The 71,765-nt window shown below is 43.1% G+C and overlaps 2 protein-coding genes across 5 annotated transcripts in view; both read left to right on the forward strand.

Annotated features, from left to right (window-relative positions):
* Positions 1–6,263: 6,263 nt before the first annotated feature.
* Positions 6,264–37,608, forward strand: TNFAIP6 (TNF alpha induced protein 6). Of its 2 annotated transcripts, none has more exons than XM_069985086.1 (6): positions 6,264–6,432; positions 19,113–19,250; positions 28,259–28,420; positions 31,390–31,618; positions 32,635–32,675; positions 36,336–37,608. In XM_069985086.1, exons 1-6 carry the CDS (start codon positions 6,333–6,335, stop codon positions 36,491–36,493), a joined length of 828 nt encoding a protein of 275 aa, XP_069841187.1. In that variant the 5' UTR covers positions 6,264–6,332; the 3' UTR covers positions 36,494–37,608. The 2 variants fall into 2 exon arrangements, with proteins under 2 accessions (XP_069841187.1, XP_069841188.1); XM_069985087.1 differs by lacking the exon at positions 6,264–6,432 and adding an exon at positions 7,824–7,950.
* A 10,784-nt stretch (positions 37,609–48,392) lies between these two features.
* Positions 48,393–71,765, forward strand: part of RIF1 (replication timing regulatory factor 1) — a 24,216-nt gene continuing 843 nt past the window's right edge. Inside the window, exons 1-36 of one of the 3 annotated variants that reach the window (XM_069982694.1) lie at positions 48,393–48,599; positions 51,231–51,344; positions 51,940–52,018; positions 52,446–52,542; positions 53,238–53,368; positions 53,595–53,686; positions 54,497–54,686; positions 54,974–55,066; positions 55,155–55,293; positions 55,480–55,631; positions 56,102–56,204; positions 56,560–56,733; positions 56,816–56,926; positions 57,017–57,079; positions 58,119–58,219; positions 58,303–58,389; positions 59,601–59,674; positions 59,977–60,157; positions 60,241–60,348; positions 60,435–60,581; positions 60,678–60,777; positions 61,226–61,502; positions 62,404–62,443; positions 62,530–62,732; positions 62,902–63,001; positions 63,280–63,411; positions 63,660–63,799; positions 64,914–65,003; positions 65,088–65,139; positions 65,586–68,570; positions 68,882–69,019; positions 69,414–69,491; positions 70,277–70,392; positions 70,512–70,665; positions 70,747–70,855; positions 71,025–71,765. The exon at positions 71,025–71,765 is cut by the window's right edge and continues 843 nt beyond it. In XM_069982694.1, the coding sequence (XP_069838795.1) occupies positions 51,238–51,344; positions 51,940–52,018; positions 52,446–52,542; positions 53,238–53,368; positions 53,595–53,686; positions 54,497–54,686; positions 54,974–55,066; positions 55,155–55,293; positions 55,480–55,631; positions 56,102–56,204; positions 56,560–56,733; positions 56,816–56,926; positions 57,017–57,079; positions 58,119–58,219; positions 58,303–58,389; positions 59,601–59,674; positions 59,977–60,157; positions 60,241–60,348; positions 60,435–60,581; positions 60,678–60,777; positions 61,226–61,502; positions 62,404–62,443; positions 62,530–62,732; positions 62,902–63,001; positions 63,280–63,411; positions 63,660–63,799; positions 64,914–65,003; positions 65,088–65,139; positions 65,586–68,570; positions 68,882–69,019; positions 69,414–69,491; positions 70,277–70,392; positions 70,512–70,665; positions 70,747–70,855; positions 71,025–71,251 (7,170 nt within the window). In that variant the 5' untranslated portion in view covers positions 48,393–48,599; positions 51,231–51,237 and the 3' untranslated portion in view covers positions 71,252–71,765. The remainder of the gene's footprint in view (positions 48,600–51,230; positions 51,345–51,939; positions 52,019–52,445; positions 52,543–53,237; positions 53,369–53,594; positions 53,687–54,496; positions 54,687–54,973; positions 55,067–55,154; positions 55,294–55,479; positions 55,632–56,101; positions 56,205–56,559; positions 56,734–56,815; positions 56,927–57,016; positions 57,080–58,118; positions 58,220–58,302; positions 58,390–59,600; positions 59,675–59,976; positions 60,158–60,240; positions 60,349–60,434; positions 60,582–60,677; positions 60,778–61,225; positions 61,503–62,403; positions 62,444–62,529; positions 62,733–62,901; positions 63,002–63,279; positions 63,412–63,659; positions 63,800–64,913; positions 65,004–65,087; positions 65,140–65,585; positions 68,571–68,881; positions 69,020–69,413; positions 69,492–70,276; positions 70,393–70,511; positions 70,666–70,746; positions 70,856–71,024) is intronic. The other 2 variants (XM_069982693.1, XM_069982695.1) reach the window with 2 other exon arrangements.

A 71,765-nucleotide genomic window follows, 5' to 3' on the forward strand; every position in this document is an offset into this window, starting at 1 on the left:
ATGGGGCTAAGCTGCAGTACCTGACACAGCCAATGGACAAAAGTGGTGCTGTTTATCGTCTCATGTAAATAAGTATTTGGTTGTTATTGAACCTTGCTGTGCCTTTATATAGCCCTGAGACATCAGACACATATAATTTTTTCCCCTCAAAAATAGCCGTTCATTTAATAGGTGCCTATGATCAGCAAGTTTGGGAGGAGGACTACAAAAGGGGGAAGGGGTACCCAAAGTCATAAAAAAAAACATTGTCAACCTCCAACATGTAGCAGACACTAAAAGAAAATATACATAATAGAAACTCCATAGGCAGTGTAAGAAAACCTCTACAAAAACTTCTCTCTATAGTCATATTGACAAAACAAAAATGTTGACATATCTGGCTCTGATGTTCATGCAAAAACACAGTATACAGATTTTATTTCCTCTATTGATATGTATATAATGAGCAGCAGGCAGAGAGGCGTGTATGGACCTTACATTTCCTCCATGCATGTGTCTTCCTGTCTCCGCCGCAGCACATACATCTCTTGAGAACATATAAAGATGATGTATTTGGCATTTAAGTAATTTTACAATTAGTAGTGTTTTAGCCTTTGAACATCAAACAGGGAGCGAGCTGGAGGCTTTGTGGGCAGCAGGTAACATCTGCTTGATAACCATAACTACATGTCTGTCAGTTACACAAGAGCTTGATTAAAGGGCTTCCGACTCAGATTCCCAGGGGTCGTGTTCAGTAACGTGACGACTCGGGAGATGTTCTGAAGATTGTCTGCTAATCCTGAACAACTGTTTTCCATGCTTCAGGAGTTTGTATAGAAAATTAGGTAATACATGGAAAAACAAATTTTTTTTGGTAACCAGAGTTAGGTAATATATGCATAGAATGGAACCATGTACTGTACATTATAAGCCTAGGATTGGTGGAAAAAAAAACAATGGCAGATGAAGAAGGTGGTATTCGAAGGTTTGGTGGTAAACACACAAAGACCATTCTGACACTGTTGTCATGCAGGAGCATTTGTGGTGCCATATTATGGTCACAATACTTGGACCACCCAAATGATCACTATAGAACCATACAGTCTTCTAAGTTAGGTGCACTTAAACTTTGGGAGTTCCAAGTGTTACAGCTGTAACCAATTCAGTTGTCACAAGCCGGGCCACATGCTCGGCTCCCGACACTGCCAGAGTGCACGGCCGGCCTTCCGGGCCTGGCCGGTTGCTAGGAGCGTGCCAGCAGCATCCATAACTACCATTTGCTGCGGCCAGGACTTTACCACCCCCCCCCGGTCAGACGGCACAGCTGTGGGCTGTAAAGGTGTGCTGACTGGCGGTCCGCACCACCAGTCAGCTGTATAGTATGATGGGGGCTGGAGTCTCAGTCCCCAATCACATCCTGGGACTGGGACTTCAGTCTCCATAAAACTAGTGCTTCACTTGTCCTTTGTCTCTGGGTCCCAACCTGACATTGGTTTTGGACTTGGGACACATGTTGTTATCACACTGTACCATTCTAGGGTCTGGTATAGAACCATTTCTTACAATTAAAGTGGAACCATATTTATCTGTAGAAAGTAATAGAACAAAACACAGTCAACATGGTGACAGATAGGGCATGGGATTTGGGGGAAAAATGATGGCTACCCTTGTATCAAGACCAAGAGAGGCAAGTGCTGCACAGTGGGACAGGACTCTGCTGGAAGGTGTCAGCTAAGGATCGGGAGAAGTACAGGACAGTACAGTCTTTTCATCCATTACTCAAATGGGTACTGCCATCTGTAATATGCCCTAGAGGAGGAAGAATCTGGGCTCCTCAATTACACTTAAATTATAGATAATTGTAAGCTTCCAAATTGGTGGGAATCGTTTTTGGTGAGCCATTCATATGAAGAAATCAAAATGGTTTGAGGATTTTGGTGTGAAAGAACTGCACCACAACCTACAGGCCAGACCTGGCCCCTAATATCAGGGCCTACTAGTGGTCTGGCCAAAAACTCTATGCTATATAGATAAGAGATGGGGAACCTTTGGTTCCTCAGCTATTGCAAAAGCCTGGACAGCCAAATCTTTGACTTTGATGGTGATTGTAATTTTGCAACAGCTGGATGACCGAAGGTTCCCCATTCATACTATAGCCCATGGCTCTTGACTACGATGTTTAGCAGGAACATATGGATGTGATGTGTGGGTGTCCACATACTTTTAGGCATATTATGCAAGTTCGCTTTCATTCTAGCTGAAAACCAAAGGTAGAGACAGATCATTTGTTATTTGTTACGTCAACTAATGCCACAATCCATCTCATTAGAGGAAACGCAACTCCAAACATTCCCCCACTTAGCGCTGTGATATTTATACTGGATGACAGGACTTTACCTCTCACAAGCATAAGTTTACATAATGTATGTTTTTTACCCTATAGATGTAGTGATAGTTATTACTACACTTGTGTTAGTATATACTGTATTTGGTGCCATGCCCATTTCATGACATACTATACACATAGATGAATAGTCTAATAAGCGTTGATAAAATATTACAACCCCATATATAATCTGTGGGGTAGGATAAGAAGTAAAGAAAGGAGCAAAAAGCTAGTGTGGAGCAGGGCAGGCTCCTTTGGGCCCCATACCACCCACAGTACATGGTCATTATATATATATATATATATGTATAAAAAAAACATTAAACCAATAAATTATAAAGGCAATAAAAACAACCTTGCCCATACTTTTTGTCAGCCTGTGTGGTTGTTTTTATGTTCCTGAGGCATGTAATTTCTTTTACTTCCAGCTGGCAGGCTGCTCAGGGGTGGTGCTTAACCAAAGGGGTGGGGCTTTACCTTCTTATTTGTATCCTATTGCAGCTAGAGCAGTGGGAGAGGGCCAGACACAGAATTGAGAGAAAGAGAGTGGTAAATGGAAGATTTCCTGCACATAATGTAACTTTTTTTCCTTCCCTATATTTAGTTTTGCTATAAATTATTACTATTTTCCATGTTCAGTTTTCATTTAATGGATTTTTCCAGGACTTTCCAGATTTTACAACAAAAACTCCACCCTCTCTAAAGAAAGGGGGAAAAAAGCCTGTCCCTACATACTGGCAAGTGCCTTGTTGGTACGTCGCCAGCAGTCTCCTCTCTGCACCTGTAAAACCACTAGGCCACAGTCATGCTGCATTCGAAATGATGTCACATCTCAAAACATTTAGAATCCGCCCTTTTCTTACTGTGAAAATAGCCAAAACCCTTATTTCATTCATTTTATCCCTGACATTCTTGTGCCCCTCTATTTCCTTATTGAATTGTAAGCTTTTGTGAGCAGGACCCTCACTTTACTTGAGCCCCCTATTTCATCATAGATTGTAAGTGATCGGGTGCTCGGGTTCTCACTCCTCTTGCTCCCCCCCCCACACACACACACACACATTTCCTCATAGATTGTAAGCTCTTGTGATTAGGGTCCTTATTCCTCTTGTGTTTTCTCATAGATTGTAAGCTCTTGTAAGCAGGACCCTCTCACCGCTTGTGTCTCCTAATCCTCATAGATTGTAAACTCTTGTAACCAGGGCCCTCACTCCTCTTGTGTCCCTCTAGTTCCTTATAGATTGTAAGCTCTTGTGATGAGGGTCCTCGCTCCCCTTGTACTCCTCCCCCTATTCTCTCATAGATTGTAAGCTCTTGTGATCAGGGTCCTCACTCCTCTTGTGTTTCCCCATCTCCTCATACATTGTAAGCTCTTGTGATCCTCTTGTGTCTCCTCCTATTTCCTAATAGATTGTAAGCTCTTGTGCTCACATTCTTCATTTCTCTTGTGTCTCCTATTTGCTCATAGAATGTAAGCTGTTTCGAGCAGGGCCCTCACTCCTTTTGTGTCCTAGTTCCTCATAGATTATAAGCTCTTGTGATCAGGGTCCTCACTCCTCGTGTGTCTTCTCCTATTTCCTCATAGATTGTAAGCTCTTGTGAGCAGGGTCCTCACTCCTCGTGTGTCTTCTCCTATTTCCTCATAGATTGTAAGCTCTTGTGATCAGGGTCCTCACTCCTCGTGTGTCTTCTCCTATTTCCTCATAGATTATAAGCTCTTGTGATCAGGGTCCTCACTCCTCGTGTGTCTTCTCCTATTTCCTCATAGATTGTAAGCTCTTGTGAGCAGGCTCATCCACCCTATTGTTTCTCTGTAATTAAGTGAAATACACTATCATTGCTCCGTAGTTGACTGTGTTGTCGGCCATGCTGCTCACTATTGCTTGATGTACGTTTGCCTTCATCGCAGACTAACTCTTTACAAGGTTTCCTGAATTTCCAGGTTTGATTTCTCTGCTCAGACATAATATTATTGCAGGACATGATCCCATACATAAAACTAATGACTGGAAGATGACAACTTCTCTTTCGTGGCCTTGGTGTAGCTTGTCTTGACTAATGTAATGACCTCGCCAAATGAGGTCGCCATAAAGTGGCAGATAAGTTTGATGAAAGTGCTGAAAACCTCACAACTATCTCATGAAGTATGACTATGAAGAGTGACGTGTAAATGTATATCATGAGTTAATGTGGTATAGGATATAGGGTGTGCCTCTGCGTATGGATAACTGAATCATTAAGTATGTAGGAAACCATCCATTATGATGCATACAGGATATATATATATATCTGCTTCATTGTACGCATTAGGAGGGGTTATCAAGTGCAGGACCTCGGGGGAAGGGTAGGGATGACTCAAGATTTCTGGATTCTCCTGAGGAAGATTGTTCCTGTTTCTCTATCATAATATCCAAAATATAACTCTATACCTTGCCTAAATAAAACCACCATAGAGTGCAAGTTACCCATACATAATGTAAGGTACAAAATGCCTAAATAATACTACAGCTGGGGTCAAGATGGCCCATCAAGAAGCAAGTTGTGGTTGGGCCATTTGTGTCAGCTTCATGGCCTCATGGGTCTGGGCCAAGTTAAAGTATCAGAAAAGGGGGTGGCTTGTGGACCTCATGGGCTGGGCCATGTTATAGTATCAGAAAAGGGGGTGGCTTGTGGACCTCATGGGCTGGGCCAAGTTAAAGTATCAGAAAAGGTGGTGGCTTGTCGATTTCATGGGCTGGGCCATGTTATAGTATCAGAAAAGTGGGTGGCTTTTAGACCTCATGGGCTGGGCCATGTTATAGTATCAGAAAAGGGGGTGGCTTGTGGACCTCATGGGCTGGGTCTTGTTATAGTGTTATAGGTTTAAGTGGGCTTATTAGGTACAAGACCTTATGGGCAGGGCCATGTCATAAAGTGGCCAGCTTAAGATCCATGGATTTCCCCCGGGAAAACATTACCCAAACTCTTATTTTCATGTATCTATCATGACACTTAAAGCGAATGTACCACTAGGTTTGTGTCTTTCCCATGAACAGATCGGCACTGGTGCGGGGATGATGGTGGCACGTTCATTTTTTTTTAACTGCCCCCTGATTCCTGTGCAGAGAGCTGGTCTATTCCTGAGCATTGGCCTGGCATGCCTCAAGTGTGATGAAACCCCCTCTCCTCTGTGACGCAGCTCCATTAGAATCAATGAAGCCACATCACAGAGGGGAGATCGTGACACTGGGGGCCGGCAGGTCTGCTCCAAGTGTTTCATGCCGGGCCGTAGCTCAGTAGTAGACCAGCACCGTGCACAGGTACTGGCACCGGTTCAAAAAAGGAACGCGGCACCGGCATCCCAGCGACGGTGCCTTCTGTTCATCAAAAAACATAAAGCGATGTACCTGTGTGTTGACCATTTGTACTAATGAGGTGGACGCCCTCCATCGGGCTCTTGTGTCTATTGCCCATTGGCTCATGATATAATACCGTCCCTTAAGGGGGCATTTATAGGAATGTAATTGTGATCAGATGCAAGGGCCACTAAGTGAGTAGATAGAGCCCAAACATACCAGTAGTAGTCCCTGACCTTAGCCCCATCCCATTCCGTACTAGTAACGTCTCTAGACTGTACGTGTCATATACAATATTCTTCTCCTATGTTATCTCTGACAGGAAGGGTAATTGCTTCCGACGTTGGATGACTCTCCCCGCAGACGGCAGTGGGTCATAACCACACAGTAAGTCCTTCCGATTAGGTATCCTATCCCCATCATCCTCCTCTCCTGCCTTACACAGTCTGACGTCACTCTAATTGTGAAATACTACAGCTGCTTTTTTAATTGGACCGAGCTCACTAGACTCGCAGTAGGCAGAAAAAAAAGATCTTGCTTTAAAAGATCTGGTGACCAGATGTTTCAGAAGGGGCTCTGTCAGATGCGAGAGTAAGTTTCCTTGGAAGAAATCCCTCTTAAATTGCTGAAACATGAAAAAAATCATTTTCCTCTTTCTCATTGCCTTGCACTTGGATGAAGCTTTTGGATGGGGATTCAAGAACGGAATACTCCACAATTCCATCTGGTTAGGTAAGTCATTATATATCCATGTCCTTGTTATAGCACACATCTAGCAACATCTGCAGCAGAGATAAGCAAGCGGGGGCTCTCTGGGGGTGGTGGAACTACAAGTCTCAGGATGAGCGGATCAGTGTATTAGCATCAATGACTGTACTAAGACTTCTATAGCAGAACCGGACTTAAGCAACTTGCAATTTGCTATGTGGATCTGCTGGATCATATCCTTCCAGGCAAAGGCATGCTTGGACCTTTAGTCCTACAACATGTACACGTTACAAAAAGAGATTTTTTTTTTCCCCTCTAAATAAGTTCCCTTCCATCTGTAGCTTATATCTTTTCCTTTTGTACTTAGACCCTGCATAGCAATGAAACCCTTATGTATCTCGCTTTGATGTCAATTACTGGTTGGCAGAAATTTTTTCCAGGAACTAAATATAAATTTTAAGAAGCGGCAAACTGTACAATTTTCTTTTGTTTGCCCTTTCTATTCTGGAATGTTATGAGTCTATTATATGGTTTTGTTTTTTTTTGTTTTTGTTTTAATTTTCACAGCACAACTTTTTTTATCACAACTATTTATTGTTTTAATTAAGTTTTTTTTCCCCTTTACGAGATGAATAGTTATCATTATGTGAGACAATGGAAGGTTTCTAATGTTAAGTAAATGTATAAAACTAGTAACATAAAGGTAATAACTAGGTATCAGTATATGTTCCCACTGCGTAATAATAATGGCTGCTAATAACTATAGCGATATTATTACGTGGTCCAAAAGTAGGTGGACAGTATGTGTAATAGGGTTATGAAGGGGGAGATTTATTAAACATGGTGTAAAGTGAAACTGGCTCAGTTGCCCCTAGCAACCAATCAGATTCCACCTTTCATTTTCTAAAGAGTCTGTGAGGAATGAAAGGTGGAATCTGATTGGTTGCTAGGGGCAACTGAGCCAGTTTCACTTTACACCATGTTTGAGAAATTTCCCCCGAATTCATAACCTTATTACACATACTGTCCACCTACTTTTGGACCACCCTGTATATCACATGATAGATAACACTTCCTATCAGTGATGATACCTATACTGTATTTCTGGGATTCACAATGTTTGTGTGCCAGTACTCCAACTCAAATAAAGTCGGAGGAACCCCTAAGTCACACTATATTTTTGCTTTCCATTTAACATATCTGTTTTTAAATGTTGGGTTTTACCGTACAGAAAACTGTAGTCAATGACATTTTTGTGTATGCCAAATTTAAAAACAAAAAGAAAAAAACTAGTCCACTTTGATCAGTTTTTTGTTTTTATAATAGAAGTCAATGGAAAACGAATCCTAATGGATGGCATACAACTGTATCCGTTTTTCCATTTGTTCCCTCCCCACCCCACACCCATGAAACAGACAGCAAAAACATGGTGTGAACCCAGCCTTAGCATGAGAACGTCCCTAGAGCAATGTCCCCAAAACTACAACTCTCATCATGCTGGGACATCTAGAGAGCCAGAGGATGGAGAACACTGCTGTATAGGTATGACATGTATACACAGCACACAGTGAGAACCTCTAGTAAACTCCGCTCTCATTGATGGGAATAGATTACAAGACGGTAATGTCTGAGAAGTGATTTACTAGTTCTCTTTATAGAAAGAGTTACTGCTCTACAATACAGCCCATAGACATTTTGGAAGTCCTTGATGTCTGGCTCCGTTGTAACAGAGGTTTTCAGTCTATATATTCAGCTATAGTAACTCAGACATGCACAGCCTTCAATCCAGATTTATGTAATAAGCCCCCTTAAAGCTATAGAGTAGTGCAGCGCTAAACAATTATTCACTAAATAACACACATTACAAAGTTATACAACTTTGGGCTGGGTTCACACTACGTATATTTCAGTCAGTATTGTGGTCCTCATATTGCAACCAAAACCAGGAGTGGATTAAAAACACAGAAAGGCTCTGTTCACACAATGTTGAAATTGAGTGGATGGCCGCCATTTAATGGCAAATATTTGCTGTTATTTTAAAACAACGGCTGTTATATTGAAATAATGGCCGTTATTTACTGTTATATGGCGGCCATCCACTCAATTGCCATCTGCCACTTCATCAGCTGCTCTGACGCGGCAGAGGGTGGCCGGCACGAGGGACGGTCGGAGCGGTTCGGCCGGCCGCCCGAAGATTACATCAGTGTCGGAAAATGGCGGACAGGGGTCGACACGGATGAGGTGAGTATAGAGCACTGCACTTCCGGGGGTGGCGTGGGTGGGGGGGAACACGGGGAAGGGGGCCATTCACAGTAAAACCTCGGTTCCTGAACACCTCGGTGTTCGTACAATTCAGTATTTGAACTAAATTTCCCACTGATGTTTTGCTCGGTACTCGAACATTGCTCGGTATCCGAACAAAATCAGGGGGATAACTGTCAGCTGAACTGATGTTCAGCTGACAGAGGTGTTCGGGAACAGTGAGAGGCAGGAGCGGGCGGCTATTTAAAGAATTATGATGGGATTCCCCGCTTCTTTACAGGGTGTCCCCCGCAACTGAGAGGAGCAGGAGCACAGCGGCAAGTTTAAATAGCCGTCCGCTCCTGCCTATCACTGTTGCGGGGAACATGGAGCGCTTCTACGCTCTGTGGGCTGGGTGCTCTGCACCTGACCCACGGTGTATAAGAACCAATTAATTAGATTTACATTGTTCCCTATGGGAACTTACAGCTCTGTTCTCAAACTGCTCAGTTCTGGAACAGCCTTCCAGAACCAATTATGTTCGAGAACCAAGGTACCACTTGTATCCTCAATCGTGAAAAGTTACTGAACACACTGGGTCTCACACCTGAGACCCGCTGCGATCCAGAGATTCAGCCGGGGGGAGGGTACAGCAGCATTCTACTCTGACCAGCTGTCAATCAAATCTGACTAGTTTATAAAGTAAACAAGCCAGATGTCCTTTGCCAGCCAGGCAGTGTGCACACACTCCTCGCAGCTGTATCTGATAAATATACTGGAAATGACAATAACATTTTAAGGGGCAGATTTACACATCTGTGCAATTTTTTGAACAGGTGGGACTTTTTAGGGGCTGTACAAAATTTGTTGGTTGTTGCGACAAAATTATGATTAGGCGGAATTATGCTGCGTTTACACGGAGCGATAATTTGCCCAATTGATTGTTTAACGATTTTAAAGCAACAATTTGTTTTTTATAACTATCAGCGTTTAAACGAATAAATCGTTAGAAAAATCGTTATTGCGATCGTTTTTAAGATCGCTTAAGCCCATCTTTCACATAGGGTGAATTTTTGAAAGACTGTTTACACAAAGCCATCTGTGAATTATTAGCCATAAACAAACGACGATTTAAGAACATGTTGAAAGATCAAAATGAATCATTTCTTGCTCGTCGCTTGATCACTTGCTGTGTTTACACGGAACAATTATCGCTCAAATGCGATCGTTATTGCGAAAATTTAAACGATAATCGTTTCGTGTAAACGCAGCATAAGGCGGAAGGTGTTAATCATGGCAGAAATCTATACTGGCCCAGGAGCAGGCGTAGATTTCTGTACTCACCGTACGGCAGGTGCAGATCAGGCTGGATTCACTAAGAGGCGTGCGCCTCTTAGTGAATCCAGTGGGGCAATTAGGGGCAGGAACTAATTTAAGACTGGTGTTTGGGTACAACGGTCTTCATGTCCCTCTTAAGATGCAAATAATATCCTGCATTGACATTATGACTGTGCCCTCCGTGCCCATAGCAAAGCTGAAATCTGATTGGTTGCTATGGGTAACTGCTCCACTTCTCTTATGCAAGGGCAGTAATATATAAAAAAACTTTTAGATGGCTGGAGTACCCCTTAAAGGAAAAAAAAATAAAAAATGACAAGCAGGCAGGGGGTGTGGGAAAATAAGAAAGTATACTTACCCATCCTAGCGGCTCCGCAGCCCTTGCTTACGATATGTTGTGCTCAATGACAGCAAGCAGAAAAGGTATTCATACAGAAAATATATTGGAAAAAGTTTTTGTTCTGAAAAGAATAACCTGACTCCACTGTAACCGTAATATCTTATTAAATTTACCTTCCGAAACACAATTAAGCAGAGTGACAGTATTAACCTCCCTGCCGCTGTCCCATACCCCCTGGAGAGATTAGTCAGGTTTCTGCTAATGACTAATATAGTTACAGAAACAAAAGAACGCTTGGTCCGTCTAGCCTGCCCTTATAGGCTGTACATTGCTATATTCACTTTATATGGTGAAAATCAAACAATATACAAAGTAAATAATAATAATATATATATAATATTAATATTAATAACGATGATGATTATTATAGTACTAAAAGATAATAGTAGAATGGGTAATACATAAAACAATCCATAAAATACAAAGCCAAATTTCCAAAAAACATCATGGATTGTCTCATGACAGAAAAAAGTAGCTGTCCTTTTCCCCAGAAAATCACTCCTCCACGCTCCCGATCTTCTCCTGTGCTTTGCACGGCCAGTGATTGACTGAGCGGCCTGTCAGACAGCAGCTGCGGGACCAGGACGCATGCAGAGTGCAGTGGAAGACTGGCAGCATGGAGAGGTGGTGTATTAAATGTTTGGGTAAGGGCTGCACGGACATCGCTAATGATGTCCATGCAGCCCTTGCTAAACGATTATTCAGCCATGTAATAGGCTCACTAAACAAGCGCTAATCTCATGTACAATACTGATGAGGCCACCATGTTATATCCCAGGGATCTGGAACCTTTGCCACTCCAGCTGTTTTAAAACTAAAATTGTCTTCTTTCCTGGACAGCCAAAGCCTTGGCTGTGCAGGCATGATGGTAATTGTAGTTCTGCAGCAGCTAGAGGGCCGAAGGTTCCCCACCCCTGCTCTAGCCTGTGGATAGGGAGATGTTAGGCTTGAATACGTTTTATGGGGCTAAACTGCAATACCAGGGACAAACTAGAGTGGCGCTGTTTCTGGGGAAAGATATATTTTGGATCTGCTTAGGATACATAGGGGTTTGCTTAGATTTGCTTTAAGGTACTGCCACGCTTGTTTCTTTTATAAGCTGGTACTCTTAGTCTCGAACTATGTAAAATAAATGATGCAATGACCATGAATGAGTCTGAACACAACTGTAAGCCAAGATATTCCATTTCTATTGGAGCGATTCTGATGGCTGAGCATACACCCAAGTCTCCTGCGAGCTGCTGCTAAACCCATTAGGAAATGAATGCTGATCACCTAAATTAAGTTTTAATGTGGAAACTCTGCTCAGTGCGGTCAGGGAAGGTGACGCTCATTACGCCGTGCTTCATCATAATTCTTCTAATTTATCCGTACGAAAATATGGAATTCCTCACGCGGTTATGATTGACAGGGCGCAGCTTGCAAGCAATTATTAGACCTCAGAAAACCTCTCTCCGAGAGACACAGAGAGTGTAATGTTTTCGAAGTCCTAAAAGTGTTCTTTACGCTAGTGGTGTATGGAATCTCCTAGATTAGAGCGGGGCCCAGAGTATATAGGCGCATCCAGACAAATGTTCTGGACCTCTGACCCCTGTGTACATATGCATGCTCGCCTCGCTTACATGTGCATATCTGTATAATAGAAAAGAGAACCCCATGCCAGGCCCTCATGTCCAAGCAAAGACATGAGGGAATCCAACTTATTGCTATGTACAAAGCCCCTCCAGCTTCCTCCTAGCTATTCCTCTCCATATGAAGATCCCCATACATCTACCAACATTTATCCCTCCCTGAAGGTATCGGATGTTGACTAGTGTTGAGCGAGTACTAAAATGCTGGAGTGCCCGTTACTTGAGTTCAACATTTTTCAAAGCTGGAGTGCTTGACTCGAGCAACGAACCCCATTGACATCAATGAGAGACTCGAGTAATGAACTCCATTAAAATGGGAGACTCACGTATGTAACCAGACGCCCCCGGGGGGGCAATCTATATATATTTTTTTTTTTTTTTAGATATTTTGTCCCTTGAAGGGATGTTTAAAAAAATTACAAAGATTTGAATGAAAAAATTTAATAGGTTTCTGCAATTGCCGGCATATCGCCTAGCGGAATGTGTCTAGCGGAAACCTATTGCATTTTTTCATTCCAATTTTTGTATATTTAGATTAAACATCCCTTTAAGGGATATATATATATATATATATATATATATATATATATATATATATATATAATCAAAGAATTCCGCAGCACAACCGTATGGTGAAAAAATCCAAAATTGTGTTTATTCCATTTCAGTAGAAAATTCCATGCAACGTTTCTGTCTCTTCTCGAGACCTTTCTCAAGCATAAACATAGTGAGTAACACATCCATTTTATACACACGTGAAGTCAGCTGTAGTAGATTGTCAATCAATGTGACGTCATAGTAAAGGTGAAATCATTCACAATATAGGGTCCAAAAAAGGACAAAGTGTACATCAGTATACAATTCCTTGTGTATTTATATATACATAACACAAAATCATAGTGAAAAAGTGCTGTGTTTAAAATATACATAATACGTAGTTTGCTGGGCGGAGTCAGCCACCACTCTCCACTGCTATTGGTTCTTCATTCACATGCCTTCATTACAGGACGTCATCTCCCTGGTGTGAAACAACCTCTCAATGCAGGTGTGTGCAGACTCTCACTCTGCCCATCCCTGTGGGTGGATACATGGGAGGACCTATGGGGGCTCGCTTCTGTAGCTCCAATCTCAGTAAACAAATATTTTATTACATGATCATGCTAAAACTCAGTAGTACATCTGTGATCTTCAAGGAGCAGGGGCCAAAATAAGTACAACTAGCAAATCCAAACGGACTATCACTATACGGAACTCCATCCATCGAACTCCAGGTTATCCGGCCTGACGCTCTAGCTCCGTGTTCACACACAGCGCTAAAGCGAAAGTGTACTTGGGTATCTCAACCGCCCTGCAAACAGAGTGGGAGATCCCCATACCTGCCCAAACCCAATAGTAAGTTGTGAAAAGTCCTTTATCAGTGTACTAACCCCATAGTAGAAATTAACCCCATCCTGCAATGACCGGTTAGCAGTGGGTTGTGGTGGACTCCTCACGCTCAGTCTTGATCATTCTAGAAAAATTAAAAGAGAAAGAATATGATTACTCAAAGTTATCAAGTTATTCTTTCTCTTTTAATTTTTCTAGAATGATCAAGACTGAGCGTGAGGAGTCCACCACAACCCACTGCTAACCGGTCATTGCAGGATGGGGTTAATTTCTACTATGGGGTTAGTACACTGATAAAGGACTTTTCACAACTTACTATTGGGTTTGGGCAGGTATGGGGATCTCCCACTCTGTTTGCAGGGCGGTTGAGATACCCAAGTACACTTTCGCTTTAGCGCTGTGTGTGAACACGGAGCTAGAGCGTCAGGCCGGATAACCTGGAGTTCGATGGATGGAGTTCCGTATAGTGATAGTCCGTTTGGATTTGCTAGTTGTACTTATTTTGGCCCCTGCTCCTTGAAGATCACAGATGTACTACTGAGTTTTAGCATGATCATGTAATAAAATATTTGTTTACTGAGATTGGAGCTACAGAAGCGAGCCCCCATAGGTCCTCCCATGTATCCACCCACAGGGATGGGCAGAGTGAGAGTCTGCACACACCTGCATTGAGAGGTTGTTTCACACCAGGGAGATGACGTCCTGTAATGAAGGCATGTGAATGAAGAACCAATAGCAGTGGAGAGTGGTGGCTGACTCCGCCCAGCAAACTACGTATTATGTATATTTTAAACACAGCACTTTTTCACTATGATTTTGTGTTATGTATATATAAATACACAAGGAATTGTATACTGATGTACACTTTGTCCTTTTTTGGACCCTATATTGTGAATGATTTCACCTTTACTATGACGTCACATTGATTGACAATCTACTACAGCTGACTTCACGTGTGTATAAAATGGATGTGTTACTCACTATGTTTATGCTTGAGAAAGGTCTCGAGAAGAGAGAGAAACGTTGCATGGAATTTTCTACTGAAATGGAATAAACACAATTTTGGATTTTTTCACCATACGGTTGTGCTGCGGAATTCTTTGATTATTTACGGGGAGACGTGGATTCGGTCTCCAGCTGCTGGCACCCTTGCACCGGTTTGAATAGAGTGCACTTCATACTGGACGTTTATATATATATATATATATATATAATTAAAAAAACGAAATAGCTTACTATGGCGGGCAGGAGATATAACTGAGGGCTTAAAGATACCTGAGTGAGCACCCCGATCCTCAATCGAGCACTATGTTCCAGCAAGCATGCTTGCTCAACACTAGTATTGACTAAATGTAATACATCAATAATTATCATGACTGAAATGAACAGCTAAGGCTTTGTTTATAATGGAAAACACAACACTTTCCAGATTCATCTTAGGACAAATAACGATAGTCCCTGATGGTCCTCACTGAACTGCCTGATAGTGGTTTTGGTCATGGTGTCTATTATTTTCACACAAAGAATAAGGCTGCATGCACACCTGATGGAATGTGCAGCAGGAGCTTTACATGTGAACAGAACCTAAAATATAATTTAAATGAATTCCTTAAAGGGAACCTTTTCCAGTGAATATACAGTATCATCTCTGGGCAGGGCGTTATAGAGCAGGAGATACTGAGCGGACTCAGATTTGATAAAAAAGAGTCAGTATAACTTAATTCATCAACATTTATTCACATTTTTGGTTAAGGATTGACTGACATCCTTTACTATATGTGTGCATACATTAATAGGCGCGCTGACTGGACTACTAAGTAGAGTTGAGCAACCCTCAAGTATGCTCGGTGGCTCGTACCGGTGGCTGAAGAAGTTGGATGCAGCCCTAAGGAGTCCTGGAAAAAATGGATACAGCCTATGGCTATGTTCACACTACATATGAGACCGGCCGTTCCGTGACCCAGCCGGGTCACGGAACGGCCAGTCTCTGAAAAGATCGTCCCGGACGGTACTGCAGTACCGGACGGATGATCTTTAGCACCAAGTCCACTAGGGTTCCCTCACGGAGTGTATACCATGTGTATACACTCCGGCCAGGATTCCCTCAGAAGGCAGCACTGCATAAGTTCTGTGGGAATCACGGCCATTGTAACAACTGCCGTGATTCCCACGGAACTTACGTTGTGTGAACATAGCCTATGGTTGCATCCATGGTTTCCATAGAGCTGCATCCACCTTCTTCAGTTACCGGTAATGAAATATTGCACGCTCGGATGTTGCTCATCTCTACTCCTAAGCTCTGAATAGATAGAAATGTAAATTAATAAATGACAATCTATATGGAATCTTTTCTGTATATCGCTTTGCTCAGCTCCCCTTTATAACCTGCTGCCCCCAGATCGGACAGCATATTTAACATGAAACTTTTAACACGTCACACAGGCATGTTAAAACTTTTGATCAGTTGCAACTCCAGTCAATCATTAGATATAGCTGGGTGAAGAGCACTGCAACGTGCTTCACTCCATGGCTTGACCCTGACCAATCAAAACTTTTTTTGATATGACAGTTACACTTTAACCCCTTAGATGCCCAGATGTCCGGTTCAAATTAATGCAATGTTCCTCCTCACCTTCTAAGAGCCATAGCGCTTTTATTTTTCCCCCTACAGGGCTGCTTGGGGTGTAATTTTTTGTGCCATAATCTTCTAGTTTTTATTAATATCATATTGGTGTAACAGAAAATTTTTTATCACTTTTTATTAATTTTTTTCTGATATATAATTAAATAAAATCAGCAATCCTGGTGTTTTTTTTTTTTTTTCGTTAACGCCATTCGTATGTAATTTGTGTGATATGTGTGTATTTTTTAGTCCATTCGCAGGGGCCAACCCATTTTAGGAAGTTTGATGGAACAGACACTTTTTGGAGACAATGACACCATTGCTTTCCTATTGGTCAGAACCTTTGACACTGTTCACATTAGCTTTTTAAGCCATAAATGTTCTCAAGTTCTAAAACAAGAACAGTTATTAAACTTTGGCTGGCTATTTGGCAGCTCAGCGTTCATAAAGTAATTTTTAAGACTATATGACCTGATCTATTAAAAATGTAGCGCTGTGTCATAAAGGAAGATGAGCTCCTTGGCTGGAAGGAGCAGAACCAAGGCTGCCAAGATTGCCGCTATGGCTTTGTTTTCCACCATCTTTAATGAAAATTATAGGAGCTTCCAGTTCCCGAGGGATCCTCTACTCAATTGTCCCACACATGTTTAATATTATTTTACAAGCTGATGAATTCTTCACTGTTACACAACTATTGTCTCTTATCCATTAACATTTGGTATTTTTCCAGTGTGATTTCCTCCTAGGATCCTCAGCTTTGTATAAGGAGCCACAGACCCTATTACATGGGGCGATTATCAGCCAAACCGGCCAACATTGCCCGGTGTAATAGGGCCAAACAAACACTCCCTAGTCAGCTAATCGGGTCATTTTGACCCACTGAGAATCACTGGCCATTGGTCGCACATCTCCCCACATGTCGATAATCAATTGACTCTGTAAACTAATAGTGATCACTGAGATCAGCTCCAATGTCCCGCAATAGCTATAAGACATATACCGATATGTAAATGTATATCTGGGAAAGAAGGCATTGCCTAATGTGAACCCAGCATAACCATTTCACTACCCTAGACCTTCAGGGGATTGGTAAAATTGAAATTATGAGAAAAAACTGAGTACAAATGGTAACTCTGCTTGCTTTCCAGGACCTCGTTTTTTAAAAAATCGGACTAGATTGATAATAGATAGATAGATAGATAGATAGATAGATAGATAGATAGATAGATAGTAGATAGATAATAGATAGATAGATAGATAGATAGATAGATAGATAGATAGATAGGAGATAGATAGAGGATAGATAGATAGATAGATAGATAGATAGATAGATAGATAGATAGATAGATAGATAGATAGATAGATATGAGATAGATAGATAGATAGATAGATAGATAGATAGATAGATAGATAGATAGGAGATAGATAGATAGATAGATAGATAGATAGATATGAGATAGATAGATAGATAGATAGATAGGAGATAGATAGATAGATAGATAGATAGATAGATAGATAGATAGATAGATAATATATAGAAGATAGATAAAGGATAGATAGATAGATAGATAGATAGATAGATAGATAGATAGATAGATAGATAGATAGGAGATAGATAGATAGATAGATAATATATAGAAGATAGATAAAGGATAGATAGATAGATAGATAGATAGATAGATAGATAGATAGATAGATAGATAGAAAGATAGGAGATAGATAGGATATAGATAGATAGATGGTAGATAGATAGATGTCACGGCCGCGGCGGCGTCCCGTGTTCCGGGCCGCCGCTGCGACCTCCTCCTGCCCCATGCAGCCGCCGGGGTCCTTGTGCAGGGACCCGGCGCTGCTGCTAGTTCGGCCCCTGGGGGGCGCCTCACCTCGTCCCGCTCCGCTCTCCGTCTGTGCCGGCCGGCGCGCGCGTCCCCGCCTCCTAGGGCGCTCGCGTGCCGGCTGTCTCAGATTTAAAGGGCCAGTCCATCCCTAATTGGTAGTTGCACCCAATCACTCCCTATAAATCCCAGCATGCCCTGTCCCTCGTGTTGGAGCCTCTACATGCTTCCCATAGCGTTTGGCCCAGCCCCCTGTTGTTCCTGATTCCTATCCGCTACCTGGTCCCTAGTCCTTGTTCCTGGTTCCTGCTCCCCTGTCACTTCATTGCTCCTGTGTTCAGCCTGTCACCTACGGTTACGCCTACAGACCTCTGCCAGCACCATCTCCTGCCTACTGCTCCTGCCACGCCTCGCCTGCCGTCACTAGCAACCAAGCCAGGGGTAGCGACCTGGGGGTCGCCTGCCGCAGCAAGTCCATCCCGCCTTGCGGCGGGCTCTGGTGAAAACCAGCGGCCCCTTAGACTCCGCTCCCTGGTGAGGTTAGTGCCATCGCTAGTGACGGTCCAGTGGATCCACTACTCCAGGCGTTACAATAGATAGATAGATAGGAGATAGATAGATAGATAGATAGATAGATAGATAGATAGATAGATAGATAGATGATAGATAGATAATAGATAGATAGATAGATAGATAGATAGATAGACTTTCTGTATTTCTAGTGACCTGAGATGCTCCTCACACAGGGAACATTTTAATGACAACTTGAGTATTTCTCTACTAAGCAGCGGTTATTATAGAAGGTTACAGAGCTCCTAAGCCTATAACTTACCCCCGATAGAACTAAAAGGATTAAACAGAACTCCGTATTTTATTCAAACCAGATTTCTGCTTCTAACAAAAGAATTCTTTGCATTTCAGCTTGTTCTGCATTACACCGTGAAACCCTACGTTATAGATTAGACTCCACAGGAACTAACAAACAACTAGGTTTACTCTAAAGCAACAATGCTGGAGGTAATTGACGGAGCAGAAAGCTGGAACACGGGCAACAAAACCGGATTGTATTCCTAAAAAGTTTGGTTTTGTGCCCAGGCCGCTGTCCAACACTTCCTATCAGTAAATGCGTTGTGTCTTACTGGCGGTAATACATGACCGTAGTATATGAAATGCGAGGCTGGAGGTAGATGAAAAACTTGGAACACTCAATGTTAAACAATGGTATAATAGTGACTTGTTGTTCTTCTTAGAACAAGCAGCTGGAGTCTATCACCGGGAATCCAGGAACGGAAAATACCAGCTCACCTACAGAGAGGCCAGAGCCGTGTGCGAATATGAGGGCGGGAAGCTCGCTACGTTTGAGCAACTGGAGGAAGCGAGGAAGATAGGTAACAGCTGGCCGACTTTACTAGAAATGTGAATGACAATGGATTGTGATAAAACTAAGGGCCCTAATACACGGGACGATTATCGAGTAAAAAAAAAATCATTATATCATTAGAATTTAAACGATAATCGTTTTGTGTGAAGGCAGACAGTGATCGAAAAATCGTTCATGTGTTGTTGATCACATATTTTGGCCTTGAACCAATAATCATTGGTAAAGTGACTGTACCACCAGGCCCAGGCTGAAGCACTGGAGGCGGCCAACCCGGCCTTAGTGGGAGGAAACCCCAGCCCCTCTATGATAGGGTTCCATTGATTCTAATGGAGTCACATCATGGAGGGTCTGGGGTTTCTTACCACTGGGGGTGGGTCGGCCCGCCTCCAGTGCTTCAGCCTGGGCCTGGTGGTACAGTCACTTTAATCGTTCGTTAATCATTCGCTGTAATTCCAAATTTGTTTGATAATCTTTCAGTGTAATTCCACATTGTTCGTTCATTTGCTGGGATCAGATGGATTAAACAATCGTAGTAATGATCGTAACTAATTTCCGGTAGCTCTCCTCTGTCATCGTTTATCGTTAAAAATTACTTTGTCTAGTAGGACCCTTAAGCCCCTATTACACAGGGTGATCTCTGGGAACAAGCTCCTCGTTCCCTGTTCACTGTCAGAGCAATTACATGCCGACAGCGAGCAGGTAAGTGGGAGGGACTTACCGAAAGATCACTAGATTGCCCAGGGAACCCATATGAGGTAGCGGTGGTTGCTATTGTTGCTATCTTAGTAGTTTGTCACAACGATTAGCCGTCAACGAACAGAAGGCTGATCGTTGCCTTCTACTACACAAAGCAATTATCAGCCGTAATGCCCGATAATTGGCCAAATACGAACAATAATCACTTCATGTAATAGGGCCTTTAGGTACAGAAACTGTACACAAGGGTTCATTCCATTTTAGATATTCACATTATCCAGCGTTAGAAAAACATGGCTGCTTTCTTCCAGAGACAGCACCGCTCTTATTTCCAGTTTGGGTGCAGGTTTTTCCACTCAGTTCCATTAAAGTGAATGGAGCTTAACTGCAAACCACACCTGAACTGGAGACAAGAGTGGTGCTGTCTCTGGAAGAAAGTAGCCATGTTTTTCTAATATCAGATAACCCTTTTAAACTCCTACCTGGATGGGTATTGGCGGTTATTAGTGAACAATAAGAACCCACTAAAGTGAACTGGATGGTGATAGCCTTCACACATGTGTCCAGTATGAAGGACTGTAGATCTGTCTGAACTAGGCTTATTAAAGTAGAGATACATCTCACCACTCCAGATGGGATCCATCTGCACTCAAACTCCCCACAGTATGTTCAGCAACATGGTATTCTCCATTTATATTGCATAACACACGATCCATATGTCACAACCAATGCGTTTCGAGACATCAAAAGTTTTGATTGAGGTCTAAGTGTTCAGACCCCGAATGATCAGGGGAACGTGACAGGAGAAATGTGTGCTTACTGCATCCTCTCCCAGGATTTAAGATGTAAGTCAATGGGACTGTCTCTCTCACGTAGACATAGAAATCTTGTCCATAGGATAAGGCTGAGGTAATGGAAGGTATCAGCAGCACTGATAATCCCTTTTGTTTCCGATCGCAGTAGGATGCCCGCTGGTTAACCCACAACCCTGAGTGGGAATACGATATTGGTATGGAGAAAGTCCAACAGCATCCAGGAGGTTCTTTCCAAAAAGTTTATTGGAAACCAAGGGGGACATTTATTAAGTCCGGCGTTTTTTAAGCCGGACTTATAAATGTCCCCGCATCTCCGGCGCTACGGAGATTTATGTAGAGACGGACTGCCTCTACATAAATCCAGTGCACGTCGGTGCGCACAGCCGAAAACCTACACCACCTGAAAGTTGGAGTAGGTTTTCGGCGTATCTTTTAGTGTTAAAAATGATAAATCGCGCGGACTCTGAGTCCGCGCCCCCCGTTCCGCCCCCCACACCACCTCCCCGCCCCCCCGGCGTACCCGGCGGAAAGGGGCGAATTGCGTATATTTTATTTGCAAATGGCCGTTTTGCAAATAAAATATTCACAATTCGCCCCATTCCGCCAAAAAGTACGCCGTTTTGCCTTGATACATGTCCCCCCAAGTCTACATGGATACAACGTTTCGACCTCTGCTAGGGTCTTTATCAAATATCACGTACTTGATAAAGACCCCAGCAGGGGTTGAAACGTCGTATCCATGTAAACTTGGTGTCCAATAAACTTTTTGGAAAGAACCTTCTAGATGCTGTTGGACTTTCTCCATACCAATGTCCATAAGACAAGCTAAAAGTTTTCCAGAAAAGCAGGTACATTTTAAGCGTTGATTCCTTTTAAATACACTTAGGGAGTGATCATTAAGGGTCCAAACCCTGGGCTCCCCACCGATCAGGAAAATGAAGGGGCCACAATACTTCGGGAGTGGACTACATGTTCATGAATGACGACGACTTGTTCTCTCCAGCATAGCTGTAGTTGTTGACAGGAAGCGTCAGTACTATGATTAGTAGAATTGCTCTCTCCTCTCTGTCCTTTCCAAACACTTGTCAGAGCTGTCAGGCGCTCTTCTATGCTCTTCTATTCACTGTAGGGGACTAATAAAATAGGTGCCGCAAACTTTCCTACTAATCACACAGTTGATTATTCTGCGCTCCGCTCGCATTGACTTGTGCATGATTCTGCCATAAATAACACCCCAGCCAAACAAATCCTCCAGCTTCATCCACATTCAAGCAATCATCCTCCCAACTAAGCTGAAGGCTAATGATCCTATTACATGGGCGATTATCGGGCAAATAGGCTGATATCACCCTGTATAACTGGGCCAGGGACCAGTCAACAAACAAGCAATCCAGCAGCCCCCCCTCATCAGCTGATGGGGTTGTTTTGACCCATCAGATGTCTCCTTGCACGTCTCCCCTTGTAGTAGGGGATGAGAAGATGTACGGCCAACAACAAGGAATGATCCAGCAATCATTTGTGCAGTCCTCGCCAGGCTATTACCAAGGTATACGAGATCAGTGCTTGTTTATACATGGTAATAATACATATATATATATATATATATATATATATATATATATATGTATAGTGCTAACATATTTTGCAGCAATGTACATAGCTCGTCATCACTCAAGCTCACAGGCTCGGAATCTAAATCTATGTTTTTTAAATATTGCATGAAACCCATGCAAACACATCTAGTAACCCAGCGTGGCAGGGCTAACCACTATGCTTCCTTGTAATAGAGCCATAAGAACCATCTTATATATTCTGGCTTCACGGGTGACATATACATGCCTCCTAACTCCCTTGTCTTCAATGCTCTGTCCTCCTCATGGGTGGGGCCTTCCTTCTCTATCCTCTTCATGGGTGGGGCTTTCCTTTTCTGTCCTCATCATGGGTGGAGCCTCCTAATAGTCTTGTCTATATGGGTGGAGCCTTCCTCCTAAGTCCCCTTTGCCCTGTCCTGTTCCGTGCATCGGGATGAATAATTTTCTGTGACCAAACCAGTTAGGTCTGAGAGGAGACAAGACTCTAACTGAGAGGATGTGATGTCATGTGATGTGATGTCACTGGTGTTCTTCTAAGAAGTTGGGACCCCGTCTTACTTTTATAGCCTGCCTGGAGGAAAGACTATAAAAGTTGAATATATATATATATATATATATATATATATATATATATATATAGAAGCATCTAACCTGCTGAGATCTTCCTATAGTGCACGGGGCACTGAGGATGAAGGTAAGAAACTTACCTTCATCCTTATTGCTCCATGCACTATAAGGCTATGTTTAGACTATGTATGAGACCAGCCGTTCCGTGACCCGGCTGGGTCATAGAACGGCCGGTCTCTGAAAAGATAACTTTCCCCCTATGTGTATACACTCCGGACACGCTTCCGACGTAATGTATATTTTCGTACAACACGGCCGTTGTTGCAATCGAGAACAACGGCCGTACTTTTATGAAAATATACGTTGTGTGAACATAGCCTAAGGAGGTATCAACAAGTTAGATTCTTAGTTACCCTTTGTTCCCCTTTGAATTGCATAGACACACTTAACTGGGTGTTATTATTCCCCTTTGTAACTCAGTTATGTCTCTTCACAGAAACTGGACAGTGTTATCCTAGACTATAGGGGCACACCCTAGTGACAAGGTGGATGGTAACACCCAATTATCTATTCATACATTTCCAGGAGGCATAAATGAGGAACAGCACAACATCCAGAGGGATAATCTGTCTTCTTGAAAAGCAATAAAACCAAATAATATCGTAATAATATCAGGTCATCAATGACTCCTCTGACCATAGAATGACGTCTAGATCTACTGGACTGTTCTATGTTGTGTTTTCCTGGAAAGAACAGACTGTGAAACAAGCGGCTAGTAATAAACTGTGGGATATCAATGCTGTGACTTGTCCTTCCCCTGATAAATAACTAACACCAATGTGATTGAATTACGGCCCTTATATATGTCAGAGCAACGGCCCTCCACCCCCTGACAAAAACAACCAGCCACTGATGATGTGTCACCTTCTACACCTAACGTCATGTTCTGTTCTTTCAAGGTCTCTAATATATAAAATAAAAAGCACATAAAGTGCCCAGACTCCACCACACAATCCACTGCCTGTAGAGCAAAGAACCTACAAAGGATTCAATATACCCAGATTTCAAGCCAAAGCCTTTTCACAGGGGTTTAGCTGAAGGGTCACAGGCCCCGATGCAAACGCTCGGCTTGGGCCCTCCTCCCATCTATGGTCTTATTGATCTTATTGATATGCTGTCTCACACAAACACGCACATAAACGGCATTTCTTCGAAAATAAGACTTAAAGTGAATATACCACTAGGCACATCGCATGGTGCTGGGATGCTGGTGCTGCAGTCCTTCAACCGCAGCCCGATTCCCACGCATGGCGACGGTTTATGCCCAAGCACAGGTCCGGTATGAAACATTGGGGGTGGGCCGCCGGAATCCAGTGTGACAAAATCCCCTCCCCTCTGTCACATGGCTCCATTAGAATCAGTGGAGTCAAGTCACAGAGGAGAGATCATCACACTGGGGGCCTGCCCCCTAGTGCAGGTGGGACAGTTCCATGCAGCTGATTAATACACATTGCAAACTTATATAACTTTGTAATGTGTGTACGCTGGGGAACGCCGGAGTTGTCCTTTAATAATCCACTGATTCTAATACAAACTTCGGCTATGTTCACATTTGGTAAGAGACCGGTTGTTCCGTGTCCCAGCCGGGTCATGGAACAGCCAGTCTTAGAAAAGATCATCCCCGCCAGTACTGCAGTACTGGCCAGATGATTTTTAGTGCCGTTGTGTTCTGATGCAGGTGCATCCATGCGCGCCCGCATCAGAACTCTCCACTACACACAATGGAGTGTGCGGCCTGAGCCGCACGCTCCATAGTGTTTACTCACAGGGTTTTTATTAAATAGAAGCCGCAGAAAACTGACATGTCAGTTTCTCGTGGTGCCGCTAGGGATCCCGCCAGAGTGTATACTATGGGGGAGATTTATCAAACATAGTTTAAAGTGAAAGTGGCTCAGTTGCCCCTAGCAACCAATCAGATTCCACCTTTCATTTCCAAAGAGTCTGTGAGGAGTGAGAGGTGGAATCTGATTGGTTGCTAGGGGCAACTGAGCCAGTTTCACTTTACACCATGTTTGATCAATCTCCCCCTATGTGTATACATTCTGGCCGAGATTCCCTCAGCCTGCAGCACAACGTAACAACGGCCGTGATTATAGCGGAACTTACGTTGTGTGAACATAGCCTTCTTATGTAAAAATATTTTAAACCTCAGACTTGTCCATGTAAAGGGTTGACATCTCCCCTAAGAAGCTCGAGGGGGATTCACTTCCCCAAACATCTGCAATTCATTGAATTTTGGCAAGGGTTAAATAATGGCATTGTGTCGTACAGAAGTGATAGGGCGCTTACAATTCTCCATGTGCTCAATAATATGAGATCATTTCCTTTGAAATGCTAGACACGCAAACAGAAACCTTTCTGTCAACTTCACATTTCTTCACGACTTGTGAAAACCATAATTGGTGCTAAGCTAAACCAGAATGGCTGTTGCTTAATATACTGGACGGGGAAGAATCTAAACCTCACTGGCTTCCTGAATGTATCAAAACCACAGGAAAGTAGATATGTATAAGACTCATGTAAGGCACTTAAAGGGGTTGTTCACAAAAGAAATTCTTTCAGATCAAGTAGTGCCAGAAAATGCCAGAGATTTGTAATTTACATCTATTAAAAAATCTCAAGCCTTCCAGTACTTATCAGCTGCTGTGTGTCCTGCAGGAAGTGGTGTATTCTTTCCAGTCTGACACAGTGCTCTCTGCTGCCACCTCTGTCCATGTCAGGAACTGTCAAGAACAGTAGGAAATCATCATAAAAAACCTCTCCTGCTGTCTATATTGGAAAGAATACCACTTCCTGCAGGACATACAGCAGCTGATAAGTACTGGAAGAACTACCCCTTTAATGCCAAATGTGTCTCCAAAGTTAAAGGAGAAGTCCGGCCAAAATTTGTATTACAGTATTGTATTGCTCCCTAAAAGTTATATAAATCACCAATATACACTTATTACAGGAAATGCTTATAAAGTGCTTTTTTCCCTGCTCTTACTACTACATCAAGGCTTCACTTCCTGGATAACATGGTGATGTCACTTCCTGGATAACATGGTGATGTCACTTCCTGGATAACATGGTGATGTCACTTCCTGGGTAACATAGTGATGTCATGACCCGACTCCCAGAGCTGTGCGGGCTGTGGCTGCTGGAGAGGATGATGGCAGAGATATGCTCAGTGTCCCTCCAGTGCCCTGTGTCCCTCAGTGTCCCCCTGCCATCATCCTCTCCAGCAGCCACAGCTCGCACAGCTCTGGGAGTCAGGTCGTGCCATCACCATTTTATCCAGGAAGTGACATCACCATGTTATCCAGGAAGTGACATCACTATTTTATCCAGGAAGTGACATCACCATGTTATCCAGGAAGTGACGTCACTATTTTATCCAGGAAGTGAAGCCTTGATGCAGCAGTAAGTGCAGGGAAAAAAGCACTTTATAAGCATTTTCGGTAAGAAGTGTATATTGGTGATTTGTATAACTTTCAGGGGCCAAAACAATACTTTAATAAAAATTTTCGCCGGACTTCTCCTTTAAGGGCAGGATCCTGTTACCAGGGAGCAGTGCATTATGGGAAATCAGATGACCTCTTTAAAGGGGTCACCTGCTTTATTTTAGAAGAGTCCCTGCTGCTCAAGCCACAGAGATCAGAGATACTTTAAGAAGGCTTCCGGCATCAGATGCTCAATTTGCCTACAGCACCCCTAGAGGGTCAAGAAAGGATTACATAGTTCCTATTGAAACATGGACTGTCTGTTTATGTAAAACATACTGTAGATGTACTATGTACCCCAGAACAAGAGAAGGCCTTTGTAGCCGTTCTCCACTTGGAATGAAAAGGAAGAATCCTGAATGGAGGATTACAGAATAGATTATTCCAAATATAAGTTTTCTAAATCAGACTAGCCCCATTTTTGTTAGGCTGGATGTCAAGACAGCTTGAGGCTGAACTGCAGTCTGAATTAGCCCTGTGGCACCTTTATTCTGAGAATTATAGGAGGTGGACTCCCAAGAATTAGGAAGTAATGGTATATCCTGGCAATATGTTTTCATTAAAAGCCTTATTGTTATTTCCAATAACTCTTGATAGGTCTTTAGACATATCAAAAGGTAACTGATCGCCCTTGAGATTCACTGAGATCCCGATACATAGCCGGGGGAGTGTGTGGCAGTGTTCTCTACAAGGGACAACTTTATTGAACAAGTCTTATTTAATTGAAAGTCATACACCCCCCCCCCCCCCCCCCGACTGTATGTCGAAATTTCAGCAGGTCTCAGCAGAATGTCATGCCATGCCAAATGGCCTCCAAGGAGCAAGATTTTATACTATAAATTTTTTTTCCAGTAACGAGGACCTGTGGCTTGTTGCTCTCCAGATTGAGGTCCAGTCACACTTCATCCTACCTGTTAATAAGGACCTAAACTGCCAAAAGGGAGGTTACCATCTCTTTGTTCTCAAGTAGGACACCTACAAACAACTATATAGTAGTCATTACCTCCTTTACAATCTTTAGTCACATTGCATAGACCAGGGGTGTAAAACTGGCTGCAATATGACAATTGCCATCATGCCTGGAGAGCCAAAGCTTTGGCTGTCAAGGGATGATGGGAACCATAGTTGTGAAACAGCTGGAGGACAAGAGTTGGACAACCATGGCATAGACTGCCAAAGAGTTGGTTACCACTAATCACATGTCAAGGGTGCATGAACCTGAGCACTGTTCCAGGTTGGAAACCAATCGTGGTAACATACCAGTTAACTGTCTAGGCTTTCTTTAGAACATTCTCCAAAATGGCTGCTGAAGAGTGGGGCGAATGGGTGAGGAAAGAAGAAAAACGGGAAGACGGAGTGGTGCAGAGCTAGACATCCCTCCAGACAGTTGCAATTTTTTATCTGTCATGGGATTATTTTTGTCCACTGTCAGATTACCACGATTTCTGCACTACTATTATGTTCTCGCATTGAATGAGTTGCGCGTAAACCGTATAAAATGAATACATCACATTCCCGACCAGAACAAACATCTTGTGTTTGCATTTACATCCAATAAACCTCCCAGGGTCTTCCCATGCTGAGCAATGTAAGTGGTTTTATATGTACCGTGTATCTGAGCAAACATCAAGTTAAACTGACCGAGGATTGCAGGAGGCACGCCAACATCTGATCTCCAATGTCATGTGCAACCGTGGAACAAATTACAAGCCATTAAACGCAATTATGCCTTACTGTATCCCAGAAAGCTACGGAAAACATGTTTCCTCTGTACAATATGGTCTCATTGTGTGTACTCTGCAGGGTTCCATGTCTGTGCCGCAGGATGGCTACACAAGGGAAGAGTGGGCTACCCCATAGTCAAGCCAACGTTCAACTGTGGATTCGGAAAAAAAGGCATCATTGACTATGGATACCGGTTAAACAAGAGCGAAAGATGGGATGTCTACTGCTACAACCCACATGGTAAGGCACCTAGAAAGTCAGGCATAAGTCAATAATTTGAACAACTTTTTGAAATTTAGAAAACTTGTGTGTCAAGTACCAAGTCCGTTAATTTTGGAATCAATCCAGTTTGTTTAAACCAGAAGTGGGGAACCTTCGGCCCTCCAGTTGTTGCTAAACTACAATTTTCTATCATGCCTGGACAGCCAAAGGTACAGGAATGATTAGAATTTTAGTTTTGCAATAGCTGGAGGGCCGAAGGTTTCCAATCTCTGGTTTACACCAGTATCTTGGGTGGTCTTTATAGTGTGGTCTTTACAATTTAGCATTACAAATATCAGTTGATCCAGAGAAAGGCAGAAACAAGCCTGGAATATTACAAGATCAATTTATCATAAAGTAAATTTAACACCATAAATTATCAGAAAAAAAATAAAAGAGGGACCATACAATCGTAGAAAATTGTTACTTCATGGAGAATACAGATGGACCATTGCTCCAAATAACTGATTATAATGTGAACAGTATATAGGGTGGCCCCATGCTTCCTTGAGCCATGACCTTCTGAATCAGATCAGTCACGGGTCACACTTACCTACAGCTAAAAAAAAAAGGCTTCTTTATCTAGCAGTAAGGGTCATTTAACGGGTCGGCTTTGACGGTACATTGGAAGTAAGTCATCACATGGAAATGGCTCTTTTAATGGCTCCCAAAAGCACTAGCGCAAACTAACTTTTTTATTATCTTTAGACTGCAATAAAAAAAGATTAGCATTTTTGAGGTTAAAGATCCCAGTATAAAGGTTTATAATGCGACAATGTAAAACCACATCCTTCCACCCAAATATGAGATCCATGCCAAATGACATAAGTCACATGGAAATAGTAAAAGAGTATACCACCGAGATGGTTAAAGGGCGTTAGTTGAGTTCCAGGGACCAGAACGAGTAGGACTTTTTCTGCTACCCAAACAACCCCTTTAAAGTGACTGTACCACCAGGCCCAGGCTGAAGCACTGGAGGCGGTGCCGACCCACCCTTAGTGGAAGGAAACCCCACCCCTCTATGATAGGGTTCCATTGGAGGGGCTGGGGTTTCTTCCCACTGGGGGTGGGTCAGCCTGGGCCTGGTGGTACAGTCACTTTAAGGGCCTAATAGAGAAAACCATTTTTGTATTCATTGATCTGCATGTTAGTCCATCTCTTTGTGAATTGCATTGTTCTGTTTTACTTTGTTTTCATGGTCTTGTTGTCATCATTTGGTTTTACATCAAAACCTAAAGCAGTAAGTGCTATATAAATATGCAATGGGCGATGTTTACCTTTGCAGAATGAGAATGGTCATAGAAGTAATCTGCTACTATATACTATATTGGTGCCAGAAGAATTTATAGGAGGTATTCAATAGTTACAATTATACAATGATGGGAGTGTTATTGCGAGAATTTGTAGGCTGTGCCAGTGCTCAGGCCTGGTGACCACTTAGGTACTGGAGAAGGCCCTGAGTAGTGATGAGCGAACATCCCAATGTTGGTTCGGATCCTGAACAGGAACATTAAAAAAAAATATTGTGATCAGTTTGTGTTTACCAAACATTCTCAAACAAAAACAAACATATAGTAGATGTGTACATTTTGGTACAGATAATCAGGTGTAAGGCATAAATTATGCAGTTGCGTAAGTTCACAAGTTTGAATATGTTCGAAAATGATCAATATAACCATTCTGATCATCGAACAAATTGATCATGATCAACGAACAGGAACAATTAGCGGCATTTTGGTACGAACATTTGAACATTTACAAACATGTTCGCTCATCACTAGCCCTGAGCACCAGGATGATAAACAAACCTTACATCATGGCAGCCAGGAGATCCCAATGGAACCATGACCCTATGAAGCACGGAGCCACTTATTATACAGAGGAAACACCCTGGGTCTAGACGGTATTTAGGTTATAAGAATAATATTGCTGTGAGAAGTATTGCTCATCTAGAAACCTTTAATCAAGTAATCTGGAGAAGACCAACCCAGTAAATAAAATGTTAATGGAGATGAAAGAAGACAAGTGGCTATAGAATTATCATAGGAAGCCAGGAAAGAAACTGCAAAACATTGTATGGCAAGAAAACATTTCATTGCGCCAAATGGATAACAGCAGATAATGAATTGGTAACATTGGAAAATACCGATAATACGCTGAAACACGGTCAAGTGTGGGAAATACTGGATTATGATACATAGACCATGAGGCCATGAATAACTTGAGAGCATAGATACAGCTAATGTTTATCTGAAGAATAAACAGTGATACTTATGTCATGGTTAAATATACAATGCTAGTAGAGATGAGCGTTAACTGGAGCATCCCCGAGTCCATTCAGCATTTGATTACCGGTGGCTAAAGATGTTGGATGCAGCCCTAAGGCTTCCTGGAAACGTGGATACATTAATAGGTTGTATCTATGTTTTCCAGGACTCTTTAGGACTGCATCCAACATCTTCAGCCACCGCTAATCAAATGCCAAACGATCGGACTCGGACAAACCCAGTGGCGTTACTGGAAATGCCTTGGCCCCATAGCAAACTTTTGATTGGGCCCCCTCCCAACTGACCACTAAGCCGTAAAGTGTAGTCATAACTGCAGTGCTTTTAGTTAAAGGAACATTTATAGATCCCCGTAGGCCTGCTTGGCCAACTCCTTCTGCAAATGATGACAGCATAGGGGGCCCAGTGTATTGCAGGAGCAGGCCATGGGGCCCCCTGATGTGGTGGGCCCCATAGCAGCCAATATGGCTGCTACAGTGGTAGTTACACACCTGGACAAAACCCAGCTTGCTCCAGGTTCGCTCATCTCCAGTGAGGACACTTCTTTCTTGTTCTCCAAGCCCGATAAAACCAACCCTTGAGGAGTTCTTTTTTTCTTTAACCCCCTCCTATACATACCCCATATATTGACCAATATTTGCTTTTTTTTTTTTTTTTTTCCAGCAAAGGAGTGTGGTGGGGTGTTCACCGAGCAAGAGCGAATCATTAAATCTCCAGGATATCCGAATGAATATGAGAATGAACAAATCTGTTACTGGCACATTCGGGTTAATATAGGCCAGCCTATTCTCCTGCAGTTTCTAGAGATGGATATTGAAGAAGACACCGACTGTCTGTCTGACTACCTGGAAATATACGACAGCTATGACGATCTTCATGGATTCGTGGGAAGGTAATTCAATTGATATATAAGGTCAGGCTAGATCTAAGTGCTGATAGTCTATGATCAATCGTCCTCCGACAAGCAATAGTTGAATAGTTGAAGTACATGAGCTGAGATCTTCCAGCGTATCCTGCTTGTTCAGTGTCTGCACAGTGTTATCAATTTTATACCGTGCACTGTACAGTAATCTAAAAAAGATAGTATTAAAGGGGTACTCCAGTGAAAATCTTTTTCTTTCAAATCAAATGGTTTCAGAAAATTATATATATTTTTAATTTTCTTCTTTTAAAAAAATCTGATGTATGTCCTGCAGGAAGTGGTGTATTCTTTGCAGTCTGACACAGTGATTTCTGCTGCCACCTCTGTCCGTGGCAGGAACAGTCCAGAGTAGTAGCAAATCCCCATAGAAAACCTCTCCTGACATGGACAGAGGGGGCAGCAGAGAGCACCGTGTCAGACTGCAAAGAATAAACCACTTCCTGCAGGACATACAGCAGCTGATCAGTACTGGACTTGAGATTTTTAAATATAAGTCAATTAAAAATCTATTTAACTTTCTGAAACCAGTTGATCATAAAGAAAAAGATTTCTGCCGGTGTACCACTTTAACTTTCTGATAACGTTGTGCAGTAAAAAAATATATCTACTGTATGTTTCTAGGGCTGTCCACAAGCTTGCTGACTGTTTCCAATGACAGGAGCAGAATTGTGACTGGATCCCTGAACTGTAGGACAAGCATAGCATAAGTCATTCAATATGTTTACAAAGCCACTCAGCCTTTTATATACAACGTGGTGAAGGGTGTCTACAGGCGAAGCAGTGATTAATGGACGGATACAGAGATTTAGTCATAATCAGGAAAAGCTTCCAATGTATTGTTAATAACATAAATGCTAATATTTATTAGGCTTGGATATAATCCCTGGCAATATCAGCAAACTAATACAAACTATTTCACAACTAGATTTCACATAAAAGACTAAAAGATACATTTTTTTTGTGCTTTCTGTTGTTTTTTTCTCTAGATTTTGTGGAGACATGATTCCCGAGGACATCATCAGTTCAGGTATTACTGAAGTTTAGCTGGGAACTTGTTTGACTATATAAAACTTGGCAGTTATAGGCCATGTTCACACTCTGTAAAACATCGGCTGTTCTGTGACCCGGGCCAAGTCACAGAACGGATAGTGTTTGAGAAGATCATCCTGGCTGGTACTGCAGTACATGCCAGACGATCTTCATTTCTGATGAATTGGGATGTGGGCGTATCCCTGTGCGCCCGCATCCCAATTCACCGCTGCTCACGCTCCATTGTGTGCACTGACATGTCTTCTGTGGCCGCTATTCAATGAATAGTGGCCGCAGAAAACTGACATGTCAGTTTTTTGTGCGGCCGCTAGTGATTCTGGATGGATTGTATACCATGGAGGAAATTTATGAAAGGGTGTAAATATACACCTGGTGTAAACTGCCCACAGCAGCCAATCACAGCTCCTCTTATATTTTACCAGAGCTGAAAGGTGTATATTTACATCCTTTCATAGATCTCCCCTTATGTGTATACACTCCGGTCGGGATTCCCTGCAAATCGGCATTAACAGCCGTGATTAATACTTAACTTACGTTGTGTGAACATGGTCTCACATTGCTTCCATACCTTACCATGAATACTATATTTAGGGTGCGTTCACACCTACAGGATCTGCAGTAGATCTGCAGCAGATTTGATGCTGTGTTCAGTTATTTAAATGAAATCTGCTGCAGAAAATCAGCTGCAGATCCTGTAGGTGTGAACGCACCATTAATGTTTTTTTAATAACCTTTATAAGATAAAGAGGACAATTTTACAAATAACATATCAATACATTCCCCATACAGATTTCAAAAACATATCTACCTCCCCCCCCCCCCCCCCCCCCACACACACACGCAATTATAAAAAAAATTCTTATTTGGGAAAGGAGCAGCCTTCTCCTGATCCATCCCTCATAGTAACCTTTGTTTATTCTAGTATTCCCTAAGGGTCCTATTCCACGGGCCGAGGAGGGCCCAATCAACGATGTAAACGAGCGGCGATCTGCTAGATCGCCGCTCGTTTACTGGGCCTATTCCACGGCCTGATGATCGTTGAACGAGGGCTGCAGGGACATCGTTACCGATGTCCTTGCAGCCCTTGCAGCATCATACATTACCTGTCCAGGCTTCTTCTCCGCGCTGTCTTCATCCCCGGGTCCCGCGCGCTCTATCTTCAGAATGGCCGGTCAGCTGACAGGCCGCACTCAGCCAATCACCGGCCATTCTGAAGATAAAGCGCACGGGACCCGGGGATGAAGGCAGCGCGGAGAAGAAGCCTGGACAGGTAATGTATGATGCTGCTGCTTGTCAAATCGTCGGTCGCCCGCCGCGCACCGCTATTCAACCATAGAGATGCGCGGTGGGGGAACGATGATTTTAGGTCTGGCCCTAAATGAACGATCAGCCGATGACACGATCATTGGCTGATCGTTCTCTCTATTTCACCGAACGATAATCGGCCGAATCGGGCCAAATGGGGCCGAACCGGACGATTATCGTTACTGTGGAATAGGGCCCTAAGAGTCCATTTACACAGAAAGATTATCTGACAGATTATCTGCCAAAGATCTGAAGCCAAAGCCAGAAAGAGACTATAAACAGAGATGAGGTCATAAAAGAAAGCCTGTAATTTCTCCTCTTTTTAAATCCATTTCTGGGTTTGGCTTCAAATCATTCGCGCATAATCTGTCAGATAATCTTTCTGCGTAAATGGACCCTTAGAGCCCTATTATACGGGACGAATATCATGCAGAAAATCGTTATATCGTTCCAATTTAAACGATAACCGTCCTGTGTAATTGCAAGAAACGATCGAAAAATGGTTTGTGTGTGGTTGATCATTGATTTAGATCTGACCCTGAAATCATTGTTAATCGTTCGTTGTAATTTCCCATTTGTTCACTAATCGTTTAGTGTAATTGCACCTCGTTCCTTCATTTGCTAGGATTAGAGTAAACAATCGTTGTAACAACCATAACTAACGACTATCGTACTGTGTAATATGGTGAACGATTTCAGGTTAACAATAAACAATCGTTAGCAATTGTTTATCGTTAGTCGTGAAAAATCGCTTAGTTTAATAGAATCCTTCTCCTCTTTTCCCATTTTTATCCCCTGTATTACCATGTGGGAAAAAAATGTAAACCACACAATATATTTTCTTAAATGGGTAGTGCGGCACTAAACTTTAATTCACAAAATAACACACATTACAAAGTTATACAACCCACCCACTCTAGACCCGGAAGTGTGGTGCATTATACTTACCGCATTCGTGTCGACCCCCGGCTGCCATCTTGTGACAATGACGTCATCTTAAGGAGGCCGGCTGGACCGCTCCAGCCATCCCTCATGCTGGCCCTCCTCTGCCGCGTCATCAGCTGCTCAGCCGCGATTGGCTGAGCAGGCTGAGCAGCTAATGACGCGCCAGTGTGTGAGCATAGCTTTTCAGTGTTTTCAATCCACTGCTGATCTGAAAAATACTGACCAAAATACTGAGCAAAAATACTGTGTGAAGATAGTCTAAGGGTGTGTTCACACGTTCCGGAATCACAGCAAATTTCATGCTGCGAATTCCGAGAACTGTCATTTTGAATAGGTAGGTAAAGCGCCATCCCCCTTAACCCGCGCTGGCCCTGTGAATACTTTACCCGTCTGTCCCGCTCAGCCAATCAGTGCAATGTCCCGCCACAGCCACTGAATGGCTGAGCGGGACGTTACGGAGCTAAGAGCCACCGCAGCAGGTCGAGCCGCTGCGGGTTAAGGGGGATGGCACTTTACTCTTAGCGGAATGAAAATTCCGCTTCGAGTATGTAAACCCGATCAAAATGACAGGGAAACGTACAGGGAAACGTAGCGGATTTCGCTGAGGGACTCGCAGCGTGAAATCTGCTGCGATTCCAATATGTTTGAAGCTACCCTAAGGCTATGGTTACACATAGTTAAGACTGGCCATTCCGTGACCAGGCCAGGTCACGGAACGGAACGGCCAGCCTCAGAAAAGATCATCCCAGACGGCTGCTATTCACTGAATAGCAGCCGCAGATAACTGACATGTCAGTTTTCTACGGGGCCATTAGGGATCCTGGCCGGAGTGTATACTATGTATCTCTAATGCTATGTTCACACTTTGTAAGAGATTGGATGTTCCATGACCTGGCCGGGTCATGGAACGGCCGGTCTCTGCTAAGATCTTTATGGCCGTAGTGTTCTGATGAAGGCGCATCAGCGCGCGCCCGTATAAGAACTCCATATAGGACACAATGAAGCAAGCGACCGGAGCCGCTCACTTCATTGTGTGAACTGACAAGGTTTCCTACGGTTGCAATTCATTGAATTGCGGCCGCAGAAAAGTGACATGTCAGTTCTTTGCGGCGCCGCACGCGATCCAGGCCGGAACGTATACGATGTAGAGGCATTGTTCCACCCTGCACAAAGTATGACCGTTGTTGCCGATGGCAACAACGGCCGTACTTTTACGAACTGTGAACATAGCCTAAAACTGTATCCAGAACCAAGTAATTATAATTACACCAAGCAAATAATCAAGGGTGTTATTCTATCATTTCTGCGGAGATCTGCACCCAGAGTTGTAAAAATATTACCAGTCCTTACCCATACGTTCCAGTGACCTTTTTTCCTCTTGTTTCAGGGAACGTCATGACGTTGAAGTTCTTGTCGGACAGCTCCATCACAGGGGGAGGCTTTCAAATCAAATACACAGCACTGGAGCCGCACTTCATCCAAGGAATCGACACAAACTCCACGGACCGAGCCGACAGTGACTTTTCACATCACAACACTGAATAAAAAACATTTACACAGGACGTCTTCAAAGGCAAAGAGCAAGCGAAAGGGTTTGGATGGCGGTGATTCATCTGTCCTCGCTCCGGCTGATGCCGACCGTTCTGGGCAAAGCTCCAGCTGACTTGAACGAGAGATGACTGGAACACTTGACGTCCAGCAGACTTTGATAAATTACTTCTTCAAGTTTCCGTGTTGCAAATTTTAGTGACCGAGATGACGAATGACGAGAAAGCTGGTTGACATGTTGACATCTGGACGTTGTGGGCACAGACTTGGGGCGGTCCAGTTTCAGCACATTAAGGTTATTTGTTGCATAATGAGTTTTACAGTTTTCCCATATACTTTCTCAATCAATCCTTTGTTGGTTTTCTAGATCTCTGCTTAATGTTAGTTAAAGGGGTACTCCGCTTGGGGGGGGGGGAATCCAGCGCTGGAGAGGCACAGGGAGAAGTGAGTTAGTGTTTTTTTTTTATGGTCTCCCCAGAACACCCAAAGTGGATTCTGTAGCTTGCACCTGCTCGCAGGCTTTATTTTATGGTTCGCCAGATTCCGCCATCTCCCCGCAGAATGTACCCACTCATTCTTCAGGCAGAATCTAGTAAACCATAGAATGAAGCCTATGGGAGTAGTATGGGAAATGCGCGCCACCCCCAGAGTCCGCAAGCGGGTGCGAGCTGCGGAATCTGCGGCGGTTGATTCATTGGGATTCTGTAGTGTGCACTTTCCCTTAATCTGGACAATTCCTGATATGGACAGAGGTGGCAGCAGAGAGCACTGTGTCAGACTGGAAAGCATACACAACTTCCTGCAAGACATACAGCAGCTGAGAAGTACTGGAAAACTGGAGACTTTTAAATAGAAGTAAATTACAAAACTGTACAATTTTCTGACTTCAGAATTATTTGTCGGAGTACCCCTTTAAGTGACAGCAAAAAGAGGTTTAGAAAACCATGCGAAAATAAGATACAGTATATACTTGGCAAACTGTACCACTTTTATTTATTCAGAACTGAAAATTTGTTTGTAGAAACTTGAATTTCCCCTTGAAGTATTATTATAATATATTATTAGTTGTTGGTTCCTTTGAGGCGGTTCAACCATCTCTGGAAATAATGTAAAGAAATTATTATGTATTACTTAAATTAAACTACAATTCAGATCTAAACCGTGGAGAACTCTGTAATGGTGTTCACAATAAAGAGCTTGGTATGAGAGGGAGTGTGTGTGTGTGTGGGGGGGGGGGGGTTGTCTTGTGGTGTTGAAATAAAGTTGAGTTGGTTTACTGCTTGTAAATGTGCAGCAGCTAATACAGAAGTGACAGTATAAGGTTTCTTAGTTAAAGCGGCACTATCAGCAGGTTCGGGCTAGTGAACCTGCTAATATAAGCCAGAAGCTTTTTAGCTTAGGACCGAAGTGCCGCTGTCCATACTCTTGTGGGGTCCGGTACTGGGCAGATTTTAGAAGATTGATGATATGCTAATTAGCATGTTCGGAGCATTTGGGGCGTTCCCCGTCTGCCTGGAGCACCCACTTGCAGTAACAAGGGGCCTAACTATGCCTATATGAATATGCATAGTAGGCGGGCCGGGAGGACAGGCTAGGCAGGCCGAGTGGGTGGTCCGGGCGGACGGGGAACACCCCAAATGCTCGGAATACGCTAATTAGCATATCAGCAATCATCCAAAATCTGCCAAGTACTGGACCCCACAAGAGTATTAACAGCGGCACTGTGGTCCTAAGGTGAATAGTGGCTGGCTTATATCAGCAGGTTCACTGGCCCGAACCTGTGCCGATTTAAAGTCTTGGAAACACACTTGACAAAGTTCCAATAAACACTTGATAACAGAACGACCAGATCTGTAGGATAAGTGCAGTGTAGGATGTTGTCATGTTGGTTTAGTTGTGCTGAGAGTAGCAGAGAGGAGGATGCCTTGAGAGTCTCAACCCATGTAGTACTGTGCTCTGCCGGGATGTTGGAGGATGAGGTAGAATACTTGTAAGAAGAATGAGAAGAATAATAAGAACACCTGGGCCTGTGTATTGACCTTTTACTTCAGTCTTTACACCACCTTATGCCTACTAGACTCGGCTGAACCTTCCTAATGGGTGACACAGGCCCCAGACCTCGTTACCTGGGATGAGCGGAATGCTGAGGGTTCCCTGCTGACACCCGCGCTGCGAGAGGGGTTTAACAGTGCATAGTGCTTTAGAGTGTAACTAGTGAAGAAGTTGGTAGTAGTGTGCTGTCTTGCGTCCTACTAAGACTGACTTAGGTACGGGGACCTGGCAGAGGGCCAGGGCCCAAACAGAACCACTGTCTAGAGCTATCTAGCGTGTGTCCTTCCGCCACAATGTCCAGAACGAAAGACTCTGCTCCTCCCCCACCCATGGGACTAAGTTCCTCTACAGCGTGTATGGTACGCTGTGATTGGGTGAAAGAGAGCAACAGAAGAAAGGAGGGAAATGATAGGAAAGAAGAAAGCAGAAATCCTACTGGTCTGTCGATTCTGGTGACACATTAACTTAATAACCCTTTGTGATCCTTCAGCTGTGCAGCTTCCATATATATATATATATATATATATATATATATATATATATATATATACACTACTGTTCAAAAGTTTGGGGTCACCCAAACAATTTTGAGTTTTCCATGAAAAGTCACAATTATTCACCACCATATGTTGTGAAATGAATAGAAAATAGAGTCAAGACATTGACAAGGTTAGAAATAATGATTTGTATGTGAAATAACATTATTTTTACATCACACTTTGCTTTCGTCAAAGAATCCTCCTTTTGCAGCAATTCCAGCATTGCACACCTTTGGCATTCTAGCTGTTAATCTGTTGAGGTAAGCTGGAGAAATTGCACCCCACGCTTCTAGAAGCAGCTCCCACAAGTTGGATTGGTTGGATGGGCACTTCTGGCGTACCATACGGTCAAGCTGCTCCAACAACAGCTCAATGGGGTTCAGATCTGGTGACTGCGCTGGCCACTCCATTACCTATGATAGAATACCAGCTGCTGCTTCTGCTGTAAATAGTTCTTGCACAATTTGGAGGTGTGTTTAGGGTCATTGTCCTGTTGTAGGATGAAATTGGCTCCAACCAAGCGCTGTCCACTGGGTATGGCATGGCGTTGCAAAATTGAGTGATAGCCTTCCTTATTCAAATCTCCCACCTTACCAGCACCAAAGCAAACCCAGACCATCACATTACCTCCACCATGCTTAACAGATGGCGTCAGGCATTCTTCCAGCATCTTTTCATTTGTTCTGCGTCTCACAAAAGTTCTTCTTTGTGATCCAAACACCTCAAACTTGGACTCATCCGTCCACAACACTTTTTTCCAGTCTTCCTCTGTCCAATGTCTTTGTTCTTTTGCCCATCTTAATCTTTTTCTTTTATTGGCCAGTCTCAGATATGGCTTTTTCTTTGCCACTCTGCCCTGAAGCCAAAATCCCGCAGCCGCCTCTTCACTGTCGATGTTGACACTGGTGTTTTGCGGGTACTATTTAATGAAGATGCCAGTTGGGGACCTGTGAGGCGTCTGTTTCTCAAACTAGAGACTCTAATGTGCTTATCTTCTTGCTTAGTTGTGCAACGCAGCCTCCCACTTCTTTTTCTACTCTGGTTAGAGCCTGTTTGTGCTGTCCTCTGAAGGGAGTAGTACACACCGTTGTCTTCAATTTCTTAGCAATTTCTTCCATGGAATAGCCTTCATTTCTAAGAACAAGAATAGACTGTCAAGTTTCAGATGAAAGTTCTCTTTTTCTGGCCATTTTGAGCGTTTAATTGACCCCACAAATGTGATGCTCCAGAAACACAATCTGCTCAAAGGAAGGTCAGTTTTGTAGCTTCTGTAACGAGCTAGACTGTTTTCAGATGTGTGAACATGATTGCACAAGGGTTTTCTAATCATCAATTAGCCTTCTGAGCCAATGAGCAAACACATTGTACCATTAGAACACTGGAGTGATAGTTGCTGGAAATAGGCCTCTATACACCTATGTAGATATTGCACCAAAAAACAGACATTTGCAGCTAGAATAGTCATTTACCACATTAGCAATGTATAGAGTGTATTTCTTTAAAGTTAGGACTAGTTTAAAGTTATCTTCATTGAAAAGTACAGTTCTTTTCCTTCAAAAATAAGGACATTTTCAATGTGACCCCAAACTTTTGAACGGTAGTGTATATACACATAATACAGTGACATCTAGTGGCTAACTTTTAGTACTACTTTTACCACGATAAGAATACAAAAAGTGCAGACTTCTGCGAAGGGTGTATATAACTGCAACACCACAGTCTGATTTCATAAAGATGTAAGTACAGGGGAATTCAAGGAAAGGAAAATGTGCAAATACTGTGAGCACTGCTGGACCGATGACCCGCCACTGATATTTAGTATCAGTATTTAGAATTTAAAAAGCACTCTCATAATGTATTTTTCCCCCATACAGTGCAAACTCACCCATCACTATTCCTGCAGTCTCATCTGTTTCATCCCAGCTCTGCTGCATCTATACATATCATTACTGCATAAAGGTCATGTGATCTCTGATCAGCCACCATCTCCACTGCCTTCTCTCTCTTTCAGATCTGGTCTCAATCCCATGATGCATCAGCACAGCATCACATAAGCAGCTGAAGCCTATACCATTTCTGCCTGCTGGGGGGACTGTGTAATAATCCTCATCTCTATATATTTCTAAATAAGCTGAAGGACTATGGGGGATATTTATCAAACATGGTGTAAAGTAGAATTGTCTTAGTTGCTCCTAGCAACCAATCAGATTCCACCTTTCATTTTCCAAAGAGTCTGTGAGGAATGAAAGGTGGAATCTGATTGGTTGGTGTAGTCAGATTTATCACCAGTTTGATAAATCTCCCCCAGTATGTATACAGCCAGGGGGACTGAACCATCATCACATATAGTGACAAGAGCCGTATAATCATCAGTAACCCTACTGGGAGTTTCTGCCCCCCTTCCCCCACCATTTCAAGTTGTGGTTGAGATGGTGACCCTACAGTGTGCTCAGAAACACATGTATTTTCCCAGGGGGTCACCATGAGATCATGTGACCCAATTTATGGAAAGGATTCCAGGGATTTTCAGATGAAGAAATAATTGTGTAGGAAAATACTAGCAGAAGATACGACATGCTCCCCCTAGTCTTTCCTTTCTAGAAATTAAAAGGGTATTCCTGGAAAAAAAAAGATCTATTTTTTACATTTGGTTAATAAATTTATATAACCTTATTGAAGAAAATGTAACTTTTTTTTTTTACATTTTTACATTGAGTGGCAGCAGAAAGGGGCAACACAGCCATCCTGTTGCCACTGCAGGGCTGCAGAAGCTCCAGTCCCAGCAAGGTTACAATAGAGAATATATTGCTGGTCATAGCCTTGAAGATCTGCTGGTAACCATTTTTCAGGGGGAGAAGTCTAGATGTAAGGAAGGTGTATTAGTAACTGAACAAATAAAATGTTCAAAAATTGCACAATAATTTGCAGTGTTACACACAATTTATGGAAGAAGCCATTAGGAAGAGGAAGGCTCGTGCTGTAGACTGGACACGTAGGTCAGGCTATGTACACCACTCCATTTGACCCTTGTTTGCTGATCCGTCATGGATGATTATGAATTACTCTGTTTCTCAGAAAATAAGACAGTCATATTTTTTTTCTCTGTAAAAACTGCTAGGGCTTATTTTCGGGGTAGGTTTTATTTTCAGGAAAACCATGCCCATTCACTGTAGCCCTTCTCTATATGGTAGTTACCCACCATACGGTATGTCCCACTGTTCCTAGGCTCCTGTACTGTAAGTTCCCCTGCAGTTAGGCCTCAAACTATATACCTCCCCCCCCCCCCCTGTAGTTGTTCCCCATATTGAAGACTCTCCCCCCCCCCTCTGCAGGTAGTCCCCCATATTGTATACATCCCCTCTCTGCAGGTAGTGCCCATACTGTATAACCCCCCCACCCCCGTAGTTGCTCCCCCCATACTATATACCTCCCCCCTCTGTAGTTGTTCCCCCATACTGTATACATCCCCCTCTGCAGGTAGTCCCTATACTGTATACCTCCCTCCCCCTCTTTAGTTGTTCCCCCATACTGTATACCTCCCTCCTCTGCAGATAGTCCCTATACTGTATGCCCCCTCCCCCCTCTGCAGATAGTCTCCATACTGTATACATCCCCCTCTGCAGGTAGTCCCTATACTGTATACCTCCCTCTACCTCTTTAGTTGTTCCCCCATACTGTATACATCCCCCTCTGCAGGTAGTCCCTATACTGTATACCTCCCTCCGCCTCTTTAGTTGTTCCCCTATACCGTATACATCCCCCTCTGCAGATAGTCCCTATACTGTATACCCCCTCCCCCCTCCGCAGATAGCCCCCATACTGTGTACCTCCCCCCTCTGCAGATAGTCCCCATACTGTATACCTCCCCCCTGTGCAGATAGTCCCTATACGGTATACCTCCCTCCCCCTCTTTAGTTGTTCCCCCATACTGCATACCTCCCTCCTCTGCAGGTAGTTCCCATACTGTATACCTCCCTACCCCTCTGTAGTTGTCCCCCATACTGCATACCTCCCTCCTCTGCAGGTAGTCCCCATACTGTATACCTCCCCTCTCTGTACTGCTTCCCCCATATTCTATACATCCCTCTCCTGCAGATTGTGGTAAGCAGGTGGGGGCGGAGCATAACAAGTCTGGCCCTGATTGGCTGATGCTCAGCACTCAGTGTCAGGGATCTGGTCAGCTGACTATAACTAGGGCTTATTATTGGAGTAAGGACATCTCTCCCCCCTGTCTTCATTGTTCTCTATGGAGAGGGGATGGGTGGAGGGAGATAAGGCACCAAAACAGGACAACAAAAGGTTAATTTACAGCTACATCTCCGGGCTATCTCTTCTGAACTCATCACTGACCTCTCTGACCTATGAATACAGGCTTTCACACAGCTCCCACTGTGTAATCCTTTGTTCTCTGCTCTCTGCTGGTGACTAATCTCCCTCCCCCTCTCCCATCTCCATAGGTTACACAGGGCTCGACTGATGTAAAAGATGTCAAGATTTCCTGATAATGAGCAGTAAAAGAGAGAGGAGAGGGGGGGGACCTGGGGAAAGGCTTTTTGAATGCAGATAATGGCATATTTGCCTAATAAACCCAATTACAAAGTTTCTGAAAATCACCTGGACCATTGATTTATGAAAAAAAAAAAAATACGACAGTGTCACTTTAACCTTGAAGTGGCTGCTCTGTCAATCACTAGCAAAAGTGGTGACCTAATCCAGACAGTGATTGGCAGAGCAGGCACTTCCATGTATGGAGCTCCATAGAGCCGTCAGCCTCCTGCAGCCCTTCCAGCTGTAACGTCACGTACATGGCTGAGCAGGACACGGCCCAAGTCACTGACTGTCTGAATCGGCAATTGCTCAGCTGGGCCGTGACGTTGCAGCTGAAAGAGCCCGGAATGTACCTGGATACCAACAGAAAATGACAGCCAGCTGCCATCAGCGGGACCCAGGATTGGTGCTACGGTGCCACGAGGACTGGTAAGGATACATTGTTTATTCATTTCCCACACCCCATTGCCAGCTTGCCTGTTTTTATTTTCATGGGACTTCCTATGAAGGATGGGGATGAGAAAGAAGTAAGCAGCAGGGACCAGAGTAATAGAAAAGCTTTGCACTTGATCATGTGTCCCACCTTGTGGTTGTCTGAGTTTCCAATCCTTCTACTTACATTCTGTCAATAAAAAATCAATGATTTTGATAGTCTGGCACCTGAAAGACCATACAAGACCATAAGGAAACCTTAAAGGACACACACCTTTTAGTAATTTTTTCCACGTGCTAAAATTACTTATAGTAATGTATAGATACTCTGTGGCCACCTACTGGACAGATGTGGTATAACAAATAATCTATACACCAGTTAACTTTTTCATAGATTGAGGTGGGATTATACACCCTTCTGGACCAGCGGCTGACAAAACCAGTTTCAGGGGCACCAAGCTGTATCTGCATCTGTAAGACGCCAGTGATGATTTTCTATGCCAGTGCCTGGAAATGTAGGAAAACTTATAAGTACTTCCAGACGCATGAACAACCCAGGAAGAAACAGTGTAAACCCAGACACCATGACCCCCAGCCCCCTAGTACCACAGCAAACTCCAAAAACACAGAATTAACCCTTAACACAGAGTATTGGCACCAATAGCAAATAGCTGACAATGGCGATTGCCCCATGTCAGTCATTTAACCACTTAAATGCTGTGATCAATAGTGATTTAAAGGGGAACTCCGGGAAAGAAAAACTTGTTTTCTATTAAAAGTACATTAAAAGTGATATAGATGTGTCAATACAATGTATTACCGTATCTGTGCAGTTGTGCCACACTGATAGCTGATAGAAATCCAGGAAGTGAAGATAATTGGCCCCTGTGCAAATCCACATTGTCTCCTGCTCCTTCTGCTCTCCCACCTTAGGAGACAAATATTCCATGTCTGTCTCAAATTGTGTGTGTTTGCTGAGCACAGGCTGATGATGCAGACAGGGGGCAGGGCGTGATCTCACAGGAGGCTTGGCTGGATTACCCAATCCCCTGAGTGATCCACCATCTCTGACCGGGCAGAAGCAGCTGCTGCACTAATTTTACTGATTGTAATGGGTGGGGGCTGTGATGGTCAGCTGAGGGAAAGCATTGCATTCTGGGAAATGCCAAACCAGGAAGAACAAAAACACAAAACAGAGCAAAAAAACCCCAAATGGATTTTTGGTAGTTTCAAAACTGGGATAGACAGGTAAGTAATGCGTTATGCTTCTGCAGAAGTTTCATTTTTTTTTAACCTCTACCTGGAGTTCCCCTTTAACCTCTTAAGGACGCATGACGTACCGGTACGTCATGCGTCTGCAAGAGGCGTTCAGAGCGGGGCCGCGCAGCGACGTTGTCCCAGAGGAACGATCCACACAACCTGCTCCGGCCGGGGTCTCCGCCAAAATGGCGCTGATCCCGACTCAGCACTCGGCTGCTTTCGGCTGCAGCAGCCGAAAGCAAACAAGTGCCGATCTCATTGATCTTACACTGATTATACTTATACAGCAAAGATCTCAATGAGAGATCAGTGTGTATATACTAGAAGTAACCCTAACCCCAGGGGGACTAAACCCAGGGGGGCTTCTAGTTTAAAAAAAAAAAAGTGTTGTTATCAATAAATAAATAAATAAACATGTTTGCTGTCGCCGCATGCGTAATCGCCCGAACAATTAATCACATTCCTGATCTCTCAAAGTGCAAAATTGCGCATTTTTGGTGACATCTAATCCAGAAAAAATTAATAAAAAGCGATCAAAAAGTCATTTATGCGCAATCAAGGTACAGATAGAAAGAACACATCATGGCGCAAAAAAAATGACACCTCACACAGCCGCATAGACCAAAGGATAAAAGCGCTATAGGCCTGGGAATGGAGCGATTTTGAGGAACATATATTTGTTAACAATGGTTTGAATTTTTTACAGGCCATCAGATACAATATAAGTTATACATGTTACATATCGTTGTAATCGTAACAACTTGAGGAACATGCATAACCAGTCAGTTTTACCCCAGGGCGAATGGCGTAAAAACAAATACCCCCCAAATAACAGAAATGCGTTTTTTTGTTCAATTTCACCACACATTGAATTTTTCCTGGTTTTGCAGTGTACTTTATGCAAAAATCCAGCCTGTCATTGCAAAGTACAATTAGTGGCGCAAAAAATAAGTGGGTTTCTAGGTGAAAAAATGCAAGTGCTATGGCCTTTTAAACACAAGGAGGAAAAAACGAAAACGCAAAAACGAAAATTGGCTCCGTCCTTAAGAGGTTAAATGACTTACTGATCTGTCATGCTGGGATCTGATCGTGATCTCTGCAATACAACAGCAGCATGCAGACCAGGTGCTATGGTTACCGGAGGTACAGAGCGCAGATCTAACTGATCAATGTCGTACAGTATCATAGCATTGATCAGTATAAGTAAGGCTGGGTTCACACTACGTTTTTGAAAAACTGATGTATTTGTGTAAATCCGTTGTTCCATTTACTTCAATTCATGAAAAAAGGATAAAAAACATATCAAAATGCATGAGGTTTTTTTTTTTTTTTTTAATGTACACAAAAAGGTTGTCACCCATGGTTTTATTTACATAAAAAATGGATGCGTTTTGATCTGTTTTTAATAAAGGAATGTCAATGGAAAAACGGATCAAAACAGATGCACACAAATACGTCCATTTTTAATTTGTTTTTTTCTTTGCATAAACTGTGAACCGAGCCTAATCTGGTGTTTGCTTGTAATAGTCCCTAGGGGGGCTTAAAACCAATATACCGACTTACTTTCTGAATTTTATTTATATATATTTTTTTTTTAATCCAAGCGACGCTGCCCAATAATAAAAAAATAAATTAAAAAACACCCCCTTTTTCTAAATCAAAACATGTACACAAAAACAAATACAACAGCATTTCATATGGCTGCGTTTGAAATCGGCCGAACTATTTAGTGATAACATAAAAAAAGTGATTAAAAAAAAAAAGTCCAATAATGCTGATTTTTGGTCACATCACATTGCGGATAAAATGGAATAAAAAGTGATGATGACGTCCCACATGTCGTACCGACAAAAAAATGTGATCATAACGTCCCATCCTCGCACCTGTGGGACCGACAAAAACTATAGATCATGGTGCCAAAAAAAAAAAAAAAAAGAAGAAAAGTAAACATTTTTTAAAAGTAACGGTGCTTTCACACACACTGGATCTGCAGCGGATTTCACGCTGCAAATTCTCAGCGAAATCTGCTGCGGGTACAGTGTCAGTGCATCCCTATGAGAATACATACTCGCAGCGGGATTGACATCACGCTGTGTGTATGAAAGTTAACCCCCCGGTGGCCGGAGCATATATAACCTCCTTCCCGCTCCTGGCGTCCACTGATTGGCTGAGCAGGACGACCCGCTGAGCCAATCAGTGGACGCTAGGAACCCCCAAAGCAAGCCGGAGCGGGAAGTTGGTGATGTCAATCCCGCTGCGAGTATGTATGTATCCTCAGCGGATTTTGCTGCGAATCCGCAGCGGATACGGTTTGTGTGAAGGCACCCTAAAAGTGATAAGAAAATCAATATAAATGTGGTATGGTTATACAGAATACATCATGCTGGTAAATGACAGGCTATATTTTTTCAATTTCACCTCACAAATTGTCTTTTTCCGCTTCGCTGTACATTTTATGGTTGAATAGAACATGTACAATTCGTCCCGGAAAAAAAAAAAGCCCTCATATGCCTCTCTATATGGAAAATGAAGACTTCTGGCTTCTAGGAGGACAAAAAAGAGACAAAAAAACAAATGAACAATGTTCTTAAAGGGGGTTATCCAGGATTAGAAAAAGAACACAGCTAATTTCTTTCAGAAACAGCGCCACTCCTGTCCTCAGGTTCCGTCCGGTATTACAACTCAGTTCCATTCACTATAATGGAGTTGAGCCGCAACTGAGGACAGGGGTGGTACTGTTTCTGCAAGAAAGTGGACAATGTTTTTCTATGCCTGGACAATCACTTTAAGGGCATCTCTAAGATGATAGAATACTTGACCACATTGGCTTACATTTTCCCACTGTGAAAAAAGTGAACATTTAAAATAAATAAATAAATAAATTATAAAAGGGAAAAAAAGATTTATAGCTCAATAAAAGGACGAGTTTGTATACAATCTGATCGATGAGCTCTGCGCTCCGCTCTCCGCAGCGCTGTGGTGATCGATCTGCTCGGCACTCCATTCTCGCGGCTTGTCTCTCACGTCTGGTTTCCCTCATCGATTCGCTCGGCGCGTAGATTATTCATTTATGTCAATACCCATCGACTAGCTCGGCGCTCCATTACCCAGCCCGCTGCTTTCTATCCAATCTGGCGCCATTTTAGTCGGCGGGAGCTGGAGGGGGAGGCGTCAGCAGAGCGCGGGTAAATCAGGAGACAGCAGCAGCGGCGGATAGCGGAGCTCCGGGGGAAGCTGAGGCCTCCTTCCCGCCTGTGTGCATGTAAGGACGGGTGAGCCGAGCGGGACACGGGGTGGGGGGCTCCGGGGATGGACGTGGTGTCATGGACGGAGCTGTGACCCCCCCGGACATCATGTCACATACTGGTTACTGACGGAAAGAGGTTCTGCAGCAGCTCCAGAGCAGTGTATAGGTCATACAGAGCTCAGAGCTTAGTGGTCATGTATAATAAAGAGGTTATGCAGCAGCTGAGATGAGTGTCCACATGGTGTAAGCCATGACATGGGTTATGTGTGGAACTACAAGTCCCATCATGCCCTGTCACCTGTATATGAGACCATGTGACTAATTAGAGGGGAAGTCTATGTTAGAGAGAATAGGTATCATGAAGGGTCCTGTCTGTCACCTCAATGTGGAGGAGACTGACCACATCCCCCCACCTTCCTCCATGTTGGGGCCCTTAGAGGGATTACAGGAGAGGGGATCACTATCTGACGTCCAGGACCCCCAGCGATCAGGAGAACGGACGTCACTTGTCCCCTAAGTGAGGGGAGCAGCAGCACAGGTCCCATCACTGTCTATGGGACTGTAACACTACAACTCCCAGCATTGTCTGGCTATGCTAGGAGTCGTAGTGATGGCACAAGTAGCTGGTGTAGTCTATGCGAGTACACGCTGGCACGGACATCTCTTCCAGCTTCAGGGTGCCTATGGCTAGACCTGAACCACAGGCAGCATGAAACACGGACAGCATGAAACTCACTCTGAAACATTGAGGTGATTTAGAGAAGCAATAAATTCCATCCAGGAACGGAGTATGGCGTCCCCACTAATTGATAAACAAGACAGGAAGGAGACGGCGGAGACCACCATGTTGCTCCAAAGCCCATCCTGGGCGGTATTGTAACTATGATCCCTGAGTCGCGCGGCCACAACTGTCGCTGTGACACTGAAAATGGTGACATGTTCCCTTACTGGAAAGTTAAAGGGGTATGCCGGAGAAAGAAGATTTTTCTTTTTTTTATTAATTGGTGTCAGATTTGTAAATTTTATTAAAGTGACTGTACCACCAGGCCCAGGCAGAAGCACTGGAGGCGGCCGACCCACCTTTAGTGGGAAGAAACTCCAGCCCCTCCATGATGTGACTCCATTAGAATTAATGGAACCCTAACATAGAGGGGCGGGGGTTTCCTCCCACTGAGGGTGGGTCGGCCGCCTCCAGTGCTTCTGCCTGGGCCTGGTGGTACAGTCACTTTAAGTAATCTCATTCCTTACAGTATTTATCAGCTGCTGTATGTCCTGCAGGAAGTGCTGTATTCTTTCCAGTCTGACACAGTGCTCTCTGCTGCCACCTCTGTCCATGTCAGGAACTGTCCAGATCAGCAGCAAATCCCCATAGAAAACCTCTCCTGCTCTGGACAGTTCCTGACATGGACAGAGATGGCAGCAGAGAGCACTGTGTCAGACTGGAAAGAATACACCACTTCCTGCAGAAGATACAGCAGCTGATAAGTACTGGAAAACTTGAGATTTTTTTTAATAAACAAACATGTATAACCAGTTGATTTGAAACCATTTTTTTCCCTCCGGTGTACCCTTAAATCTATAAGTTGTATGTACCCAAAATTAATTGCACTGAAAATTACTACTAGAGATCAGCAGATCAATTCTGATTTGGCCCAAACTTCCTAAAACATTTTGCTAAAAATTCTTGGATCAGTTTATGCGGATTCCTCAAGGGGTTATCTAAGATAAGAACAAGATGGCTGCCGCCTTAAAAAAAATGGTCACCCCCCCCGTCCTCAGGTTGTTTGCGATATTATAACTATATGCTCCACGTTAATGGACGTATGCTGCAATACCACACACCCCCTGACGGAAAGAGTGGCGCTGTTTCTGGTAGGAGGCAGACAGGCTTTTCTAATCTTGGATAATCCACCCAGTGCCCTATAACGTAAGGGCAGGGACGCTTTATGCTTCACGGCTCAGTTTTGTGCTGAGCTGAGCGCCCGTCCTGGTGAATATGTGCGGCCACCCTGAAGTAAGTGGTGACTCTGCGTACGTGGGCCTGGCAGATCTGCTCTCACAAGTTATGTAGTGAACGTCTAAATGTTGGGACCCCCACTAGTCAGTAGAATGATGGTCCTGAGCTCCTGGGTGGTCCTTACTGCACAGCCCTGGTGAGGTGTGTGATTGTATCAGTGGTGGGCTGCAGTCACTGTCTATGGGTCAGCATGGTGTAAACTTGAGTGAAGAGGATCCCTGTTCTACTGATCAGTGATTAGACAAGTATTGTCTATCACAGAGGTAGCATAGCTTTGTTCTCCAGCTATTGCAAAACTACAACTCCCATCATGCCTGGACAGCCAAAGCTTTAGCTTTGGCTGTCCAGGCATGATGGGAGTTGTAGTTTTGCAACAGCTGGAGAGCCAAGGTTGTCTATACTGTCTCTTTTTATAGAGACCCCCTTTAATTCTAATGCTAATCAGTGCTATATGTATCTTCTATGAAAAGCTCAGCCGCTCCTTTAGCCTTTGTTTATATCTCGGCTTTGATGGCGACCACCATGAACGGGTCATACATTGGCCTCTGTCAGTGTTTCATCATTTTTGGCAGCTTAATTTCACATGGGACTTAATTTTTATTATTCCTCTAACTATTTTTGTTTTGTTTTTTAACACAGGAAAAAAATGGCTGCCGTTTTAGATGATTCACATTTGGTGCCTTTACTAGAAACTTTGGAGGACTCCTCTACCTCACACACAGAGAAGACAGATGCCTACCTCTCAATTGCCAAGTGAGTGACACAAGCGAGAAAATAAGACATGGCCGTACATCTACCTGCTACACAGCTGAGGTGTCAGACTCGTAGCCCTTCAGCTGGTGCAAAACTACAATTCGGCTGTCCATGCATGATGGGAATCGTAGTTTTGCAACAGCTGGATGCTGCGATTTGACATCTGTGCTATAAAGGGACTCAGCTTTTTCAGTATGAAGAATACATAGTATACATTTTAATCATTTTGTGAGCCCACACACCATTGACTGTTCCTGATTCATGTGGGTCCCTAACCTAAATGGTGTATAGCTGGCTGCAAGCACCAGTGCCCATAGGGGGAGCGACCCAGTGGTCTGGCGGCCCAAATGCTGCTAGTACAAGCCCCCTGGCTCGCCACACCCCATGTTTCAGGTACCAGAAGTTTATCTGAAGTCAAATAACTAGTTATAGTGGGATTGGTGCGGTTCCTAGTGCATACCACAGTGCGTATAGGTTATGGAGGGGAGGAGCAGCTATTGGGGTTTCTTGTGTGCGGATATTGCTCAATATGGGGTTCTGCTTAATAAGCATAAGATAACCTTTTTTATTTGTTTGTTTTCTCCTCTTGCTCTAGCCGTCTGAGTGGAGAGGATGGGAAAGCCTTCTCGGCCCTGGTTGGAAAACAATTCTCACGTCTTTATAAAGCTTTTACGGTATGAGCACTGACTTACCTGATATCAAGTAGGATGAGATACATAGGAATATAGATGCAGCAGCTCAAAAGCTGACACCACTTCACCAGCCATAATGGTTTGGCAGAGGAAAGAGACGCTCTCTTGGTCCTGCGATGGTCGGAGTTTTTCCCTGGGCTAAAGCACCACCGGCAGCTTTAGTCTATACCAGAGATGGGGAAACTTTGGCTCTTATCATGCCTGGAAAACCAAAGCTTTAGTTTTGACTATCCAGGCATGATGGCAATTGCAGTTTTGCAGCAGCTGGAGGGCGGCAGGTTCCCCATCCCTGGCTTAATAGGCCGACTGTCTTATTTAATACTGACATGAATAATAGACTCCAGTAGGGAAGTATTGCTGTATTAATAGATGCTGTAAGGGCATATAATCTGTTATATTTATCTTTCAGACACACATTGCTCACCAGCATTCTGATCTCAATAATGCCGCACTTCAGACACTGGGATTTTGTGTTTTTAACAATATGATAGCATCTGCCATATCAGGTAAGCTCATGTAACTGTGAGCATTCTCTCCCCCCTTTTTTGCACTTAATACATACATTGTAGGTAGACTTGTGTGTTACCAGTATATCTTGCTTTGGGTGGATTCCATTGGGGTGATTTTTAAACAGTTTTTTTTTACCTGGAGTAATGTACTGTAATAGAAGGAGGTACAGATCTTTCCATTCCAGCATGGTACTTCTGCCACTTCTATCCCTGTTGGAAACTGTAGAGCGCGATCACCATAGAGAGCTATCATGTAGTGAGCCAGAATCCTGCTCCACCCTGATGAGGGGAAACACCCTGAAACAGCTGTATGTGGATAGATACCTGGCCTTGTTTTTTTTTCCCTTGTCATAACATTGACTTATAGGGCCACTTAATATGGTGGTTTTGGTGATTTTTCCCTACAGCAGCCTTCCCTCGGCTGGGTCCTTCCCGGAGGGATATCTGGGTAGTCCTATGTTATGAGGCTCCACGGGCTCTTCTTTACCATATTGAATTAGAAAGAACTTTTCCTGGTTTTACAGAGGCTGACAAGTAGTAAAAATGTTAAATAACAATTTACAGATCTGTATAACTTTCTAGCACCAGTTGGCTTGAAACAGTACCCACAATAACCCAATAATTGTGCTGCCAGCTCCCCTATACTACCTGGTCATGTACGACTAAATATTCCTCATGTGTTTCCTTTATAGCATCTGAGGCGCAAGAATTGCTGTCTACACTAAACAGTATTGCTGTGAAAGCAGTCGATAAAAACTCATGCACTAGAGCACTTTGGGTGATTTCAAAACAAAGCTTCTCCCCTGAAGAAGTTGGGAAGGTGGTAAGTGGGGGTATTAATATGTTTGGTTTTTTTTTTCTTCCCTCTTAAGTATCACCTTATACTGCAGATGTCAAACTTGCGGTCCTTGAGCTGTTGCAAAACTACAATTCCTCTCATGTTTGGAAAGCTAGATATGATGGGATTTTTGTAATAGCCGGAGGGCTGCCACTTTGCCCTCCCTGCTTTATGCTGATGATGGTGTGATGTGCCCCTTCTTGTCTCCTAGGTACCCTCTATACTTTCTACATTAGAAAATGTACTTAATAAAGATGTGCAGTCAGTTGTCATTGCATATGAAGCACTGAATGTCATTATAAGGTGAGATCAATATGTTTTATACTATCAGAACCAGACTTGTTCCTTTCTATTGCCTGTATTGTGCAATTTTTACAAGTTTTTGTAATGTAAGTGTACCAAAGTCAAGTCTTTATCTGAACCTACAGATTTCAGTACAACTGATCGGCTAATGCACAGATTATAATCCCACGACCCTCCCGCTGTTGCAGAACTACAGTTCCCCTGCAGGCGTGATGGGAACTGTATTTTTCCAACAACTGGAGGCCTACAAGTGACACCCCTGATCTAATGTGTGGTGGCTTCTTGGCTCTTACCTGACAGCAGGTGGAGGGTGATAAACAAAGAACAAGGATTAGGCATTTGGGTTTCACCATGCTCCTGCACATAATGGAGATGACTACTTATTGTCCATGTTATTTAGGAAGATCTCTCTGAATCAACTGCACAGAACAATGTAAGTCATACATCATTCTGTTCAGCTTCTGTCACTGGTTTATGCTACCGTTAGAGAGGACACCATAAACCTGCAGACAGTCTCTTTAAGCTAGCTGTACACGTAACATAGCTGTTAGCTGCGGAGTGAGAACAGGGCCTGTTGCCGCCAATGGAAGAAACGGACAATAAAGCTGTTACATTACCATTGGATCCTGTTCAGATCAGGCCGCTACAGGAAATATGTGCACTGGAGCAATGCTATAGTTGTACTTGATAATGTAAGAAAACGTTTAATTTTGCCCTGGTTGTTTTTGCTCAACCTGATTCATCCACTTGCAAACACTTTGTGCACAGATCTCAGTCCTCTGTTCACATATAGTCTTCACTGTGTTTCAGGCTCTTAGAGCAGACCCCTACGCAGATGACTACAGAAGCTGTGCGATGGGCCAAGTTGGTCATTCCACTAGTCATTCACGCCGCACCGAAGGTTCGGATAAGAGCAGCAACAGTCTTAGAAATTGGAGTCCCGTTGTTGCTCCAGAAGCAGCCAGAAGTGTCAGCTGTTACAGAACAGCTCATGACCTCTGTAAGTAACCTAAATCCTGCTGTATACATACACCGACCTTAAAGCTGGCCATACACATTAAAGTTGGTCGAACCCAGTTTTAGGTGGCATTGGCTGACTGATGTGTGTAGAAACCTGTTGAAAGCTGTCAGTCAAATGATTGACAGACAGCTACATTGTGGGCAGCTTTAAATGGGAACGGTCACTAAAAATAACTTTTGACATGTCATCAGATATTGTCAGTGACAGGTATGCTTCACAAGTGGGTAGAGACTGTAACCTAATGACTTTCTTTTCTTTTTGCGCAGAAAATTATCACTGAGCTCCACAAACTCTTCTCATCTAAGAATGAGACGTATGTGCTGAAGCTGTGGCCCTTGTTTGTGAAACTGTTAGGGAAGGTAATGGCCGCTAACACTTTAGGGTCACTGTGGATGTGGAATTATTATTGACTTACAATAGTGCTTGGTTTCCCTTTTTGCATCTCAGACGTTGCATCGTAGCGGCAGCTTTATTAACTCTTTACTTCAACTTGAAGAACTTGGCTTTCGAAGCGGAACCCCAGCGGTGAAGAAAATTGCCTTTATTGCTTGGAAAAGCCTTATTGATAACTTTGCATTAAATCCAGGTAATCTAAGGGCTTGTAACTCCTCTTTCCTCCTCTGCACGGCTAAATATGTATGGAACAAAAGGCCATTCATAGCAATATTGAAAATGCTGGGCATCCACTGTGGGTTTTAGTCTTTGCATGTTCCTCTATCCATGTATAATGCTAATTGTTCTAATACCTTCTACACTTTCCATGTTTCCTCAGATATACTCTGCAGTTCCAAGCGACTAAAACTACTTATGCAGCCATTAAGTTCTATCCATGTTAGGACGGAGATTTTGGCTCTCACAAAAGTTGAAGTCTGGTGGTATCTGCTGAAGCGTCTGGGATCTCAGCTGCCTGTACACTTTGAACAGGTAACGATGCTTAAAGGTTCCCTGTCACTTGCAAAAAGTTTTAACATGTCCCAGAGATGCATCAAAAGTTTTGATCAGTTGGGGTCTGGGTGATCATTAGAATGAGCCTAAAAACATATGGCTGTGTTGTTTATTCCTTGGCTCACTGATTGATATACTTGTACTAAGAAAATATTGACTGTAAACTGGAAAAGGAAGTGCCTAAAATTGCCATCAGGGTCTTACAAACAATTACAAGTGACTAGAGATGAGTTGCAACTAGAGCATGCTCAAGTCCGATAGTTCGGCATTTGAAATCTAGTGGCTGAAGAACTTGGATGCAGCCCTAGGGAGTACAGGATATGACACATGGTTGTATCAGACTCCCTGGGGCTGCATTCAACTTCAGTCACTGGTATTCAAATGCCGAATGATTGGACCCTAGCATGCTCCACTTATATCTGCTAGTGACTACTTGCATCTATCTTCAGGTCTGTCTACCACTCATTCAGAGTGCTTTAAGTGTCGAATCCTCTCCAACACCGTTACGTGCCACCAACCAGAGTCTGATGGCATCAACACCTCTTCAAAAAGGTAATACAAGGATGGAGGCTTCATCTGTCATCATTCACATCTTAAATGATGAGTTGAATAGAAGAAAAAATAAAGCATGCTTCATTTGTCTCTGTTAAAGGAACTCCCACTCATCAGCTGTTCAGTGCCCCCACTACACAGTGAATAGGGCTAGAAACCTCTGTATTCGTTCACTTTTTAGTGGCTTTTGACCCCATTTACTGTGTAGTGCAACCGCTGAACATGGTGTGCCAGGTGTCGTCAACTTTGCAGCGTTTGAACAGATCATCTATCTGTTTTGCCCAGAAAACCCCTTTAAGGCAGTGTTTTACTCATTTTATGCAAGAACAGGACAGATGTGTTCTCTTTGCTTTAGGAAGCTTCCCCTTCGGCAGTCCAGCAACCCCCAAGATAAACTTGAACTCCAGCCTTTTGGCGACCGTTGCGTTTCCATCCGTTCACCTCTTAGGCATTGAGATGATGCTTCATTTCCTTCTGGGTCCAGAAGTGGAGACGTTTGCTGCTCAGCACAAGCTTGTCCTTAGTTTAGGTACGTGTCGATCTTTAGGTAGGTAATAGTTACTTAGGACTACTTTGTTACTTAACACCATCTTATTAAAACTATTCCGCAGAGCCACTCGAGCATCGCTTGATCAGCAGCCCGTCATTCTTCAGCAAACATGTGAGCACGCTGCTTGGTGCCGTACAGGATGGGTTCATCACCATAGGAAAGGATGCCTCAGGTAAGCTTTTCTTCAGCTCCCGTAATCCACCTGTTATCAGATACTTTGTATTTGGATGTATAAATAAGGGCGAGTTTTGTTCTTTTTCAGGTGCTGTCCTTCATGCTGTGTGGAAAGACATGATAGAATTTGTCAAGGCAGCAATGGAGACAGGTAATTAAAAAGGAAAAGGTTTAATGGGCACTGCCAAAAAACTTTTGACATGTCACAGAGAAATGTGAAAAGTTTTTTATAGGTCTGAGTGACTGATCATGAGAACGAGCTGGGAAAAGTCCATGGGCCATGTGCTCACTCACATCATGTGGCTCGGGAGAGGGTGTGCCGAGCACAGCTTGTTCTCCTGATTGGTTTGGGGTCTGAACAATTGGACCCCGACCTTTCAGAACTTTTGACACATGAAAAGTTTTTCAGTAGAGGTACTCTTTAAAGGGGTTGTCCGGCGATAAAAAATTATTCACAGAATAACACACATTACAAAGTTATACAACTTTGTAATGTATGTTATGTCTGTGAATGGCCCCCTTCCCCGTGTTTCCCCCCACCCACGCTAGACCCGGAAGTGTGGTGCATTATACTCACCGCATCTCGTGTCGTCCACGGTCTCCGATCCTCAGCAGTGACGTCTTCTTCGGGAGGCCGGCGGATCTTCCCGAGTGCCAGCCGCCCTCTGCAGCGTCATCCGAAGCTCAGCCGCGATTGGCTGAGCATAACTGTGCTCAGCCAATCGCGGCTGAGCAGCTGATGACGAGGCCGTGTCATCAGCCGCTCAGCCGCGATTGGCTGAGCACAGTTATGCTCAGCCAATCGCGGCTGAGCTTCGGATGACGCTGCAGAGGGCGGCTGGCACTCGGGAAGATCCGCCGGCCTCCCGAAGAAGACGTCACTGCTGAGGATCGGAGACCGTGGTCGGCACGTGACAGGTAATGTATAGCGCACCACACTTCCGGGTACACGGGTGGGGGTGGTGGGACACGGGGAAGGGGGCCATTCACAGACATAACATACATTACAAAGTTGTATAACTTTGTAATGTGTGTTATTCTGTGAATAATTTTTTATCGCCGGACAACCCCTTTAACTATTGATACTTATTAGTGTTCTGCTCTTTTATAGCCAAACTACATACAAGGGATTTGTGTTTTTTGCTGTCAGTAATGCGCTTTGATTCTAAGCTTTTACTTGTTGCCAACAGGAAACAAGAAAGAGCGTCAAGGCTCAGAAGTCCTGACATGTTTGCTGGAAGCATTGAAAAACATTATTATATCTGATGCTCTACAAGTGGAGAAGTGTCTGGTAAGTACAGAAATGAGCTGGTTGGATTCCTTTATTGTAATAGTCATAGTTTGTTATGAAATGCTTCTCCTTTTCCTTTCCAGTGTTTGCTGGAGTGCACCGTGAAGGGACTTCCTCAGAAAGTGCTGGCATCTGCAGCTTATCAGGTGGCAAATATGGATCTTCTTAATGTAAGAGATAGCATTAGGTGTTTGCCACTTCACTGCTTTTAGATCTACCTGTTGCACTAACATGTAAAGGACCACTAACTCTAACTCTTAAAGGGATATTCCACTCTGACATGTATTTTGCTTTCACTAATAAGTAAATTAGGTTCAAGAATAGAGCCATGTCCTGCCTACAATTTCTTCTGTCCTTTATACTTGGCACAACATTCGTCTTGTACATTTTTTAATCCAAGGGATTTTGGAGATAACGTAATTTTATACTTCTATAGAGACTGTAGATTTAGGTTCACTGTAGTCCCCTGTTTAAGCCTGACTGATAACTAGTGTTGAGTGAACTTGAGGAAACTGTCTGGTTTCAACAATTTACCTGAACGGTTGGCATTTGGCTCCCGATGGCTGGAGAAGTTGAATGCCACATAAGGAAGTTCTGGAAAATGAATTGTGCTGTATCCATATTTTCTTGGCAGCCCTAGGGTGTTAGCTAACTTATTTTTCAGCCACCAGGAGTTAAATGCTGAGTGTTTAGGTAAGTTGTTGAACCTGGACAGTTTCCTCAAGTCCGCTCAACACTAAATACACCATGCATGCTGAAAACCATTTAGGGAACATCTTGGTTCTTCTACACTTATAACACTACATGCAGTATGTGGGTAGTTTGTGTCCCTTCTACATAGCAGTAGTAAAGGCCAGATTGCAGGTTACAATTAAGCCCTATGTGACCTATGACCTAACGGTACACCATCATGTGTCTAAGGGGGTTAGGAGAGAGCTCAAAATTGACCGGCATTTAAATGGCGTTAAAATGCATAGCGGGAAGTCAATTAACACCTGTCATGTAATATGGTACTTTCCATGTAAGCATCTGGTCTCCCTTGTTTCATTTGGATGAATAAGTCTTCTATTTAAAGATCAGTCATGATACTTTACAGCTTTCTCTCCACTCTTCAGCACCCTTATCCCCTGGTGTGAGCTTTGTCTCTTCACATCGATCTTTGGAGAGAACACGGCATGTTATCATGGCAGTGATGATCTGTAGCGGAACAGAGAAATCCCAGGCTGTATCTTAGGCTTAGTGGTCTTTTATTACACAGTGGGCTTATTCGCTCCTGTGCAGTGCAGTTGCTGTGGCTCTTGTAATGAGTTTTCATAGTCTTAATTTGTGGAAATTGTAATACACTTGTCCCTCCTATCCTTACATTTTGTATTTATTTTAGGGAACTCCGGCCCTGTTTTTAATTCAGCTTCATTTTCACCCTGCACTTCTGGAACACGGTGTTACGGAGGAGAGGTAAGCTACAGCTGGCTTACATGCTAAACACCCTTAATGTGACCAGTGTTTGGCCATAACATTTTGGGTGCTGAACATGATTCACGTTAAGTATTTAGCTCACAGTAGAAGCTTGAAGGCATTCAGTGAATTTTACAATCCAGGGTATGCCATATAATGCTGCTGAATGTAGGTTATGGGTCTTGGCAGCCATTTGCACTTTAAGGACAAAAATGCTCTTTGTATGTGTTCAGTTACGGTATCTTTTTTTTAGATATATCTGACAGCAATACTTATTAGGTACAAACTCTTTGCTCTTACAGATTTTTTATGAACTATGAAACTCTGGTGGGTTACGTCTTCTCGGGTCCAACGTCTCCTTTGGCGTTTAGCGAGTCTGTGCTCCAGGAGTTGAACCAAGGAGCCAAGTTACTAGAGAATAAGGAGCTGCTTTGGCGGATGTGGAGCATTTTAATTAACCCTTTAACAGAGAGGATCAATCAGGCAAGTGTTTGTGTTCAGATCTACTTTACGCTCTTACATTTAGTTGATACCTTTTTGAGTATTCTTTTTTGTTTAAAACTTAGACAAATGAAGTGAACCAGGGAGATGCTTTAGAGCACAATTTCAGCGCTCTGCATAGTGCTTTGATGCTGCCCATAAATCACATCTTTCCAGTTGCAGAAATCCCTCAGGTATGAGAAGTCTCTTTATTCTTATTACCGACTTGTAGACAAGATGTTAAACAACGTTTGACTGTTGATCTCGTTCCTCTCGGCAGCCCACTATGAAGACTTTGATGCGTACATGGTCAGAACTTTATAAGACCTTTTCCCGCTGTGCCGCACTAGTCACAACCACTGATGAAAATCTCTGTTGTGAAGAACTTTGCTCCCGGATCCTGGCTGGACTTGCGGAGCAGGCTTTGGTGAGTAATACTTTATAACTTGTATAATGATGATTGAATTTCCCTTTTTTATCGTTGGCTTTAATAGTTACCGTGTGCATTTTCTTCTCATTTTAGGGTTTACCACTATTAGATCGACTTGTTCAAGTAATCACAGTAATTTTGGAGTGTGTCAACTTCTCTCCTTATAGTACAAAATTCCAGCCCAAAACAAAAGGTAACTTTTTTTTCACTTTTTCACACAAGTCCACTTTTTGAGCTTTTAATAAAATCTGCAATTAAAAATCTCGGAACCTAAATCTGTTGGCTGATTCCACATTGTGATTTTGAAGTGGTATTTTTAGTGCACATTTTCAGTACATGTGTGAACAAGCCCCAAGGCTGAAGCTGGTGGTTGAAAAAAAAGTAAGACTTTAGTGACAGTCTGTGGGAGTTAGAATAGTTTACATGTGAATGCAATTTTAATGGGAACATGTAATTATCTTGTAGCAAATAGGTCAACAGTTAAAAAAAAAAAAAAAAAAAAAAAAACTGCAAAGTAATGTGGTCTGTGAATATTATGTATGTGTGATTGCCAATTTGCAGCCTCTGGCTAGCGTCCAGTACCCCAGTGTTTTGGAGTCTGAAATAGTTACGAAATGTTTATCGACTGTCTTGTTTTTCAGCTCCTCACACACCAACAGATTGGGCTAAGAAGAAGAAAGCGCCGCTGGGAAACCTGCATTCTGTCTTGAAGCTGCTTGAAAAGCTAGTTGAGGGGTTTCACGCACTGTGCTCTGATCAGAGCCTTATAGAAGCCAGCAGCTCGGCTCTGACCACCATTGGTTCTTCAATCATAAGTTGCTTGTCTACCTGCATCAGTCACATAAATTTACCTTCAATCCTCAGAACAGTGTTTTCATCACTCACAAAGGCCATCTCCGTATTCTATGCTAAAACCAAGTGAGTAACAAGTTTTGGTTAGTCCATTTAGGACACATCTCTTAACCCCTTAGTGACCAAGCATATTTTTATTTTTGCACTTTTAGTATTTTCTTCCATGAGTTTAAAAGGCCACAGCGTTTTTATTTCTTCATCTACAGACCCATATGAGGTCTTATTTTTTTCCTCAATAGCAGCACTTCATAATGACATGTTATGTTTTGAAACCAGAAGAAAAATTGTGCTGTGAGGGCTTTTTATATAATTTTTCTAGCGTGTGATGTGACCATATTAAGTTTAATAGCAAAAGGGGGTGATTTAAACACATTTTGTAGTCTCTGTAGAGGACTTCTATGAGGATTGATTGTTCATAGGCATCAATGCAGTACATATATACTCCCTGATCCCTTATCTGGACGCTTGAGTGTTACAGGCTGCTGAAGGCTCAGCATGATGCACAGTCAGCCAATTTAAATGCTGCTGTCTGTTCTGACAGCAGCTTTTAAATGGGCATCACAGACATCATTCTGTGTCAGCAATTAGCAGCGGCCCCCTCTATAGCCTATTACGGCGCCATGACACACAAGGTACGTCTTGGTGCTTTAAGGGGTTGAGCATCTAGTCATCGTATTCATTTGAGCCTGTACCGCAAACTATTTCTTATGCTCCATGTAATACAAGATTTTCCCTGCCACATGAATCTTGATCTATCTTTTTTTTTTTTTTTTTTTTTGGGTACGCTTGTATTAATTGTTGAAGCATTTTCAGTCTGAACTTTTGTGATGGTAAATCCTCACAGAAGCCACAGCGACCTTACAGTATGGTGGCGATTCTTTCTTGGTGTTTTGTTTTTGTTCTGTTTTTGTTTTTTTTTAGCAATCTTATTCTGCTCTGGAAGTAACAGTGTTTTTTTCTGCTACAGGTCTGAATCGCCAAAAGTTTACAGCGGCCTCAACAGTAAGGTGAGAAATAATTGATGTATGGTTCTGTGGTTGGGGCTTGCGGTTGACCCTGTAAAATACCCTCAGTTCACCTTTTGTCTCCTCAGCTGGATAAACTTCTTGGTGATATCCTTGCGTGTCTTGGTTCCCGCTATACCGGCTCCTATGACAATGAACTCCTTGAAGTACTTTCGCCACTCCTCTGTGCCACATTCCTTCACAAAAATAAATCTTTCAGGAATCAAGTGACGCAGTTCTGGAATGGGTCATTTGCCAAGGCCGCTGTGCTGGTTTATCCAGAGGAGTTGAAGTACGATATTCACAGTTATCATTTGTGTAAAGTTGTGCGTGTGTATGTTGGTTGGAAATAATTGGAAAACAGAGCTGTGTAGAGTGTGGGGCTGCATGGTTATATACAGCTCATGATGGATATGGAGTATGTAGATCAGGTTTCTCTAACTTGTTCTCTCTTTGAGCAGACCCGTTTTAAGCCAAGTTAAGAAGAAAACGCCAATTCTGTTGCCCGGCTTCACCTACTCAAATCCAGTGGAAGAATCAAGCGGTGGTTATTCTGATAATGTAAGTTTAGCATAGGGGATAATCTGATCACTGGGGGTCCAACCAACAGGACCTGCATGATCCTGGGAACTTGATCACCCGAATGGAGAGAGCCTGCGCAGCTACTGTGGCCTGTGCTCTGTTCATTCTCTCTCTATGGGGCCACTGGACTTAGAAGTCAGGTGTTCAGCTGCTCCATAGGTAATGATAGGAGCATTGAGTGCTCTATTCATTGCAGGGCAACTTATTGGAGCACCCCCTTACTTTGTTTTTAATATGTATTTTGGCTTCCAATGTAGCTGGACAGCTTAGAGTTGGCAACAAAAATTAGTGGAATAGAAGTGAAGTCTGCAGGAAAAAGAGAATCCCTTCTAGCCAAAGCTGAAGAGGTTAAAGATAAAGGAACTCCAACTAAAGCAGCACAAGCGAGGGTAAGAGATGCCGCCTTGTTTTGGTTTCATTTTGACAAGTCTTTGCATGACTTTATGGGAATTGTAGTTACAACAGCTGGAGGGCTACAGTTTGACACCCCTGGTCAGCTTATTAAAAGTTTCACTAATAGTTAAGTGTGAACTGGATGTGTGTCTATAGATAAAGTTGATGGCTCAATGTATCCGCAAGGGTTGTGGGATTTTATGTTGTAATCTTAATGACAAAGATGTATTTTGCTTCCTTTTAGTTGAAGCTGGATTTTAATTCTCCAAACACAAAGAAGAAACTTTTAGAAGAGGAACAATCTGTCGACTTTGTATTTATCCCTCCTGAAACAAAAGAGCGGGTTCTCACAGAACATCAGAAAGAAGTTCTCCGCACAAAAAGGTTTGTAACATGTTGGTATCCTTCCAGTTAGAGATGAGAGAATTTTACAGTAATAACAAAGCATATAATTTCTTTATCTTGGTCTGCTTATCAGCCTGCTGTCTTCTAGTGCCACTTCTCCCCGGGTTCCAAGAAAAGATGGATCCAGTCCTGGGAAACTTCTCCCATTTTTCCAGGGCTACTGGATCCAGCTTTTCCCAGTTAGAAGCCACCCGGCTGATGAGCGGATTGCAAAAATGATAAAGCTCTTTGCTTTATCACTGTAAATTTACTCATCTCTTCTTACATTGACCAGCTGGTTTGAAAGTTCATTGTGACCTTGTAGTAGGCCATAAAATCAGTTCAATAAAGTTTGAAAAAAATTATGGCTGGCTGGAAATATGTTTGCCCTGTTTCCTGATGCTTTTTTTTCCCCAAAAAAACTCTTTAAAGGACAACTCCCACAAAAAATTTTTTTAGCTTATTTAACACACATTACAAAGTTATATAACTTTGTAATTTGGTTAAATACCCGGTCTGGCCCCCTTCCCCCACTTTCGGACCCCCGACCCCCCCGCCCGGAAGTTAAAGAATATATACATTACCTATTACGATCGTCACGGTCTTCTTCTCCCGGGCGGCATCTGGTGACGACGACGTCAGAGCCGGGGGGCGGTCCGGGTCTTCTTCCTCCTCGGCGTCTTCATAGAGAGTGAATGGGACGGAAAAGGCTGCTGGTGCACATGCGCACCAGCAGCCTTTTCATTGGCTGGAGCGCATCACATGGCTTCCAGCTTGCTCAGCCCTGATTGGCTGAGGTTGCTGGAAGCCATGTGATGCGCTCCAGCCAATGAAAAGGCTGCCGGTGCGCAAGCGCACTGGCAGCCTTTTCCATCCCCAGGACCCGGAAGACAGACATCGCTGGGCGGCGGTGACGGTGAGGCGGACGGCGGGCGAATGGAGTGGCGATCGTCACCGGAGGGATGGTGAGTATGGTGTCTGTGTGTGTCTGTGGTTTTTTTTTTTGGGGGGGGTCCCGCGGGAGTTGTCCTTTAATTTCTCCCCCCCCCCCCCCAAAAGTCTTTTTATAGTTGAGTCTAATGAACATGAATATTTAAACTTTTCTCTGTTCTAGGGTGGACATACCGACAATGTACAACAATCTGGATGCATCTCAGGACACAACTATGTTTACACAGTATACACAGAGCCAGGAAAACTCGCTGTGAGTGCTCTTATATTATGTTTGTTATGCATTACCTTGTATGTCTAGTAAGTCTCTCTAAATTTGTATTTCTCTCCACATTAGAGACAAAGTGGAAGTTTTAGATAATCCGAAAGAAGCTGCTCCTGAAGCAATGGTAGGTCTTCAGATGCCTCAAGGGGCATCTAACATTGCGTATAATACTGCACTATATATAATTTGTTGTATTATATTATTAAATATGTGTGTATGTAATATATACACTGTTAAGTTTCCCTTGTGACGTAGAGCCATGTCTAAATACCTATATCATTTTTGCCTACATGTTTTATGTATATGATCAAAAATAAGCATTTCAGACACTTGTATATCCACTGAATATTTAATTGAATATCTAATGGGTGAAAATCCCAGAGGTGGCACCTGTAGCTATCTGTACAACACGCTCCCCTTTGACCTTATCTGCATTGGTTCTAGAGGCTAGCTTGCAGATAGGTGGAACCCACATTTATCATTCAGTAGTCATCTTGTGATGTTTGTTGCTATACCTTTTTACTAGAGTGTTTAGAGTTATTTTGTTTAATTTTTACTTTGTATCTGCAGGTAAAAACTGAGCAAACTGAGACATCTGAAGCTGCATCTAAAGAGAAAACTCCGACTAAAGTTACAGATGTCGAAATGTTGGATGACAATGCAAAGGATGGCAAAACTGTGAATGATTCGTCAGTGTTTAACACATCCAATGAGTGTCAAAATACAACAAATGATGATCCAAATACATCAAACATAAGCAACGGTTCTTCAGACATGGTTTTAGGTACTCCTCCCCCACCTGTGAGCAGGAGGCAATCCTTTATTACTCTAGAAAAATTTGAAAGTCCAGGTTCATTTAGCCCCTTGGCAGACAAAAAGTTTAAGTCAAAAGAAGTTATTTTGGTTCCAGATAGTCAAGAAGCTGTGGAGACAACGGAAAAAGGCAAGAAAAATTCAGAGAAGAATAAAGAAAAAACTTCTCAAACTCCAGCAGCAAAACAAAACAAGAATGACGTTTCAAAGTCTGTAACTAAAAGGGAAACAAGATCGTCACAAGCCTCCGACCTCTCTGACAGTAAGATTTCCATATTCGGAGATGATAAAGAGAAGTCTAACAAGGAGTCGGCCAATGTTAGTGATAAAATGGAAGACAGTGACATTGTACCAGATACTCAACCTTCACAGCTGGCTGAGGAACCTGAGAAAGGAAAGACTGTAGCAGAAAGTAATATGGAAACCAAGGAAAACACTCCGCCAGACACTGACGTTAAAGCCCATAATAAGGGCAATGTTCTGAAACCTCTTACAAACCAGATTACCTTAAGACGTTCATCTCGGAGGCAGTCGGAAATATTAGATGCTGTTAAAAACGAGAATGACTCTGAAAAGAAAACCCAAACGAAAGAGGTGTCAAAAAAGACTACACCTGCGCGAGAGACTGCCAAAAAGCAGCAGAGTGAAACACTGCCGAAAAGTGAGAGTGAAGATGACCGGAATAAAGATGAAACTAAAGATGAACTTCCAGACTCTAATTCTAGCAAGGACAGTCAGGATAAAACAGTTCGGTCCCGTTACCAGACAAGACGATCCCTGCAAGCCGTGGTTCCTGCTGTTGACCATTCAGAGTCTGATAATTCGGAAGCTCTGGAAGGCTCTGTCAAGAAGAGGCGAAGGGGACGACCAAGAAGCACTGATAAACATGAAAAGCGTGAAAGCTCTCTGGAATCGCAACCTGAGGTGAAAGTTTCTTTGAAACGCCCAGAAGATTCCCCCAGTAACGAAAAAGTTGATAAATCTAACTTGGTCATACATGATAAAACGTATACCATAGTCTCAAAACATTCCCCCAGTAGCGAAAAAGTGGATAATTCTCACTTGGCGATAGATGATAAAACATATAACGTAGTCTCAAAAGATTCCCCCAGTATTGGAAAAGTGGATAATTTGCACTCTGTAATAGATGATAAAACGTATACCATAGTGTCGGATAATTCTACGTTGCTATCAAAGGGAGAGCCGGATGGGCATAGCCAACTGGAGAGAACAGAGAGCAATAAAACCTACGACATTGCTAAAAATGCTACCGAGGTTAGCAGTACCATGGGCAGTCTTATGACTGAACCCACCATTGGAGACTTCTCGACTGCCGTCTCTGATGTTTTTCAAAGTGACAGCTCGTCCCCTGATTGTCCCCATAAAAGGAGTAGGAGAATAAGAAGGTCCAAGAGTTGTGATTGTTGCTGTGAGTCCACGACTAAAGATGGGAAATCTGAGCATAAGAGCCACAAGAAGCACATGTTGCCCTCGATACAGCTGAATGATACTGTGTTCTCTGGGCCACGGGCTGTCAGCACTCCACTAGGGAATGGGCAAATGTTCTTTAAGACTGTCAGCGAGATCCAAACTGATACAGAATCAGAACAAGAGCAGACTATTGCCCCTTTAAGTGACAGTAACAATGAAACCCGTGACATAACACAAGTTTTTATTTCGGCCACAACACCTAAAGCTACTGAGGCATCTTCTGAAATTACTGCTGAAGAAACGGTTGTGGCTGGAAGTCCAAAGGAAGCAAAGTCAAAGTCTGTGGTTTTGGAAAACATGGATGGTGATGAAGGAATGGAGGTTGAAGTCCATTGTGAGACAACTTCCAAAACCTTTGATATGAAGGTGAATGATGGATGCCTAGTGGATGAGAAGCCTGAGGAGGAGATGGAAAATGCTCAGAATGTAATAGTAGATGAGGAGGATGGTAAAGAAGTAAACGACATTGGAGCTGAAGCTGTCTTAAATGGCGATGATGAAATTAAGGAAGCAAACGTTTCTGAAGACAAGGCTAAAATTGCGGACAAGGCTGATGAAGACAAAATAGTTCAAGCAGAGATCAGTTTTGTAAATGGGGAAGAAAATAAGGATTTACATGAAATAAATGTTGAAACAGTTTCTGAAGAGTGTGCTCAAACTATTGCTGAAGAGCATTCTGAAGCTATTGATGAAGAGCACACTAAAACCATTGCTGAAGAGCACACTGGAGCTATTGATGAAGAGCACGCTGGAGCTATTGATGAAGAGCACACTGAAACCATTGCAGAAGAGCACACTGAAACCATTGATGAAGAGCACACTGAAACCATTGATGAAGAGCATGCTCAGACAGTCGCTGAAACAGTCTCCGAAGAGCACGCTCGGACAGTTTCTGAGGTGTATGATCAGATCATCTCCAAAGACGAGAACAATGCTGGTGCTGCTCAGTCTGAGGTGGTGGTCCTGGATGTTATTTCTGATGGTGAGAAGGCTGCTGTGAGTCTTTCTTCTGCTACAGAGCAAAGTGAAGCATCAAAAACTGATGAGATAATGGTATTCGAGGATCTCGGTGAAGGACGTGCCAACATAGATTCTCCACCAAAAGTTAAAGGGTTGACTTTTATGGCTGTAGCGAACGACAGCCCAAGTGGAAGCCACTGTTGGTCTCCATCAGCGTCTCCTTCTACAAGTATTTTAAAGAAAGGGTTGAAGAGACCACAGGAAATAGAATCGCCCTCTCCAGTCAATAAGGTAAATGGCTTCAATCTTTGGTTGTCATTACAAGTTATTGGGGTGGTACACTGTGAACTCTTCCTGTCCTTATGACCTTGATAGAGCTCTCGTTGTTTAGATATAGGGAAGAGGAACCAAGAGTGGTCAGGTGGGGAGAAGCTGCAAAGTACTTCTTTTAAGGTCAAGTTCTCCCATCCACTTGACCTCTTGACATGTCACAGGTGCAGATCAGAACATCCATTTTGGTGACTGAAAAGCAGAAAACTGATGCTCATTGGCTCTATCATAGTGATTGCAGTTTTGTGACTCTCGTGTTTGTTTTCTTGCAGATACGGAGAGTATCCTTCGCTGATCCAATATATCAAGAAGGGCTGGCGGATGATATCGACCGCCGAAGCCCTGTCATTAGGAATAATTCTTCTCCATCTTCAAGAAGCTTAAAAATGTTAACTAGCAATCAGCAAAAGGTAAGCATTGCCTCCATTTCCGCACTCAAAAGGTTTATAAGACAAATTTTCCTGAAGATGCTGGAACATTTATGAAGACCGCCAGTCTCGCATAAGGCCCCATCCCCAATTTCCCTGCCGGATTCACTAAGAGGCGCAAGGCTGAACTTGACCCAGGGAAGCAGAGTTTTGGCCTTGATGTTATAGGGGGGCCGTGAGCGGTGGGGGTTCTTTTCCGTTTGAGTTTTGCATACTTTAATAACTGATCTGTATGTCACAGCAGTCATGTAATGCATTGTCACTTTTGATACCAAAGGTGTTTTTTTTGTTTTGTTTTCTGATGTGAATAATAAGTTTTTGTTTAAAAAAACAATGGCATGAAGTCATTTAATAAAAGATCTATTTTACTGTATAGATTAACACCACTCCAACCAAAGGATTTGTGTCTCCTGGAGCCCGAGCACTTGGATTTAAAAGCTCAAAGAAAAGTTTGGTAAGTGGTCAATCTGTGACCCTCCTTTTTTTTTTTTTTCCTCTCAATTAAGGCTGATGTGACATCTTAATATTTTAGGGTCTGAGTGTTTAGACCAGAACAGATCAGGAGAAAGAGCTGGGAGAAGTCTCCAAGTTGCTATTCACTCCTCTATGCACTCTGTGTCTGTGAGCTGGACGGCTCTATAGACTGACTTTATGCTGCCATCCAGGCGACGTGACACAGAGCTGGGAGAATACGCGCTTAGCATGGATGCCTTCCCACTCTGGTCAGTTTGAACACTCAGGCCCCAAAGCAAAAGTTTTTTTCTAATGACTGGTAGGCTTTTTTTTTTTTTTTAAGGAACTAATCCCACTGAAGCTATAAATGTATTGCAATATGGACCCCCCACACTGTTTTCAGCTATATACATAATCACTATGAGCATTGCCTATATGGCTCAAAAATGTACTTTGTAAGTCACACCTATGTAGGCATGGGGGGGGCGTCCTCAGCTGCTAACCAGTTACGGCTGGCGAACATCTTTGGCAGTCACACCTCACCGGGACCTTCAGTGCTCTGTGATGCTACTGGTTCCTATATGCCGACTAGTTTGCAGCTCAGCTGAGGAGCGCCCCCATGCCTACATAGGTAGGATTTACAAAGTACGCTTTGGGCCGTATAAGCACCGCTTATAGCCATTACTTGTTGGGGGCCACATAGCAATGTATTTATAGCTGCAGGGGGGATTTTCGAGGGATTGCTTCCCATTAAATACATTTTAATAACATATGGTTACATTATAGATTTCAGAAATGACTAAAGAATCCATGCCTTCTCCAAAAGAAAGCGTCTACCCGGCCCTGATGAACTGCACCACTCCTATAGATGTCATATTACCCCAGATTACTTCCAATATGTGGTAAGATGCTGCTGAATATTAATAATTGAAGTGTCCCCCTGATAATCCATTTATATCTTAGGATAAAGCAGTCATTACAAACTTTTTGCTTCGGAGTCTAAATCATCTTTGTTCTGTAGGGCAAGAGGACTAGGTCAACTAATCCGTGCGAAAAATATCAAAACCATCGGTGATCTCAGCACCATGACCCCCAGTGAAATAAAAACTCTGCCCATCCGTTCTCCAAAGATTTCTACAGTGAAGAAAGCTCTGAGGGTCTACCATGAGCAGCAGGTAAGGGTTAACCCAGGACGTGCATATAACGTATGAATAGTTGTGTCTAGAGACAGACTAAGCTTGTATTTATTCTGATAGACAAAGTCTAAGGGTTACGATGAATTTGCTGTTCTCGATGAAGCCGAGAAACCACTTAATGGTGTCGATGAGAAACCGGTTTCCGCGGATGAAGAGAAGATTGAGACAGGTAATGTGACTTCTGTTGTATTATGTATTGGGGTCCTGAAGATTGTTGTGCTTCTCCTGCTGCTGGGGATGTTTTCCTTTTATTTTATTTATTTATTTTTTTATTTTTCAGGGGTCATTCAGTTGTTGTTGTATTCTTACATTTCTTTTTGTGTTTTCCCTACTCCTAGATTTACCTGAAGCATCGGCTACACCATCTGCTATAGAAGAGTCATCCACTCCCGATCTGCTGACCCAGATCAATGCACTTTCCCTGCTGTTAACTCCAGAGGAGCTCTGCAAATATTCCGGAAGCCAGCTATTCGAGATGCAGGAAAAACTTGGCATGCTCTCCAATTGTGTCCTCCGCCATCTCCAGTCCCGGTGGAGGTCTCCCCCGCACGATGGTTCTGTCTAAGTCTCCTATGCTTTCTGGCTTTGAAGTCTTTCATGTTACGGGACTCTTTTTATTCCTATTTCTGGAGATACTTTTTATGAGACGGAGTAGATCTTCTTCTTTTTATGAACCCATCATGTGCGGTCCCTTCACCTTGTCTAGATTTATTGCTGCTAAAAACATAGTGCTTTACTTACCTTTTTAATGAATGGTCTGTCTTGTATTGTACCAGCCATATATATGTGTCGCCACAGCTTGGTAGTATTTGCTTGGACCAAAATGACTGCCACCTCTATATAACTGCGAGATGAAATATTTTGATACTTGAACAGTGTTTTTTGTTGTTTTTTTTTTTTTAAAGAAAATTTTTACACTCTATACAAAACCTTTAAAATTACCATATTTTTGTCAGGTCTATATGGTCGGATGAACTTCTAAATTTATATGATTTTGTTCTATAAACTGTATGAGTTCTATAAACCTTGTGTGGTCTTAAAGGGGTTGTCGAGGATCACAAAAAACATGGCTGCTTCTG

Source organism: Dendropsophus ebraccatus, chromosome 9, assembly GCF_027789765.1.
Source record: "Dendropsophus ebraccatus isolate aDenEbr1 chromosome 9, aDenEbr1.pat, whole genome shotgun sequence".
Lineage (NCBI taxonomy): Eukaryota > Metazoa > Chordata > Amphibia > Anura > Hylidae > Dendropsophus > Dendropsophus ebraccatus.

Coding starts and splice junctions, on each gene's coding strand:
- TNFAIP6 (XM_069985086.1), top strand. CDS start 6,333: ATGAAAAAAATCATTTTCCTCTTTCTCATTGCCTTGCACTTGGATGAA. Junction 19,251..28,258: donor GGAGGAAGCGAGGAAGATAG/GTAACAGCTGGC, acceptor TGTACTCTGCAG/GGTTCCATGTCTGTGCCGCA. Junction 32,676..36,335: donor CGAGGACATCATCAGTTCAG/GTATTACTGAAG, acceptor CTCTTGTTTCAG/GGAACGTCATGACGTTGAAG.